The sequence below is a fragment of the Sebastes fasciatus genome, chromosome 2 (assembly GCF_043250625.1).
Source record: "Sebastes fasciatus isolate fSebFas1 chromosome 2, fSebFas1.pri, whole genome shotgun sequence".
Classification (NCBI taxonomy): domain Eukaryota; kingdom Metazoa; phylum Chordata; class Actinopteri; order Perciformes; family Sebastidae; genus Sebastes; species Sebastes fasciatus.
The window spans coordinates 19,016,417-19,077,364 of NC_133796.1; the positions used below are offsets into that span (position 1 = coordinate 19,016,417).

Here is a 60,948-nt window from a genome sequence, read left to right on the forward strand (position 1 = left end):
GAGAATGAGTGAGAGATGGAGAAAGAAAGATTGAAAAATAAAAAAAGGTTCTTGGCAGGAAACGGGAATGGTTTCCTGTGGTGTTAATGTTAACACACACACATAGTCTTGTTTCTAATCAGTGGCAGTATTATCTGGCCATACAGGGGGGAAGTGTTTATATTTGTGTAGTAGGTTGGACCGCCACACATTGCTGGAAGTGACACACACACACACACTCAAAGGCACAGGGATAAACATAATCAGCACAAATGCAGCCATCGACAGACACTAGCACACAATTACATTCACAAACATGCCGACACACACTGTAGCCAAGTAAATGCAGTATTACTCTGCCTCACTGTCATCTCTGGGGATAAGTTGACAATGTCTTAGCTCGGGCTACATGAGGCCAAAATGGAGAGGAAAAGATGTGTTTTCAAATGTAGTTGCTCTAGTGTGGACATGGCGTTGTACAGTATAGTCCCTGTCGCACAAATAGTCACAACATTTAAGGTGTTGATTCGTGTACATAGACACAAATTCAAATTTTTTTTCATCACAAAATCAATTTGAATGTAATCCATGTAATTGTGAACCAGGAAGTATATAGAGAAGCAAATCCTGCGTAGGGAGGAAGTTTCTGTTGATGGGTGGGTCAAAAAACACATGATTTTTTCCCAGGGGATCGGTGTTCATGTCTCGTGTGAAACTACAAGTCAACGTTGATTTATTCGTCAGGAACTTCCGTACTTAAGATACGCCACTTAAGATACACCATGATCTTTTCCTAAACCTAACTAAGTAGTTTATTTTGAAAAGTCAAGGGTGGAAATTTACACATAGGTCACGTGTTGCTGGCATGGATGTATAAAGAGAACTGGATACAGCGTTGCACTAGTTGCACTATTCCCCTCAATAATTTAACCAATGCACATTCAATTGCAATGTGATAAGACAAATTTAGCTTGAATGTTTTGCCAGGTAACCATAAATCAAAACAACCCTACACCAAACTTTGATGGAGAAACATTGTGTGAATATGGGACCAAGCCAAACTATTGTTTTTATGTTGCACACAGAAATAATCGCATGCATGTAAACAGGGAAATGAACCTGTTTTTATCAAGTGGAACAGACTGTACCAGCCAAGACTCGTACAGGACATTGATTAAACGTCAAAAGGCCGTAAATATGTTCTTGAAATTCTCCTGTGGTCTGCCTCACTGTCTGATTTATACTCCACATAAGCTAATTGTGAAGTGTATTAACCATATGCTATATCCCAACATGCCACAATCACATCCAGGATAGAGTTGACTGTATTCAGTGTTTGATAGTGATGATATCAGAGAGTTTGTGTGCGAGGAAACACACACCCTACCGGAGGGTGCTGTGCGGCTGCTGGTGTGTTTGTTCATTGTTGGTCCGGTCTCCTCTCTCCCATCTGCTGCTACTCATTAGCATGGAAACAGGACCGGGAGCGTTTTCACACATACACACACTGGCCATTAATCAACAAGTCAGACCAGGGTCCATTCCCACACATACACACCACCACACAGATGAAAACAAAGACCATACACACAGAGACACAGAAACATCCCAGAGCACACTTTAGTAGGTCTCGACCACACCTCTCGTCTCAGCGGATCAGACCTGGCAACCCAAATGTTTAACCTAGTGATGTCTCAATTGCTTTTTTTTTTTCTTGAAGTGATTATTGTTCCCTCGTGGCGCCGTTAGTGAACACAGGGACATTTGTTCCCATCAGCTGTTCTCTTTTTGTCTTCATGGGATGAATTGGCATTGGTTATTATTGGGTGAATTTGTTGTCTAATTTGTCTAGCCATTATGAATGGCCACATTGAAGAGAAGAGTGTATTCCCATGAACTGACTATACCTCGTGTAAATGAGAGTGGTGTGTAAAGGCAAATGAAGATTTAGTGCATTACAGAATGTAACAATAAGAATAGTCAAATATATGAGGAAGGTATGAAAGCAGAGAGGACATGATGAGAAAGAAACTGCAACAAAAAGATAAGACACAAAATAAAAATGCGTGAGTAAAATCAGGCATTACAAGCTGTAAAGTGATTTGGTTATTAGGTGATGTAATTTAAAAACCTCACGTCTAACAGCTTAACTTATCTTGAGGTAAAACATGACATTTGGTGTGAAATTTGTATTGGCAAGCAGCTGAAACAAGATGAAATAGGAGATATTACATTTTATTTTCTAAGTTTCAATCCTATCCATTGCATTGTGCATGAGCTCAAGAGGTGAAATCTGAGCTGCTGCAGCCTGACTAAGAACAAATAACAGCATGCATGATATAAAAAAAGAAGACTTTGGATAAATCCCTTTGTTATAACAAGACTGAATGATGTTTACAATCAATTTACTTGTTGTAAACAGTGATTCAAGCCACTTTCACTGTTAACATCTTTTGTGAGTTTCAGTTTGACTCATGACTTTTAACTCATGCAGACTTTCCACTGTAAACATCATTGCTTCCTGCAGAAACTATAAGCCAACACTTCTACTCTCCAACCAGATAACAGAGGAAGATTACTACAGAAAGACAGACAGTGGGGTTACAGATGAAGGACAGAAAAAGTGCATTCAAGACTGCATGTCTATTCAGTTTCCTATGGATTATCAGCAGACTGATTTAAAGTCTCACTGGTTTTCTTTATCATGGCTGAAGTGTTGAAGTGCCAACTGATCCTTGTTCTGGGTAAATAACATTTTTAATTTAGCTGCCACTCTTATGTTAGATTTATGTTTTGGTATCTGACATGTGGAACCAACGAAGTTTCCCTGTTTACCAGGAAAAATATCCTGCAGACGTTAAAGAAGAGCTCAGAACCTGAGTTATTATTTGATCTTGAGTCTCACATCCATAAGTGACATTGCTACTCTGGTCATATTCGTCACATACCGCCGCTTTGTCACGCCCCTTGTCACTTTAGGATTAGGCAACAAACCCTAGTTAGGTTTATGAAAAAACATGGTTGGGCTTAAAACTACTAAGTTTGTAAAGTGAAAATGAAACTGAATGTTGTGTACATAAGGGCGCAAACAAACAGCTGATTGTAACATGAAAGTGAAACATGACACACATCGCCACACTCCCTGCACACTTTCCCTGAGCGTTTACTGTTGCCGTGGATGGGTTTACATTGGGATAGTTAATGGGAAGCCAGGTGCATCTCAAACTGCTGCTAAACGGTGCCTTGTGCAGCGGTAACATGCGCTGATGCCCTGGGGATGAGAATGTGTTGTCATATTCACAAAATATAAATACACTATACAGTATGTGTCAAAGTTGCACAGTGTGTCAAACTTCATCAATGTTACAAATGCCAATTCGAAAGATACCAAATATGTCTAAGAGTCTAAAAGTCTAAAAGTGCAGGGAAATGTGTGTAAAGTGATGCATCAGACATTTGCAGGTTTATATACACACATACAAAAACATGCTGCCTTGAGTTTGAATGCCTTACTCATTTTAAGTGTAGCTTCAATCAAGTATCAAATACCGATGCTGTCACGGCCGTTGGCATCTGATACCGCCGCACGAGGCACCCTTTAGCGCCGGTATGAGACGCACCAGGCTTTCAATTAACAACAATGTAAACCCATCCGTGGCAACAGTAAACGCACAGAGAAAGTGCTGTGGTGACATAGTTTAAACAGTGAAAGGAGACACACCGGGTGGGCGGAACACAGGGAAAGTTCACTTTCACTTCATAATCAGCTGTTTGTCCATGTCCCGTGTTCACAACGTTCAGTTTCATTTTCACTTCACAAACGTAGTAATTTTTAGCCGAACCATGTAGTTTTTTCTTAGTAGTTTTGTTGCTTAAACATAAAGTGACGCCAGGGGGTGTGACAAAGCGGCAGTATGTGACGAGTTGGGATGAAAATACCTACAGATGAATGAATGACAATACCAGATAAAGCGTCTTAGTAAGGTGTTGGGCCTCCATGAGTCAGTTTTACTCACCTTAGCATAGATTCTATAGGTTACCGGGCTCTACTTTTCTTCTAAGAAATATTCTCTCATTTGGCATTTTGATGATAACACATCGCTTCAAAACCTCCCACAGGTGTTCAACTAGTTTGGTTTGGCAGGGAAGCATCCTCATCAATCATTGTTATGTTCTCCTCTCATTTATTCAGACTTTGCCTTTAATTTGTCAACCGTCTGTATGTGATATTGTCATACAGTGCAATTATCATATTTTTCCTTATGTCAAGAGGCATTTAATTGGGAAGTGAAGCATTTAGAGACATTTTGAAGAAAACATCAGGAGCCTTGTGGTTGTCTGGCAGAAAGCCTGATCCCTAAAGAGTCGGGAAATATCCCACCACCACAATAGAGGAGTGCGAAGGTAAAGCTGTTGTCTTCTTACCTGCTGCTACAAAATCCACCTCATCAGAGAGAGAGGCATCTGCTGTCTCTCTCTCTCTCTCTCTCCTCCTGTGTGTCCTCTGTGGCAACATCTGCTTCCTCCGCTACTCTTTCCCATCATGCAGTGGGCGTGTCCTTTGTACTGCCCCCCCCCCCCCAGCTTCATTGTTCTAGCCAATCATTGTCCTCGCCAAGCTGTTCCCACGATGCACCAGTAATGACCAGAAGGCGCTGATGGGAGCTGGTGTCTCTGAAGGAATGACTCTGCCTTTACAACCGCTTTAACCCCCAGCGAGAAATAACAATAAACAAAATAAAAACAAAAACAAAGCGCCAACATAAAGAGAGCTGAGTGAATGTGTTCTGTTTTAACTGCTTCTTTTTCTGATTATAACCTCCAAAACTATGAATTAAATAAAGAATATCTGTATGTTAACGTTAGAAAAGGAACATTTAATTGAGTCATGTGCAGATATTAAGAGAGAGAGACAATCAGGGAAAGAGGAAGAAAGAGGGGGAGAAAGCGTAAGTGAAAGAGAGAGATGGAGCTCTGGGAAAAGATCAGAGCCTGGTCCCTGGGGAGCAGCGACAGATGAAGTAGCTGAATAAGCTGTCTGTCATTGTGTGACTCGGGCCGCTGTGGTCACTTCGTTTGTTCAAACTCAACAATGGAGGATGGCTGAGAGAGAAATCTCTGTTTTCCCACAAGATTTAGCCCCAAAAAATCAGTGATGCTCCGTGTGTGTGAGGGGATTTGTTCTGTTGACAAATTGAAATGCTAATAAAAGACAAGAGAGGAGGAGAGGTGTAAAGTCAGCGAGTCACTGTTATGATGCTGCTTCTTCTGTTGGGACAGAAACTGCAAAATCAGCAAAATAGGTGAAGACATGAGAAGAAGAAAAGTACTTTACTTTTGTTTACACGTCATGCTTTTAGCGGTCAAGTGGCATATCTAAATTAAGATCTTAAACTTCAGTCAGTCAGGAGCAGAAGGGCAAATCTATATGTTCAGCATCAAGTTTCCCACAATATGACAAGAGTCTCGAGATAAAAAGATAAACAATAAATCACTAATTCAAGGTGTGAATACCATGGATACTGTCACATGTTATATGATGTTATATAGACAGAGGTGTAGCCAGAAAATTTGGGTCCTGTACATGTTCAGCCTGGTCGCATGAAAATGTGTGTAAATACAATAATGCACAAGGCAAAAGTGTGAAATAAGAACGCCGTTCTTGCTTTTGAAGCGTCATTTGTACGGCATGTAGTCTGTACTGACTGCAATGTAGATGCATGCGCATAAATATGCTACACCCAGAGCTGACGTAGAATAAAAAGTGAGAAAGACTGCTTATGGCGGGCAGAAGGGGAACAGGAGTTACGTTAGTGACGTTTGTGACGTACTTATTTTAAGGCCAACCATAACGTTTTCCCTAAACCTAACTAAGTAGTTTTGTTGCCTACTCATACACACATGTAATATTCATGTAATATTCACGGCGAGGTAAAATGTGACACCTTATCCTCTGGTGGACAGGCAGGTCTAATATACGCTTTAGCGTGATATCAGTTTGGTATATTCGGTGTCATTGTGTCTCTTCATACATTAATTATCACACTGCATCTTTAGTGGTCATTAATGACAGTTATTATAGCACATTTAATTAAATATTACTCCATGAAACTCTTTTCTGGCCTCTACACTGAGGACTACTGTATTCCTTAATAAACAACTGAATGAGAATTCACTGCAGTCATGTTTTACAGGGCTAATTAGTTTGTTCACTCTTGATGTTTGATGCAAATCTCCTTTCAGTGTAAACTGCTGCAAACGGTTGCTTGGTGAATCGTTTCATGAGCCCACCTTTCTCTCACATCCTCAGTAACACAAGAAGATGGAGAGAATGTTGATTAGTTTATCAGCAAGATGTTAGCTAGCAAGGTTCAATCAATACACCAATATTAAAGGTGCAGTGTGTAGGATTTGGCGGCATCTAGTGGTGTGGTTGCAGATTGCAACCAACTGAGTACCCCTCCGCTCGCTCCTCTCTTTCCAAGACTGCGGTACCGTGAGCTGCCGAGTACAAAACCGTGGTAACGCCATTCACCTTGCTCGTAGGCCATCCTTACCATAATAACATTACTTTAGGAGCAACGGAAGTCAGACGGCGGCAGGCGGCATTACAGTTCTGCATTCTGCGGCTCACGTTATAACAGTTTCACCATAGACTATATATAAGAAGTGGACATAGTCACTGTGACGTCACCCATTGGCTTGTGGACTGCTGTTTTGAAGCCTTGAGTTCGGCATTTTGGCCTTCACCATCTTGGTATTCAGCCGTCGCATCTAGGTATTTGGCCGTCGCCATGTTGTTGTTTTTTTGCAACCAGAAGTGACACAAGAGGGTGGAGCTAAGTACATCTGATAGAATTAACTTTCATGAACTGAAAACACACTGTGAAAGGTTTAAAGTTGTAAGACAAAAACACAGACAACTCCCAGTTCGGACAACGCCGTGGTAGTGACCTGTCAATCACAAGGTAGCTACGCCCTAAAGCATACCCTGCTTTATGGTCTACTTGACTCTAAACGGGACCATAATTTACTAAATGAACGTCATGCTGTATTGAAGAAGACTTGAAACTAGCGATTGAGACCATAAACTCATGTTTACAATGTTTTACTGAGGTAATAAATCAAGTGAGAAGTAGGGTCATTTTCTCATAGACTTCTTTACAATCAGACTTATTTTTGCAACCAGAGGAGTCGCCCCCTGCTGGCTATTAGAAAGAATGCACGTTTAGGGCACTTCAGCATTGACTTCACTTTTCAGACCCGGATGTTGCCCACTGAGTTTCACATGTGTGTCAGAGAACTACGGTGGCCTTCAGGTAACATAGAAAGGCTCTCCCTTGAGCCAGTGTTTGGTTTGTCCGTTCTGGGCTACTGTAGAAACATGGCGGAGCAACATGGGTGACTCCATGAAGAGGACCCGCTCTCTATGTAGATATGAAGGGCTCATTCTAAGATAACGAAAACACAACGATTCTTAGTTTCAGGGGATTATACACTAATGAAAACATACTTGTGAAAATGATATTCCATTTCTGCTAATAGATCCCCCGAAATGTTACACACTGGTACTTTAAACAATAATAACTAACTTGTGAGGTTGAGTTCACATGTGCATGTAATAGCAAACATTTAATTTCAGGCTTAAAGGCCTCCCCATGTTGGGGCCCTGAGTAGTATGTTGCACTGTTCCCCTCATTACTACATCGCTGTATATAGATGACTGTCTATGTAGGATGCTGCTGATACTGTAAACTGAACCTAAAAAAATATACAAATATAGGCCTATATACTTTATAGTGTATATGGAATATATCTATGCCTTCATTAGAGAGCTGACAGGAAATGAGTGGGGGAGAGAGATGGGGATCAACATGCATACTCGAACCGAGGATGTTGTGGTCCACGGTTGGTACCTTAACCCCCTATAGGATACGAGGGTGCCCCAGTTTGTGTGTGTGTGTGTGTGTGTGTGTGTGTGTGTGTGTGTGTGTGTGTGTGTGTGTGTGCGTATGACAGGTGACCAGTGTGTGGACAAAAGAAGGGTCAGTGGCAAAGTGTGGGCTCTTTTCTTCCCCCCTTGTTGCCGTCTTCCCAGTAATCTCTCTCTCTCTCACAGACACAAACCAACGGACATTGACATGCATGCTTACACACTGACACACACATTCAAACAGATCTGTGAGAGGAGAGGAGAGGAGAGAGGAGAGGAGAGGAGCGTAGAGTATGAATGGACAGATTAATCAGATTATAGCAGAGACACACTTAAACAGCCTGTTCTCTGGATTAGCTACGGTCCTGCCTACTCCCTGTCAGAATAAAAAAAGTGTGTGCGAGGAGGAGAAAGTGGGGGGAGAGTAAAAGAGACAATATCTTACCCGACACACATGTATACTTTGTGTATTTTCAAATTTCGTGTTGCTTCTGTTGACGGTGTTGGCATTAAACATCACCGATGTTCGTATTACTAAATAATGGAGGTTCTAAAATCCTGCAACACAAATTATGGCACAATTTGGATATCCTTCACAAAAAGATGTAAACTGGCTGAACTGTTAAGCACCATACGAACACTTCTATATATATTTAACCATGAAGAAGTTTCGATTTCCCCCTCAGGAGTTCAAAGAGTGCTGCTCTTTATGTGCAGCGGGGCGGCATATGGCAGCCAGTGACCAGGGCTTTGTCTGACTATTGACACCAGAGAGATGCAGCGAGGGAGGATGTGAGTGTGTGCGACTGTTCGGGGGCCGGAGGACAGCCTAACAACAACAAAGGACCAGCTTTAAGCCTGTCTCCTGTGATTTTCCAACTCAGCGAAAAGCTATTGTGGCACCGAAAAAAAGTTAAGTTAAAAAGCTTAGCATGGTATGTGCTAACAACTGCCTGCCGCTTGTGTAATACAAGCAAATACTTTTTGAGCAGTCACAGTCGCAGACGTGTCTACAACCACCGGGCAGGTCACTGCTCCAATATGTCCGCCTGTAACTTGACTTATAATGTCTCTCTGAAACGTAACTAAACTTTCTTTCCGATTGCTTTACTTTCCTTTAGTCAGCAAGGCCATGACCTGTGTGTGTGTGTGTGTGTGTGTGTGTGTGTGCTCCATGTCGACACTTAATACAGTTTGTCCTCTGTAATTGCAGCAAATTTCTGATCATCTGTCATCCAATTTCAGTCTCGTGTGCGAGTGTGTGTTTATACGAGACTGCAAACCAGATGAGTTTCTTTGATGACTACTGCTACACTCCCAGTGGTCGCTAAATGACATACACACACATGTACACACTCACACACACACACACACACACAGAGTAGTCAAGGCAGGGGCAACCGGGACTAAATCCAGACTGGTGGTTTCTCTCTCCAGCTATAAATACCCCTCTGCTTAAAACAAGATCACACACACACACACACACATACACACAAGCGCTGATGTTCATGTACAGAGAACAAAAACACTCATTCACAAGCACATCAACACACAGACTAATATAAACACACATACGTAGCCACACACACACACACACACACACACACACGCACAAACACTCACACACAAAGAGATGGCTCTGGCCTCAGAGGAGGCTAGCTAAGCGGTCTATGATTATGGGGTGTGTCTTTGTCTCATTTAGTGGTTCCACAAGGAGACAGTCTTCTGCTGCGTCAGACGAAAACACACACACACACACACACACACACACACACACACACACACACACACACACACACACACATGCAAATACCAACACACTATCACTTAGCGACAACAAATCCCTCAGCTTGAATTTGTTAAATTGCTCTGTAAGGGATCTGCAAATGTAAAAATGGCTGCATATTTTTTGGCCATCTTTTGTGATGATGCAAAGCTAAAGCATTAGTTATGAATCAGTATGAAGGTAAAGCCACCGTCATAATCACACTGTTCATCTTCACTGTAGAAAAAGCAGCCACATATTAATATAAAATCACTCTCAACACCAGACGTGCTATATTTCATTCCTCTTTTATTTGTGGAAAAATATTGCGCTGTTTTCCAGTAATAAAAATGACAGGCTCTGTACATACGACTCTTCTCTTAAATACAAACACAGTCACAGGGGTCTCAAGTGCCTAACACATACATGCATACATACATACTTTACATACATACATTATCTGCCAAATAAAAAACTTAAATTATAACAGGTTTAACAAAAATCACAACGAGATGGAACACAAATAATTACATAATTAAATTAAAAGAATACATCTTTTCTTTAGATAACAAATAACATAATAAAAACAGATGATCCTAACCAACGGCAGGCGGGGTGATGGTGTCCTTCAATTGGCTAATAGTGGAAGACTGGGGGTGAAGGGAGCGGGAGTGGGCAGTGCATACATTAGACACCACACACAGGTATCCTCACACTCATACACACACACACACGCACACCTCCATAGTGCAATGGCAGTTAAGACTAGTCCTTTATAGCTTGGCTTACTTGGAAACACAACAGTGTCATCAGAGGAGGATTTTGTACTTCTTTAGGGTGTTTTTAATCAACAAATTGTGGCCAAAGGAAAACATTATGTAATCAAATAATTACACTTCCTTGTTTCACTGTCTCTTCCTTTGTTTGATTGTTGTGTTTCCTAAGTCGCCCTGCCCAAAACATTGCCCTGTGTATCACAACCTTCAGGGGTCAGGGGGCCAGTATGGCCCAACAGGATCCATGTTGGATCGATCTGCAGTCACTACTGGAGTCTCCAGTTCTCTATTTCCTGCTGAGAACCAGCTCAGCCGACACTGTCTTCGTCAGTGCTGCAGAGCTAAAGACGTACAGTTGCTGCAGAAGTCCCTCTGATTTTAATTTGGGTTTTTTTTTGTCAGGAAAAGCTCCAATTGAATGAATTCTTAACAATAAATAGACTAGCAGCTGCAGTACTAATGTTACTACATCCTTTACTCTGCAGCACTGCACACAACATGAACTGTCCAATATCCACAACAGCTTTTACACTGCATTGTAAAACCACAGCACGTAACAGTACTACAACAGTACTTCAAAAGTTCTCAGTACTCCAAAAGGTACTACACTGTTCATTCAACCAGTACTCCACGGTACTACAATATCATCGGTCAACATCCAAGTCAATACTCCATCCTGGTACGAGCAGTACATCTTCCACTGCTGCACGAGTACTCGCTCAGCACTGTTTCTTTACTAGTGCTAGTCTTCTGGTACTTCATCCACTGAGTCAGCATTAGACCTGACATCCATCGCAGGTCACAAATGTCAAGTATTCACCCGTAGTACTACTGTAGTACTAAAGTCCTTGCCAAGTCGGTGCTGACTCCGCGCTGGCTCAGTAGCACCTTGGCTCAAAGTCCTCCGGTAAATCCCAGGGAACAGCAGCAAACAGCAGGAGTAAAACCTCCCGGAGACAAGCTGAGCTCTACTGCTCAGGGCTGGTGTGTGTGGACCGCCATTAACCACAGGAAACTGGTCTGATCTGGTCTGGACTGGTATCATACCTGCAATACAGAAGGGAGAAAAGTTAGTGTTTAGTGTGCTTTTATATGCGTGTTGGGGGAAAATGATTCTGTATATTTTTTCGGGCAGATTATTGTATTTTTGTGTATTCTCACCTCTGTGGCAATGATACATTCGTCTTTCTGGTCCGACATGACGTAGACGGACTGGTATTTGGCGTTGTTGGTACACTGGTACCTGCTGTCACTGGGACTGTGGTATTCAACATCACTGGTTGACTGGTATTTAAGATCACTTGCTGCGTGATTGTTCAATTCGCTGGATGACTGATATTTTGCTTCGCTGCAGCTCGGTGACTCTTCTACTTGTTTCATTTCTGAAGCGTCACTGTGGGACAAAAAAGAACACAAACAGATTCAGAAATGCCGTCCTTCACACAACATATGCTATCATTGCATTTAGGCTGACGCGTGTACGTTACACTCCATGCATGATACCAAATTTCCAACCTTTGTAATTATAGACAGTATTTTGTATGTACCTTTTTTGTCTCTTCCTGTATCTTTCCTCCGAGTCAAACTCATCCAGCATTTCACATTTAACCTCTGGCTCTTCACGCTCCTCTTCTTTACGCAGCAACAGCTCCTCAGGCCGGAGCTCGTGGACCAGGTTGTACTCCACGCTGGGGTAGCGAGTCTTAAAGCCGTTCTTCTCTGATCCGTTGAGCCCGCTGATTCCACTCAGACCACCCAGCGACCCGGCGAGGTCCGAATGGTAATCCACCTTCTTGTTGGTGTTTTTAATTGACGTCGTCGTCGTCATCATAGCGCCCACCTCCTTGTCACTGCGGAGACAATTGTTGGTGGTCGTCAGGTTGTTCATGGTCTCGTGGCTGTCGCTGTGGACACTGTCGCCGTGGTGACTGTGCCTCTCCTGCAGTTTGACCCGAATGTAGACCACCAGCACCGAGCAGCCGATCAAGATCACGAGAACGAGGAAGACGCCGGCGCACACGGCCGTCCAGGGGAATCCGCCGTCGTCGTCCTCTTCGTCTTCAACGTTTTCATCTCCTGGGGAAGAATATCGCCGATCTGGTCCGTCCACCACCGGCTGACCCCTGGGAACCTCTGGTAAGAGGAACTGGCAGTTGTGACCGCCGTAGCCGGGCACACAGGCGCACACATAGCGACCGCCGCGCTCGTGGCAGGTGGCTCCGTTGTGGCAGGGGCTGTGATGGCAGCGGGAGATGGGGGAACTGCAGTTTTCGCCAGTATATCCTGTGGAAGAAGCAGAGTTTAAGAGTCTAGAACAAAACTAATATGAAACTACATAAAAGACGCATGTGTTTGTGCGCTGTCATACCTGGAGGGCAGGTACAGGTGTAACCGCTCTCTGCCTCCTGACACGTCCCGCCGTTCTGACACGGGAAGGACAGACAGTATCCAGAGATGCTGCTGCTGCTGTCCTCACAGTTAGGACCTGAAAACCCCTCAGGACACTGACAGAGGTAAGAGTTCACCAGATCCACACATTCTGCACCTGCAGAGGGGAGAGGGAGGATTAGTCTCCAGGATATTTTAGGTTTGATTGTTGGTAAACTTACAAACGCAGAGGACAACGTACCGTTTAAACAGGGGTTGGAGGAGCAGTGGTCGATCTTCTTCTCGCAGTTGAAACCAGCGTATCCCATCGGGCACTGACAGAAGTAGCCACCTTCAGGGTTGTCGGCGCAGCGTCCGCCATTGAAGCAAGGCCCATCTGCACAGGTATTGGCACTTAACTCGCAGTTGTTGCCATAGAAGCCAGGTGGGCAGGTGCACTTATAGCCGTTATCGTTGTCCTGAAACAATATAAACGGTGGTTACACACAGGCTTGTTTCCACGAATATACATATTTTTGTCAACACATCACTTCTCTAGCTTGACACTCACAGTGCAGCTGCCTCCGTGGCGACACGGGTTTCCAGAACATTCGTTGACCTGGATCTCACAGCCGGCGCCTGTGTATCCGGGCAGACAGGAGCAAGTGTAGCTGCCCTGGCCAGTGTTGGTGCAGGTGGCTCCATTAAGGCAGGGCTTATGATGTGTGCAGTAGTTCAGATCTGGAAACACCAACAACAAATTCATAAATAATACAGTTTAAATATGAAGAAAAAGAGGGCTGATTGAACGCCACGGCGTCCAAACAAAGTCGTAAATCTTTCGGTAAACTCACCCTGGTTGCAGAAGAGCCCGCCCCATCCCTCCTGGCAGTTACACTGCCACGGCTGTTGGCAGGTGCCGTGGAGGCAGCCTGGGTAACGGATACAGTCGTCACAGTAACGCCCACTGAAGCCAACGCGACACCTGGGAACATTCATCAAACTGTTAATAACAATCTATCTGTCTATTTATGATCCAGTTAAGCAACTCCCAGATATGAGGAATGAATTTTCATTGTAACTTACTTGCACTCTGCAGGTTTATCACAGAAGCCGTGTTCTTCATCACAGCCAGGAAGACAGATTGCTGCAGGGAGGAAACACATAGTGACAGGTGAATCATAGGAAACCCAAGGGTGGAAACATGTGTTTGCCCTCCATCGGTCTCCCATTCACAGAGGGGCTTTTCAAACGTCTGGTTGGCGCCTCGGCCTTCTTATCTGTTTGTCTGTCTTTCCAGCTTGTTTACCTGCTGACTTGTCTGTCTACAGTCTCTTTCATTCTCCCTGTCAGAGGCCTAATAAACCAGACAGAGGCTCGTGTTTGGTGGTTAAAGATACTCTGGACCAAACCGAGCTGCAAAGTGGAGACGGGTAAAATCTTGAAGGTCATTCCTGACCGCCGGCTGAAATGTGTTTGCTGCAAAAGTTGCTGAAAATGTTACCTTTCAGCTTTAACAGCCCACAGGGAACTTTGGTCACCAAACGGGGGAACCAGCCAAGCCAAGCCTTCTCCTTTAACATGGTTGTTCTCCAACACAAAAGCATCCCACACAAAGCCTCCTTTCTCCCCTTGACTGTGGGTCAGAAGTCCCTTTTCTCACCCTTGGCCCCTCTCCTCCTCTCCCCCCTCCTACTCCTCTCCTCCTTTCCTCTTCCATCAACCTATCCCCTCTCTTCTCCTCCTCTTCTTCTTCCTCTCTCCTACATTCATCCTTTCCCTCCTCCGCTCCTCCCGTCTCTCCTCACTCCCCTCCTCCTCCTCCTCCTCCTCCTCCTCCTCCTCCTCCTCCTCCTCCTCCTCCTCCTCCTCCTCCTCCTCCTCCTCCTCCTCCTCCTCCTCCTCCTCCTCCTCCTCCCTCCGGGGCCAGCTGGTCTGTGTGGAGCTAACCACCAGACAGCTGCTCCATTGTCTCCTCTCACCGAGCAGCTGCCCCCTCCACAACAATACACAGCCCCGCTCGGCCAATCACCGGCCCAGGCCGCAACAATACAGGACCCCCACTTGGCCAATCGGGGAGGAGGTTTGGGGGCGAGGAGGCCCCAGTGGTCTAATGGAAGGCACGCGGCGTGTGAATTACTGAGGAGCCACTGCGGCTCATTAGAATGGAGGCCTCTGGTGCTATGGGATAACTAACTGACGCCTGTTGCACACGGGCCCCGCATTAGGAGGTGGAAAAAGTCCCTCAACAATAAAGATAGGCAAGTGATTAACTTTGAAAAGCAATTACTTTTCAGAAAACCAGAAAGTCTCATCAGAGTTCATTTATAGCTCCTTAGTTTTGAGAGTTAAATAACGCATTCTTGAGCTCTCTCAGCCATAACTAATGTACATTATTATTGCTCATGTATTGAGGCAGTATTTTGGGATCAGACGCTCTATGTTAACATCAACAAATCCTACTAATGGCTCCTTCACCTTATCTATCCAACAAGCAGCTGCCAGAGAATTTAAATATTAACTAGTGCAACACTACAGAGATGAACAACTGCCCCTTTTATCCTCCATTCATGGTATTTCCACCACGCCGCCTGAATGATTGAGTGTTGGATTAATAAGCAAACCCACTTACGTTCAGTGCAGTACTGCCCCTTCCAGCCAGAGTTGCATATGATCTCCCCGCGCTCGCCGCAGGAGAAGTGCCCAAAAGCGTCGTCTCTGGGCCGGCAGAAGACAGAGCAGCCATCGCCGTAGTAGTGCTCGTCACACATGAAGCGGTAAGAGTAACGCAGCTCAGTTCTGCCGCCGGCTGTCTGCACGTCCTTGGACCACTCTTCTCCAACGGTGAGGTGACGCTGGGTGGTGACCCTGCTGATCAGACGCTCCGGGTTGTCTGCAAAAGTCATCAATGGTCATATTTTTATCACGGTTAGTGTTGTGATTGAATGCAGCATGATGTTCTGCAGAACAGGTGCACAAGGGGCATTATGATTGCCAAATTATGACTTTTATCTAGTTTGTTAAGTAGATTTAAGATTATTTTTATAATGAAGATGTCTTTCTTTAACCTTCTATAGAAAGATGGCCACACATATTACATTACTATTAGTATATGATTGTTTTGGGGAGGTGGTTGACTGCCATAATGAAAATATTTGTTCTATATTATGCACTCTCCTTTTAGAAATAGAGTAGGTTACACCAGCCAGCTTCTTCATTATCTCGGCCACCACAGACACGCACACTCTTATGTTAGGGTCAGTTAGTCATCATTAGTGCAGTGATAAGAGCAGGACATAAAGATAACTGCCACACTGCAGGGTCAAATCTCAACTGGCACCTGCAAAACCTGTGGGTGGCCTTTATCTCATGATGTTAAATAAACCTCCAGCTGTTGAGAAGTTTGACACATAGAAACTCAAGTTATTTATCATCAAATCTAAAGGTTTATTGTGATAATATATAAGAATATGTCATCCACTTGGGAAAGAATCTCTATTTGTAGGAGTGAGAGTGTCAGCATAAAACATTCATCAAGCTTTGTGTTGCACTAATGACTGAGCACTAAGTGAAAAAAACATGCTACTGGGAGAAAACAAGGCCACCATTCGCCTTCTGGCCATGTCTTTGAGTTACACTGCTGCCTTCTCTGGCTGTCACCCACCTGTTGTCAGGTCGTCCAGGGAGTCAGTGTGCAGGGCTTCAATGATCAGTGAAAACGTCCCCTGAGGAGAAACAGACAGACAGACAGACAGAGTCAACAGCTGCTCAGCCTGGAAGGAGCAGAACAGCAGAGGGCCATTATAGGAGGCCTCCCAATAAACTTCACACAGCCTAATTCTCGTGTTGATTAGGGGCCTAATAAGGGCTACTACCTGCTCCCTTTTCACACCCCTGCTACTATCACACTCTGACACTGCCGTAAAACCAAACGAGGCGGAATTTCACGCTGTGCTGCCAATGATGTGCCAACTCAGAGGATGTTAAATTTCCCACCAAGCCTGGTCGGAGGAGAGGAGCGTTTGGTGAAAACACCCCCCTCCTCCTCCTCCTCCTCTTCCATACAACACACACACACACACACACACACACACACACACACACACACACACACACACACACTCACACACTCACTCACACTCACACACTCACACACACACACGCCCCCCTCCCCTCCCCGTTTTATCCTACCCCAAAAAGCACAGAAACACTACAATAGCCCCTCTCACACAGTGCTGACAAAGACCCTCACAAGTGTTGAGTTTGGGAGCATCTGTTGCGTTTTGCACTCTTCAAAGCTAATATGTCCCAACGGAATAAGACTACAATAACTTCACAGTCTCACATAATGCCATTTACTCCTTAAAAAATGTGACATCAATAACAAAATAGATCAGACAACATGCACAAAAACTATACATTTTAAATGCGTAAAGAGTGTGTAAAGATGCGTAAAGAGTTAATATTCTACAGTAATCTTGCAGGAAAAGTTGTAGTTGTTCAGTTGTTTATAGGTATATAAACCGGTTATTGTTCCGGTGCGCAACACAATACACCTAAAGGATAGTTCCTATGTGATGTATTAGGACCCATCACTACATCCCCCCTTCTAATTAAGAGACATTTCTTGTGGAGATGCAGAAATAACCTTCCTGAACAAAGTTATGAAAAACTCTTCTCCATACCCTTAACATTTTGTAACCTGTTAACAGTTTGAAGGTATTAAAGTATTATCAAAACAATAACATCTCTATCAATAAGAACACTTAAGTCTTTTCACTTTCACTTAGTAGATTATATATATATGTATATATAAACATTGCCATATACCATTAGTATGAAAACATTTTCCAACATATGTTTCTGTAAACATTGATACAATAGTCAACAAAATATTTTCAAGTATCAACTTCTCTCTCTCTTCCTAGTTCCTATGTGACGTATTAGGACCCATCACCACAGTAGTGATGTCCATGATGGACAGATATACTAATATTTCTCATAATAAGATGTCTATGAGCACTCACCGGCCATCAAAGCTAATATGTCCCAATGGAATAAGACTACAATAACTTCACAGTCTCACATAATGCCATTACTCCTTAAAAAATGTGACATCAATGACAAAATAGATCACAAGACACATTTTAAATGCGTAAAGAGTTAATATTCTACAGTAATCTTGCAAGGAAAAATTGTAGTGATGGCCATGATGGCAGACATACTAACATTTCCAAATGGAATAAGACTACAATAACTTCACAACTTCATGCGTAAAGATGCGTAAAGATACGTAAAGAGTGCGTAAAGATGCGTAAAGAGTGCGTAAAGATGCGTAAAGAGTTAATATTCTACAGTGATCTTGCAAGGAAAAGTTGTAGTGATGTCCAAGATGGCAGACATACTAATATGTCTCATAATAAGATGTCTATAAGCACTAATATGTCTCATAATAAGATGTGTATAGGGACTCACCGGCCATGTGAATGCGAAAGGGAAGTGGATTGGGTTGGTGAAGCTGTCCGCGTTGGTCTCAGGCACCTGGAAGGAGTTGGATCCGAGGACGGGCGTCACAGCGCCGCCGTAGGTGCAGGGAGGCTCCGGGGACACATTGGTTTGGTAATGCTTCAGACAAACCCGAAAGAAAGTCTTGCACTCGCACTGCTGGTGTTGTGCAGAGCCTCCAGATGGGCAGCAGTTGGAGTTGCCCTGAATCCCCTTCTTGTTGAGGAACTCCTGCAGCTTCAGCTCAAACACTCCGGAGCATGAAACCTAGAAAAGGTATAACAGGTAACTTCAGGATGTGTTTGAGAAATACGATACAACTTCATTTTCAGTTTGCACTGAAATTCATTTTGCATCCATAGGCAGCTCAGTTTGAGAAAAAGTACACATACAATAGACGTACTGTTACCATAGACAGACAGACAAGTTAGACCCATCAGACAAAAACCAAAACCCATTATTCATACATAACCCATTACAAAATGACCATATGTCCTCTGGATTTACATGTCTTTAGCAGCACATTAATTATTATTTAGCAACAAGATGGACTGATGGACTAAAAGCCTGTTCTTTAGCCTGATGAGGTTAAATGTAGGGACTCTGAATCGCCTCTTGGAGGGCAGAAGTTGATATTTAAAATGTAAGGGATCAGAAGAGATGCTGTTGGCAAGTCTGAGCATACTCTTCTTGTGAGCTGCTTGAAAGGAGCTGTATAAATATGTAAAACTTTTTTTTAACAGCCACAAAAGTATGCAAACACACAGACAGCTGTGCGTAATATACCCTTTATTAATATCATCATGTTGGACCTTACCTGGCAGGTTAGTAGAGAAGAGACGGTGACAACCAGGAGGAGACACAGGCGTCCCATTGTGTTGACAGCCCTTCAACAAGCAGTGAAAGCTCCAACACTCAAACAATCATGGAGAAAGTGTTCCCTTATGTCTCAGTCAAGGTGAACTCTTGACGCGCAGGAGATGAAGATGAAGAAGATGAAGAAACTTTTTTCCTTTTGGTGCGCCTTTTCTTCTGCCTCTCTAGTTTTCCATACGAGGCACAAGTTTTTGACAGAAAAAAAAGTTTTACAGTGAAAGTAATCCTCAGCAGAAGGATCCTCTTGGTGAATGAAATCCCCGATGAGAGTTAATTCCAGTCAGTGGTTGTTGTTGGAGGAGAAGAGGCAGATCTTGATGTCCTTGTTTATTTTTTCCCACTTGATTGATAATGATATGCTGATGCTATAAGTCTCCCTCTCTCTCTCTCTGGGAATAACAGTGCGTGTGTCTGATGGGTGTCCTGCCCTGCACAGGGTTTTATACTGGGCCAGCAGGCGAAGGGTAATAAGATGCAAATGAGCTCCTCTTCCTCCTCCCCCCTCCACCACCACCACAAGTCCGCCCAGGGGCCATCACAAAGAAAGAGAGGAGAGAGGAGGGGGTGCACACAACTTTTCTAAACCCCCCTCCTCTCCTCCTCTCTTTCTCTCAAAGGGACAGACCAAATGGCTAGTGAGCTGTTAAATGTGCAACAACCCCTCGCTTCCCCTGATGCCTCCCTTCCTCCACAACACAACACAACACACACAGAGGCACATTTACATTCCGACAAATTCTTTAACCTTCCAGCACGAAATCCTCCACATCTCAGCAATCAAGTGATTTATATACACTGCAGCCAGTCAGAATGAGAATCAGAATGAGAATCAGAATGAGAATGAGAATCAGAATCAGAATCAGAATCAGAATCAGAATCAGAATGGTGTTTATTGCCAGGTGTAAGAGGTATACACTAGGAATTTGCTTTGGTTGTTGTTGGTGCAAGTAAACAGTATAATAACAAAAGAATAGATAAAAACGTAAGAATAAAATAAGAATAAAAAAATTGAATTTCTATCAATACACAACATACAAAATAAGGTATAAACAAAAATAAATATGATATAAACAGATAGTGCAAATATTGCCAGTGTGCAAATTCTTTAACCCCCACAGCACGAAATCCTCCACATCTCAGCAATCAAGTGATTTATACACTGCAAGCCATTCCAGGCTGGTGGCTTCTCATATTTACACTGTAAACAATGGCTGTTAATTTACAGCAGGATTTCAACAGTATTAACCTGTTATTGCTAAAAACAGTGCTTTACTGTTAATACAAAAGAAAACCTGTTAAATTATAATTTAATAATAATAATTTAACTGAACTATAATGCATTCTTAAAAAACAGCACTTTACTGCTGATCAACTGTCTAAAGTATCATAAGTAACAGTTTCATGCAGTATTTTTTTTATTCTGGGACCTGATCTGCACATGTGAGGCTTGTACATTGTACATGATTGTAAAATCAGTGAATTAGCTCTGTTCTTCACTCACATGATGTTATGGTTTGTATTCTGTGCTTGTAGCCAGCTATAGAAAAAAAGAAAAAGAAAGTAAAAGAAAGGTGAAAAATATCTATATAATGTATATTTAAACAGTAAACTAACTGTAAAATACTGTGAAATTAATAAAAAAAACAAAAAACAGTTCAAACTTTATTTTTCATTAACAGTACAAAGCTGTAAATTTCAGCGACAGTATAATAATGATAATTTTACAGTAACATAAAGGCAACCCTGCTGCCAGTTCTTTACTGTTATTTTACTGGGAAATTCTTAACAGTGTATGGTTATATGGTAAAAGCTTTAATCTGGTACTGTTCCTCTGCAGCCAGCCGGCAGCCAGCAGTCCCAACTGCACCACAACGACCATCTGCTCCAACACATTCCTATGCTGTTATACTCCAGCCCTGGTGTTCACATGTTCACACACACAAAAACAAGTCCTATTAGTTCCTATTACCTTATCTTTATTTATTGTCATACCTCTCCAAGTCCAACTGTATCATGTTATCTTACATAATGCTAAGATAAGATATTGCTTTATTAGTCCAGCAGTGGGGAAATTTGCGCCTGGGTCAGTCCTTCATGCTGGTAGCTATCAGGCTCCACAATAAAACCCTAACCCTACATATGAGAACTTTGAGGACTTTAAACATGCACTATCTGAAACCATCTTGGACTCTCACCACAACTTACTTTACATTATACATCCTATATACCACTTTATAGACTGCACATATGCACATACTACATTTATTTATTGACGGACTGTACACACTATGTTCACCCATTCACTCTGTATCTTTTATATCTCTATTATTGTTTTTATAATTTTTATATACCTGATTTCTCCTGTGTTTCACTCTGTTTGCTGATGTTGCTTCTTTGACATCTGAATTTCCCTCCGGGGATTATTAAAGGTTCATCTTATTTTATCTTAAATGCCGAGAATACGCCTATACTTTTACAGTTCACACCATCCTCATAAATCCGAATTATGGTGATGACTAACCAAATTCCCATCAACTTGTCTGTATTTATACTCCTAAATTATATTTCAACCACTTTAAATCGATAAAGACCATCATTATGATTGTTTGAAGGCAAAATACTCTAAAACCAAGTTGCGCAAAAACGCACCAGATTACGCACACGCTGGCAGCAGGCCAACGCACCTAAACCTTTGTCACCGCATGCCTCTGTGTTTCCTTTACTTGCTCTTTGGTAGAGGCAGTAAAAAAAGACTTGGTGGTGTGTCACTCGCGTGGCTGTCATTAAGGGACTTTGTGAGGAGAAGGAGGAGGAGGAGGAGGAGGAGGAGGCATAGAGGGAGTAAAGTTTTTTCTCTTTGTGCTTTCAGCTGTATGGTAATCTGGCCGGCAGCACCTGCTCTCCCACAATAATACAACACCAGAGAGAGAGAGACAGAGAGAGAGAGAGAGAGAGAGAGAGAGAGAGAGAGAGCATGGCCGGGTGTATAAACAGTAATCTTACAATATGTTTGATAACAAAATATTACATTTCCTGCATATAATCACAAGAGATAATACATTATACACTATAGTTAACCATGGACACTACACAAATCCCTGAAAGAATACTAATACTGTAATATGGGACAACAACACACTGACTCCACACATGGACCCACTGGCTCATTTGCATATTGTGTGTGTATCCTGCAGAAAAATGTGGGGAAGAATTCGCACTTGTTGGCATGATGTTGTTATGAGCTCATCTCTGGCTGTGAAGTAACTGAAGATGTTGGTATCTCATGAATATTGTCCATCTTTTGAATTAAACTTAAGCAGACAGTCAGCAAATCAGCCAAATACGCTCTTCTGTTTTGTGATTCTGAGTCATATGAGGTTATGATTTATAAGTCTATCAATCAATCAATCAATCAATCTATCTATCTATCTATCTATCTATCTATCTATCTATCTATCTATCTATCTAGGTTTATCTATCCTGGTGGAAAAACAAAGGTGATCAAGCTTTTGCCATCAGGGCCCCCAGCCTTCCTGTGATCCTTCTATTTTACCTTCTCCCTGATTTGTTTTGTAGTTTTAATGTTAGTTGTCATGTTTGTTTTTTTGTGATTTTTTTTTACTATTTTTTATGCTGCACTGCTTGATTTACAGTTTTTCCTCAATCGCTTTGGCTCATTTTGCGAAACAGTCTTAACTTTCTCTAAACTGTGAGTGTAATCGGCACAACTGTTTGATGGGACATCACAACTCTATTGCATGTCTGCAAAATGTAAAACTCACCCACAACACTTCATTCATGCTTCAAAACCTAGTTATTGTGTCAGTAAATTGCCACCAAAATGAAAAGTTATTTTGTCATCGTGTGAGCCGTACTGGTCAAAATGTTTAGGTGTTTTTTCACCATGGTAGTCCAACCCTAACCCTAAACCTAACCCTGGAAGTGTTTCTATACAAATATCTGTTTTGTTCTACTTTTTTGTGACAGTGACTGCTTACTGTACTATAGTAGTATCTGTATATACTATACAAGAATATCATTTTTTTCTATATCTGAATACAGCTCTAAAGAGCTGTTTAGACTCTGATTTCAACAGAGGTAAAAGCTTACTAAAAGTCAATAGGCCTACTGTAGTACACAGAAAAAGGATAAGCACATTTGTATGTATACAGTACATTTATTTGTGTAGCAATGTGTTACATGTACTCTAAACAGAAAATTCACCTTTCATATTTCATGCATACAATGAACAGAAAATTGCCATAAAATGGCATCCATGCCAAAAATAGGTAAAGCAAAAAACAACTAATTGTACCTCCTCACAGTACGTAACACCATGTCATAGATATTTATGGAATATACATGTATGTCTGGCAGATTTTGATAATTGAATGGATCTTGGATTTTGCATGTGATGGCACAAACTATGAAAGAAAGTTTAGAAGTTGTGAAGAGGACGACGGGTTCACTGAGAGTCAACTCATCAGTTCTGATCAGCAGGACGTGTACAAATACTTACTCTTTTGCACACATGTGCGAAAACACGTGCAATTTTCTCGAATGAGCGAGAAATTCAAATCTGCTATGAACATCAAACTAATTGACCAGAGATTTTAACTTATCGTTTTGAAAAAAAACCAATTCTCATTCAAGAATTGAGCCAAAGCGAATGAGGAACAACTGTTGCACTTTGCGATTGTTTTTACTAGGTAGAGCACCTTGCATTTATCTATCTATCTATCTATCTATTTATCTATCTATCTATCTATCTATCTATCTATCTATCTATCTATCTATCTATCTATCTATCTATCTATCTATCTATCCTGTTATCTGTTCACAAAAAGGAAACGAAAGGCTGGGAGGGGAGTTGCTGATTGGATCACACTCAACCTCAACTCAACACATTGAGAGGGCCTCCTTTCTGAATGATTTCTTCATTAATGTGTCTGTAGTGAAGTCCACTGCAGAACTATACTACATAACACCACACCGCTAATTAATAACTCTAATAGAAGCTGCTTTCTCTGCACCACTGTTTTGATCTGCGGCTGGGCCTCCATTCACACTAACTCATCTCATCCCTATATGGACAGCCTTCAGTCTATCATGTCAACACACTGACAGTGCTGATGCATTGAGCTGGTGTTGTCATTGCATAAGTTTGGTGGGTCCTCCCTCTGGGGTCAGTGTATATAGATAGAGGCTAAATGAGAAGCCTATGTCTAATGTGGTTGCGTGTCCATGATGTGCTCTTTTACACCCCTCCAGGCTGATTGAAAGGCCTTTAACCTTAAGCTTTAACACTATTATCCTTGCCTGCCACAGTCTTTCCCAGATACCCGTATGTGTGTTTAGCTGGAGGACGCTGCTCCGAGCTGCTCATTTCATTTAACCAGTTGATTTCAGCCCCCTTTCTCAATGGAACTACAATGCTCCTATGTGGCGTGGCGTAAAATCTCCTCTCTTGAAGCCTTTTATTTACACTCATCCCGACTTTCAGAGGTCCCCGGTGCTCTTTCTCTTTTACCCTCTCTGTATCAGGCCAATATACTATCAGTCATTCATCACCATGACGTGGCACACATTTTCCGATTACGCCAGCAAAGCGTGACTGAAAGGCATGGTGAGATGGAAAGTGACCCCCCCACCACCACCACCACCACCCATCCTCGTTCATCAGCATCAAGGGGACATTTTCCCCTAAAACATAATTTACGCCACTGATTGTGTCTTTAAGGAAACAGCACAAACTCCTCCCTTTGAGTGTGTGTGTGTGTGTATGTTTGTATGTGTGTGTGTGTGTGCGTGCATGCGCAGGAGTGAGGTTAAAATTGTTTAACTGGAGGTCGATTGTTTAACTGAAGTGCTTTCCTATTGTCTATGTGTGTGTGTGTGCGTAAAGTTGCGTGTGCGCATGTGTGTGTGTGCGCATGTGTGTGTGTGTGTGTGTGTGCAGGAGCTCTGTGACACGCAGGGGGAAACAACAAAGGAAGAGGTCTCGCGCCCCGCCGCCCATTCATCCCTTTCTCTCGCGAAGTAATTCCCATTGATTCTTATTGAACGGAGAGTCGCGAGCCCCTCGGGGGGAGAAACCGTGTGATTTGTGAAGGGTCGCGAGGACAAGACACGCCCCTCCTCGAGCACCGGCCATCTGCTCACCAAACACCACAACACACCACACCAACCAACCACCAAATGGCTTCTCTCATCATCTCTACCTCTCTATAAAGTCTTTTAATGTATCCTTTTATATCCTTTTACTCTTCCTCCTCACTCTATTAATCTGTTATCTCTCATCTTCCTCCATCTCTTCCTCCTCTGTTTCTCTCCTCTCCATCCTCTGGTTTACAAGCCAAGCGTAGTAGTGTGAAGCGACTAGTGGCTTGATGGGTCCCTGGGCCAAATCACAGTGGAGGCATGCGAGGGGTATGAGGTGGCCACCGGCCATATGGCCTCTGTGTGTGTGTGTGTGTGTGTGTGTGTGTGTGTGTGCGTGCCAAGAAATGGATGGATGGCCGTCGTGGGAACCTCCACAATATCACCATCACACCATCTACCCACACACACACACACACACACACACACACACACACACACACGCGCACACACACACACACACACACACACACACCGTTGCACATAGCATGGCAGCCTTTGGTCTGGTCAGTTATAGAAATCAGAGTTCACAGGGACTCTGGATCATTCAATTTGAGCCAGAACAAATGTAACTCCGTCTATACGCTGCTCGGGTTCCCACATGCACGACAAGAATACGGTGTTTTAATAATCAGCCGGGGTGCTGACTGAGATATTTAATTTGTGACTGGGCTGAAAAGGTTTACGGACGGCTGAATAGAGACCGATATTCAATTAGACAAGTGTTATTTCATTAGTCTGATGCATTGATTCATTATGTAATTCATGAGATGTAGATAGATAGATAGATAGATGGATTGATAGATAGATAGATAGATAGATGGACAGGTGCTGATGCAGTGAGGATCATCCCAGTGCTGATTATAATGATAAAGGAGGAGTCGTGTGGCCGGATGGATAAGACTCCCCCAGCAACAACAACGCTGTGATGTCAGAAACCGGAGACTCACGTGTCTCCTCCCTATCTGAGCCACAGAGTCCCGAGGCTGAGGCTGAGGCCTACCTACCATCCCAGTCAGGAATGTAGCAACTACACCACCTGTTAGCCTCAGTGTGTGACACAAACTGATACCTGAGTTACAGTACACATATGACATACTGACCGATATATGAAAGATAGGAAGTCAATTTAGTGAGAAAATATGCCTGATTGTTTAATTTGACTTTTTGACATTCCTCTTAAATGTCAAATTTAACAGCTTCAACGTTAGATAATATTTTTTTTTTCTACTTTCACATCACATATTCTGCATGTTTTACACCTCTGCTTGTTCCAAAGTTAATCAATAAACATGTATTTTGATTAATCGTTTAAGTCAAGCAAATTTGCCAAACATGACTTCTAGCGTCTCTAATGTGACGATTTGCTGTTTTTCTTTTGTCATATCAAATTGAATCTTTTTGTTTACTTGTTTTTTTATAGCCTAAACCTGTGTGTTCTCATTGTCTATGGTATAGGGATGTTTTCTATCCCCTTATTTATTTCTTTTGTATCTATTGATAATCTAAATGTAGCCAAGTCTCCCATTGTAGACTGGAGAACTCCTCATTAGGGAGTGGTATTTAAGATATTTAAGATGTTTATGATATTTGGATGTTGGATGTATTTATCTTTATCATTGTTTATCGTCTTACTAAATAATTTTTGGTACATGTATATGGACGTTGTCACTAATGAAAAGTCACAAACAGCTATTTATATATTTACTTTTACTTCTCTCTTTTTATTATTATTATATGATGTATGATTGTTTACTCTGCCTACACGCAGCTTATTGTTCCCTCCCCTTATTTCTCTGAAATCTCTCCTGTTACAAGATCGCCCTATTCTGTGAGCACCGGACAGGCCTACTATTCCTCGTGAAATGGTTGAAGTGCGTCTCACCTCCTTTCTTCACTGAATATTTTTGCATTTCAGATTGTTGCTCAGACAAGACAAGCAATCTGAAGACATCACATCTACATTTTTTGTGCATTGGTTTGCATGTTTCCCTGTAATTTACTGTACCATGCAATATTTGGTGTTTTTGATTAGAATTTAAATACCGCTCTGTGGTTTTGAACTGGTTATAAAACATGATTTTTTTAATGACAAATCTGCTTTTGATGATGAAACATACTTGTTGATCTGGCTCTTAAATTCCCACGATTGTTCCCACGATGACATTTAATGTTTAACAGACTTAAAACAAGCAAACAAACAAAAAAGAAACTGCATTTTGAACAAATCACACACTCCCTGCTCGCTGAGATCGCTGCCCTGTGGCCCCCCCGTGGGTCCTTGGCCTTTAGTTTGAGAGCCAGTGGCCTCCAGCAGCAGGATTAGCCAGGCCAGCTGCCCAGAGAGACCCTAGGCCCTGGACGCTGACACCAGGCCTGACCCCGGGGTGGCTACTATCAGGGACACTGAGGGGATTTGGACAGCACTTGGTGTGTGTATGTGTATGTGTGTGTGTGTGTGTGTGTGTGTTGTTCATTCAGTTGGACAACTGTTGAGCCAGTACAGATTTGTGCAGCAGTGTTCTTTGTATGTGTGTGTGCGTGCTTGTATGGTCAATTCTTTCCGGGGGTTAACTGCTGATCCAGTACAAATGGGAGGGGTTGGGGTTGGGGTTGGGGGTGGATGGGGGCTGAGGGCGGTCGTGTGCTCCTGGAACATCTGCCTCTGTTTCTCCTGAGTCAAGCTTTGGTCAGGGAGGAGGGGGAGGCGATAGGGGGGAGGAACTCAAAGAAGGGGAGGAGATGGAAGAGGAGAAGGAAGAGTCAGCGTAGGAGGAGGAGGAGGAAGTTGAAAAGATTCAACGTGAATAGGCAACAGACCCAAACACTGACTACTGAAAATGGGATGCAGGATTATATAAACCCCTTTCCACCTCTGCTCTTTTCTTTTGTGTTCACATATATAGAGGATAAACACAGGGACATGAATATAAAGCATGTACACATCCAGGTACATTATGTTTATGTTATGAAAACAATAACTTTGAGCTTGGTCATGATCAGTCTGACAGTGTTCTTGACACTAACATTATAATAAAGGTACAATTTCATTTGGATATACAACTCATTACCCTGATTGCAGACCTCTGAATGCCACCAGCATCTCTGATCTTTTTTTAAGGTGAAAACAAAATGGCCATTCAGTATAAATTGGCACAACAATATAGGCAACAACATATTTACCATGACTTGCACTTCCAAAACCCAGTCAGTGCAATACAAGTTACCATAAAGAGCTCATAAGACAACTCAGAAACTGAAGTGAAACCCAGATGACATTCTCTCACTGTCCACATGCAATTTACGTTCATTGTCATGCCTTCTGGCTCTGTACACCAGTTCATTCCTACAGAGCAGGCTATCCCAGATCCTCGGCCTCAGCAGCCCCCTTTGTCCAACCATCTCACTGCTGGGTGACGGTCTGCACTTCATATCAGACTAAACCATTATTAATAGCATTAATGGTGGACAAGAACATTATGTTGCCCGTTTGGAAATAGGGCTGTGTATTGGCAAGAATCGAGCGATACGATACGTATCATGATACAGAGGTTACGATTCAATATATTGCAACATATTGCGATACTGTAAGCAAGTTGATATATTGCCATTTTTTAAAATCTACTTTTAGGAAATCTGTCATAGTATAAAGAAAACACCACCATAGGCATAAAATCTGAGTTAAAAAAGTTGACTTTTTTATGCAATCAGAATAGTGGGATCTACATTAGCATTTATCAGAGTCCCTGTAACATCCAACATCACAGCACTACTTTGACTTAATGAGACATATCTTTGCAGATGGTATAAAGTATTGACTGAGTTAATCTTTGCATGTAAACTATATATTAAAAATCTATAGTGTTTTTGAGAATCGATACAGTATCACAAAACATAATATTGCGATACTCGATATTTTCAATATTTTCTTCCATCCCTATTTGGAAAGATAAAATCATCCATTTAGCATGTTGACAGACCACTCCACTCTAAAAAAAAAACTCACACTAACTTTACAGGACAACTTCAAACTGTATATATAACACTATGTGTGTGTATATGTTATAAAGCTATTGTCGTCTGTTCTGTCCTCCCCGTGCCACGTTTTGTTTTGTGTGACTACAATTTTTTTGTGTTATGTTGATGTGCCTTGTTTACATTGCAAATAAAAATAGCAATTTAGTCTGATTATCAGGCTATCAGCATGGACCTAAACCTGAGAAATTACCTGAAGCTCTACAGCTGAACATGAACATGTGATTTTAAGACAAGTGGGCCAAGAGAAGAAGAGGTAAAGCAGCTGTTTATTCAACATCTGCACAGTCAAGCCTTGTTTCCTAAAACAAATCCTAAACTATAACATGGAGCTATGATCACATAGTCGCAGGTGTTTTTTGAAAACCGAGGCACAAACAATCGGCCAAGTTCTGTTTAAAACCAAAATGCCGATGTGGTCTTCATGAGTCCAGTGGTCATAACTATCCAGTGCAATCATGGGGTGCAGATTTACAACACAGCTCCTCCCTCCTTGAAGATCAGTTGACTGGGAGGGGCGGATTGTCCTCCCAGTCCACAGAGCATCTGGCTGAGGAACGACAGATGCTGACAGCTGGACTGACATCCAGCATATGTCCCTTTCTTTATCCCTGCTCCACTCAGACAATAGAGTGGAAGGGACGGGGGTGCTTTGTGTTGAGAAGGTAGACCTAATAGCTTGTGACTCCAGAAAAGAGCCCCCATTCTCCAGGAGAGCCTGGAGAGCAATTAGCCCGTCTCTGATCCTTGCCTGGGGAGTTATTATGGGTGGACTGAGCCCACAAAAACACTCAATGGCCTATTCTCATTCATGCCACATTAAGATGTTTATTTTTTAATTACAGCAGCAGTACAACGATGAATTAACTGGAAGTTAGAGTTGTCCAAGTTGTGTTTCAGAAGGTGCATTTTATTTTTGGTCCTATAAGATAAGATATTCCTTTATTAGTCCAGCAGTGGGGGAATTTGCAGTGTACAGCAGCAAAGGGGATAGTGCAAAAAACAAGATGCATCAGATAACACAGTAAAAAAAAAAAAAAAGAGCTTAACAAAGTGCAACAAAATATGAACCAGTTAAATAGAAGGAAGTATAAAAATAGTTGTAGTATTTACAGTATTGACAATAAACAGACTATTAACAAAATTGCACAAGTGGAAAATGATATTGCACAGTGAGAATGAAATTAAATTCCACCTGAAAATATCAGGTTATTGTCAGTAGTTGTATTGTCATAGTGTTTTATATTTGGATTAATCAAACAGAAAATGTGACTATAATATATCTGCATTGTGGTCTTTGGTGGGCTCCAGAGCACGTGTGCTTTGTTTTGCAACGTGATGACGTCACGCGTAGATTTCAGGAAGTAATTTGAATCAGTAAACAAACTCATGCGGATGTACAGCAGGCTGCTCATGTTCACCAATACCTTACAGTAAGTCTGTGCTATGTGAAGCAATACCACGGGGTTAAAGTGTTCAGACATAAAGTAACATAAGATGAGTTGGTTTGTAAAGACAGGAGAAGCAGCAGCATCACAATAAATGAGTTTATCTGCTAGAAGCTAGGCTAACTGTTAGCATTCATCCTCACTGAACACTGAACTGAATCACTCTGTGGCTGTGTCTGTTTCTTCTCTTCTGCAGGAATGGGTGTGAAAGGTCTTCAGTCCTTTGTGGACCGCTGCTGTCCAGAAGCCTGTGTGACTGTGAACCTGAGGGAAATGGCCAGACAACATGTTGCCAAAAGCCAGCAAGGCTGCACAACCTCAGCTAACACTAGCAGTTGAGTTCATGTCAGTGGGCTCAAGTAGGATGAGCAGCAGTGGATGTGTCATACAACTGATTTAGTCTACGTTTTTGTCAACTTTTTAGTTTGTTTTTATTAGTGAATAAGTAAATAAAATACAACAAGATTTTCAGGAAATGGCCAAACACAGAGAACTTAAAGGGACTGTTTGTAAGAATCAGAAATGCTTGTTAACAGCGACACCTGTGGCCGTTAAGTCAACGAAAGTCAGTGTCGGGCTCGCGCTTGTGCTCGCTCTACATAGACATGAACGAGCATCGCTCAAAACAGTGAGGTGACACACGTCAGCTAAAACCACAATATCACTCTATATTTCACCTGCTTGGCAGTAATGTTAGCTGACCAGACGAAGGTCTCGCCATGAATCAATGCTGATCCTAGTGCTGGCTTTTCCTGCTTCAGCCTCCCGACAGCCGCCGGAGGGAGACCCCGTCACTTCACAAGACACGGAAAACCTCTGTTGGTCTGGAGGAGCTGCAGCATTTATTTCTGCACAAACGTCCACTGTACATTCACTAGATATTCTCAGAGCTACGAAGTCTTCTGCAGTGTGTAGTGCGCGCGCATAAAGAGTAGCCCTAATTGTGCAGCCCTACTTTATACACCTTCCACCGTGCTTGTTTTGAGATTTGACATTTTGAGATATTTAGATAATGCAATCAAATATGAAAACACACATGCATGATGCATCTATCTTGTCTGTGTGATGTGCCAAAAACTGTGACTAAATTCTAATTCTTAAAGGAGTTAACATTTCATTTGGGGCTACTTTAATATTTATTGCACAATATTAGTGAAAGTATTTATAGTATATGTTTGTCCTGTATTTTCTAATTTTAAACTTGGTGGTAGTTACTAGGGCTGTCTCCTATTAGTTGATTAGTCATCTAATCGGTCATTCTTTTTTCATGCTGAATGACTTATTTCCAAGAAACTCATGAGCACATCTCTGGTAAACACAAGATTTAAAGTGGTGCTTTTGTGTGATTCTTTGTTGAGAAACTTCAGTTTCACAGATCTGTCGATTAGATCAACTAATCGATTAGTCGACAAAATCGTACGAGTGTTAGTCGACTAAGAATTTCTTTGGTCGAGGACAGCCCTAGTAGTTACATAAGTAACAATACCAATACTGCTGTTCACAACAACATACATAGACTTAGACCGATGCTAGAAGTTTGAAAGTTAAGAGTGAAATCAGTGACAGTCAAAATTAGCAGTCCGAAGGACAGGCAGCATTGAGGTTTAACAAGTTTTGATGATCTAATGGCTGTAAACCAAAATATGAACAAAAGGAAACTAACTACACATTTCTCGACTATTATTGGGATGTTGTCTTTTCTCAGATTAGGTTTGCATGCAGGCCTGCTCTCTATTACATCTCCGTTTTCACTCTCATGTAGGCCCCACACTCGTTGTGGATGGTATGGCCTGCCTGTGCCCGTGGTACACCTGTAAGGACTGGGTGTGTGGGGGGCAGTGGACGGAGTACATGGATGTGCTGAAGCGCTGGGTGGAGGCCTTCACGTCAGCAGGCATCAGACTGGTCTTCATCTTTGATGGTGTGGTGGAAGAGCAGAAGAGACCGGAGTGGGTGAGGAAAGAAACTCTGTGAACTTGTGGTGTTCAAGTATTTGAGCTTAAATATCTTGAAAGTCAAATTGTCTTGCATCTACGCTGATATCACCCCCACCTGCGACAAATATAAAAACAATGATTCCATCCTTATCCACATGTACTGGCTGTGTCCTCACATACAAAAGTGAGGCCTGTCTTACTTGATTACTGTTTGCATCTTTGTTATTTTTATATGATACTACATTGGTGTATATTTTATTTAGAACACATGACGTCTCTCATATTGAACTCTGAACTTACAGAGCTTGGAGTTTATACAACTTCCTCTTCTGTCCACAGGTGAAGAGGAGACGCAGAGTGAACAGGGACGTTTCTAAATTGTTTAATCACATAAAGGCATATGAAGAGCAGCCTGGTAGAGAGCTCTTTTGTCTGCCTTCTGGTCTGGGATTATTCACACCCTTTGCTCTCAGGTCAGCATTTACAAGACATCCTGTACATTATGTATACACTGTGATAATACAGTTAACAATGTATTTAAAAGACTATGCTTCATTAGATAGGGTTTGATGTGATATCCAATGATGCTTTTTTTAAAATTATTTCTGTTCATGGTGGAATTATTGTCTTTGTTCTGGCTTGATATTATTTTCTTATTGTAGATTTTATTGTTGTTCACAGGTCATTGGGTCAGGAAGTTATTTGCTCAGTGCAGGAGGCTGACTATGAGATCGCCAGCTATGCTCGTCAGCATGGCAGTATGGGCATTCTGGGACAGGACTCAGACTTCCTCATATACGACAGGTTTGTTAAAATGGTCATGTTATTATACTTTTTGACTTTATCAAATACTTTGCTGCAGAAAGACTTGCACTACATTACCTACTGGTCAGTTAAAATGCAGATAATAGATTAAATTCAATTCAATTCAAAATACTTTATTCGTCCCTCAAGGGGCAATTCAAGGCAAGCGAGCATGCAAACAGAAATACACAGACAATTCATTTATACACATAAAAACAATCTAAAAATACAAGTATGACAAATGTGTTGGAAAGACATACACAGGATAAATAGCAGCAATATCTGACACAGGTTAAAATGTAAAAGGTCAAAAGTGCAAGTGCATTTATCAGTCTATAGGCAAGGTGAACTATCCATTTCTTGTACTGTGGCTGTACACAAGTCTAATGGCTTCTGGAATAAAACCAAACTTCCTTCTATTAGTTTTACAAATAGACAATCCTGATGGCAGCAGCTTAAAGTAGTCATTGAGGACATGTGTGGGGTTGTTGATAATATTCTATGCTTTTTTGAGGACTTGCTCAGTACTAAGCTGTACTAGGGAACTTTGTGTTTCATAGATTCTGGGACTTTATGTTATTGAAAAGTCGTGGAAAATGTGGGCAAACTGAACATGTAGTTTTATCTTTTAAAGTGCCCCCTACTTCTCTGTGGCAAAGCTGCGGATAGACAGCCTCACCACTGTCATGTACGACCGACAGAGGCTCTGCCAAACCATCGGACTGACTGTTACCCAGCTACCACTGCTGGCCTGTCTCCTAGGTAACGATGTGGTGTCAGAGGAGCGGATGCTGCACATCAGGAACAACGCCATGGCAACATACAGGTGTTTAGGGTTTTACATTGGGGTTTGCGTACTATTTGTTGTAATGTAAGAATATTGTAATTTTCACTCGTATCCCCTTCTGGATAAATGTTACCTTTGCCGTTGACTACATTTAGTTATAAGAGCATGAATACTGCGGCACTAGGCAACTAACGATTAATTTCATTGTCGATTATTTTCTCGATTAATCGATTAGTTGTTTGGTTTATAAAATGTCAGAAAATTGTGAAAAACATCGATCAGGGTTTTCCAAAGCCCAAGATGACGTCCTCAAATGTCTTTTTTTGTCCACAACTCAAAGATATTCAGTTTACTGTCATAGAGAAGTAAAGAAACCAGAAAATATTCACACTTAAAAAGCTGGAATCAGAGCATTTTGACTTTGTTTCTTAAAAAATTACTCAAACCGATTAATCGATTATCAAAATATTTGGCAATTCACTAATAGTTGACAAATAACTGATAAATGGATTAGATTTTGCAGCTCTAGTATGCACCCATTTATAATATGTTTGAAAAATGTTCCATGAAATAATTTTCTATGCCAGACTAGGCATTTGATGGGGAGTCAACATAGTTTCAGTGTAGATGACAACAATATTATTGGTTCCCAGGACAAACAATCCCGCTCCACACTCCGGCGCTCCTCAGGAGCAGAAGGTGCTAGCTGTATCCCACTTTGTGAGCTCCTTGTGGGGCAGAGAGGAGCAAGAGACTGGGCTTATTCCTCAGTCTCTGAATCTGTCAGCTCCTCACAGAGAGCTACTGGAGAGGGGGGTTCGCTCTTACTTGCTGCCTGGACAGGAAGCTCTCCAGCGAGGTGACATCTCTGCACTTCACTCTGCCTTTGAGAAACATGTTAGTCCAGAAATATTAAAGGTATGTTCTCTACCTCATTCTGTCTTTCCCGTTTTTTTAGAGTGCTAAATGTCACATTGAAATATTTTCTTTTGTGGTCTTTACCAGGCCTGTAGAGAGAAGCATGTAGCAGCAGAGGGCTTCATGGTTTACAGCGTTTTGTGCGAGGGTGTCGTTCAATGTAGCAACACTCTGGAGGATGAGGATGACGCCGAGTTGCTGCCTCAGGCCCTCGTCTACAGGCCCTGCCGACAGCGCATCTATGGGCTGCTGCTGCTGCACGGGCATGATGGTAGGACAGTAAACTTACTGGAGGTCATAAACACACACGCAGATACACAGGCACCCTGGCAACAACATACACACAGTCAGAAAACCACATATCTAAGTCACAAACAGACAATTGTACATCTGAAGGTAGACACCCGCAAATTTGTAGAGGAGAGTAGTAGTTAAGACGAGTAGTTTAAAAATAAAGACAAGAATGCTTATTTGTTTTCTCCATACAATGGTGCAAATTCAATCCAAGTCTAACCTTGACTTTGCATGCTTTCAGGCAGCAGTGTCGACCTTCCAGCAATCAGGGAATGGTTCGTCTACCCCGGAAACCTTCTGAAGGAACCCGACATGGTCCACCCCGTCCCACTCAGCCTCCCGTGTACGGTACCTGCTAGTTTCTTCTTCATGTGCTGCTCTCTGTATTCTTTGGCTCGGGTTAAGACAAAATCTGATTTCAATCAAGTTGCGGCAGCTCATGCAAATCATGAGGATGAGGAAATTAGTGTTTTCTTTGGTCCTAATTCTGTTATGACACTGTGCCAGTCTTGGGTAATGCAATTTAAGTTTACAAAGCTTCAGATGAGCAACAAAAACAACAACAAAATTTGATTATAAAACGTTTTCTGATGTTTTCTAGGAACGATGTGTCCTTCTGTAATTAAATTATTTTAGTCTAGACATCACTGGCCATCAGAATGACTGAAAAGTTACATCTGGTTATGCTTAATATACTAAAGACATTTGTCACATTTCATGTAGTGTTTTCTTATCCAAAGCAAAGTCTCACAGTAATATTTCTATGTCTGAATGTGCAGATGATCAGCCCAGTCTGGACTTGTTATGGTTCGGCACCGGTCCTGAAGTTTCTGCTCTTCGCCTGAAGACCTTCCTTTCAATTTTTGACTGCCAGGAGTTCTCTGAGTTGTACGGAGCTATCGAAGACTCTCTCCTGGCTGCTCTCTGCCTCGTCACCTACATCGTCCTCCAGGTAGAGTCAACTCTTTCTTGTTTCTTTGAGAAATGAGAGCAGAGGTCATTGGCCAAATTAAAATCACTGCTGAGAAGAGTATTTATTGAACAAAAGTCAAATGAATTACAACAGGAAAAGGTGGAAACACTTGTCTAATTACATTTAATCATCCGGGAAAAGGAAACGGAAAACCCAATCAAGGATGTAAAGAAGCAGTCCAATGATTTGATTATGGGACTTATTTATTCTCATATCACATGAGTCGTGTCAGCCAGTATTTATACAAAACAAACAATGACGAATGGGAAATGTAATTTATTTTTATTTTTATTTGAATTGAAGATACATGTAAGTGATTTCCTCTGATGTTACACTAGTATCTATTCCACTACAACCCTCTCTTGAGTCATGTTGGTTTTCCAGTTGCTAAAAACATGAAAACATCATTAGTAATGTGATTGATGTGACTGTTTTCGTAGGTGAGGCTGCATGTTTGGTTTAGCCTTCAAGGAATAAGTTAAGCTGTTAAATGAAGCAGTCAAGCACAATGGCATCAGTTTGTATTTAGGCATTTCAGTCATGATAATGCCAGTGTATGGGTAGTAAAGCTACACCTGTTGATTTATGTAAACAGAAAATGAAAGACCAAATGTATTTGGTGACAATTAAACACACAATTCATCTTTTGATTTGGGATTTACTACTCTAACCTACACAACAATTATCCTGCTCTTTTGTCAACTTGTGATTTGAAGTTAAACATCACTTGTTGACGGTCTGTTCTGTGTTGTTTTGTCGTGGCTTAATGGTAACCACTATCACCCACTGAGTGCCCAGTTTAGCCACAGACACTGGTCTTTGTAACTCCAGCTCTGACGTCAACAACTGCTCTGATAACCACCCGGGGGCTTTGAATATCTTAAGAGCCATTTCTTAGTTCACCTCACTACAATTGTGTCTGTATTTTGGTTGTAAATATTAAACTTTAAACATGCGTGCTGTTTGTAATCTTGTTGTAATGCCTTGTTTTCGAATTCCTCCAAAAAAGCAAGTGAAAGAAGCAGAGCTTTGTGTTTTTGGTTTGTACATTTTGCATTGACGTCATCTGATTGAGCTTTAACACAACAGAGATCACAGGATCGCATCACCTGGATAAAGGTGCATGCGTCATTATGCAGAAGATAAACAAAAATTATACTGTAGATTAATTTATCAACTCCGAAACAAACAGGTCTTAAACAAAGCTGATCTTCAATGAAATAAATCTCAAATGCTATGTTGAGTTTTCAAAAAGTGCTGAGATGAGATTTGACTTGCCTTGCATGTTTCAAAATAATGTGTCACTGTCGCAGTCTCAAGAACTTTATCATCATTATGCAAGCATAACAAAATTGCAGTTGCTAATGGGTGACGTCATGGTGACTGCATCCACTGCTTATAAACAGTCTATGGGCCAGAGTCAAACATATGATCAGTGAAGTTTTAACAAACCAGCTAAATGAGGATGTTAATCCTACATCTCTGTATGTTGGACCAGCCTTTACAACATCATTTTAGCACTCTGTTCAGACCGAGTTGAACACTTCAGAGACACAAAGGTCAACAGGCAGCCTTCCAGACAGATACAGATATTTGACAGATGGACACTTGGAGCCAATTATTTAAATTGGATGAAGAACCAATAGACAGACAGAAGAGCGGCTTGTTAGCCGGCCCGTTAGACGAGTAGTCAGGCTGGCAGACAACAGTAGCTGTTGTCTGATCGCTGCTGCATTCACATTCCCTCGTCACTCTTCAATTGAAATAGCTTCAGGGTTTGTTTGTTTTGTACACACAGCTGGGCAGCCTTGTTTCTGCATTCAGCATTGTTCCTTTCTCTGTTGAATTGTTGCACAGCGAGCAGACAAAACAAACTGACCCACACAGAAGACACACTGGGATGTGATTGAATTGGCTAACCATATATTGTCTACTGTGTGTGTGTGTGTGTGTGTGTGTGTGTGTGTGTGTGTGTGTGTGTGTGTGTGTGTGTGTGTGTGTGTGTGTGTGTGTGTGTGTGTGTGTGTGTGTGTGTGTGTGTGTGTGTTTGTTTTCAGGTACAAACTTTGTCTCAAGAGGACGTGGATGCTTACCTGAGTCAGGCTGTGTGTCTCAGACTAAGATCCCCTGAGGAGCTTCAACAGATCAAGGTCAGTTACACAACACACACACATACTATATACTGTATATATTTAAAAGGAACAGATCAGTTTTCTGATTTTCACTCACTCACTTTGTCCCAATGCGAAACCTAAAGTTGTTGAGTTTCCTGCCGCAAGAAAGACAATGTCCCCTGCAGTTTACAGTAAACAAGGTCATCTTGTGGCAAACACAGCTCAGAAAATGTTTCCAGTAATAGAAAGTGAGGAGAAAAATGGGGAGAAAACACAAATAAGCTGCTGATTGTGTCTCCAGAAAAACAAACAAATAAACAAACAAAACAAAACAAAAACAATTATGGTTAAACTGTAGTGTGGTTGTATTGGTGATTTTTCTATTGTAGATTTTTAAACATCAAATGTTCAAAAAAAGGCATACCTTTCTGGATTCTTAGTGTATTTATGTATTTTTGATGAATAAAATCCAAAAAATAACATATACAGACACAACCTGAAAGCTGATTGTTTGATGTGATATCAATGTCACAGCTGAAGCAGCTGTAGTTGAAGTTGCACTTGTTATAGCGGATGATGAAATGATGAGAAATCTATGTTCAGCTCTTCTTAATTTGGGGAAACTAGAGCCTAATAAGACTTAAAGCTTCATTGTGATCATCTTGTTACGTCACAGTATTTTAATGGGTTGCTGGTTATTAAAGTACAAACCGAGTCAAACTTCCTGCAGACATTTGCTGGACATGAAACTCTGACTGATCAGAGCAGCACTTCTGATGCCCAGCGATGAAGAACCAGATCAGAACGATTTGTTTAGACAGAAATTTAATCAAAAACAATTTTGACAATCAATTGAGTTGTTTATTAAGCAAAAATGATGAACATTCTCTGATTAGTTTCTTAAATGTGAGGATTTGCTTCTTTTTCTCACCGTTTTATCACTCTTGATGGAATTTTTTGGACTGCTGGTCAGACAAAACAATTAACTTGAATATGTCACGTTGGGCTTCGGAAACTTGTGATGGGCTTTTTCACAATCTTTACTAAATGGTCGATTGAATTGTAAACAATAATTGATAGATTAATCAATAATGCCAATACTCAACAGTTGTGGTCTCAGTCTAGGCAGAAGTGTCAATGAAATCAGTGAGGCAGCATCATTACTTCTGTCTCCTCTCGGGACAATGGGGCCGATCTATTCAATTCAATTCTATATATACTACAGTATATACATTATTATATACTGGAATTTTAATTCCTGTTTAAGTTTTGACCAATTTGTAGCTGCACTCAAAAGGTTTACACTTGAATTGTAATTCCTGTTAATTTTGAAGATTTTTTACCAAGTTGCTGGTGTACAAGTTATTATTTTAATACAATTCACTAAAATTGTATCTGTATTTATTTGTTACATTTTGTTTTACAAAGTTAGGAAAGCGATGTTAAAGTCAAGCCTGATGTTGCCTTATACATAACAGAATGAATGAATGATCCCAGTCACTCCCACACAGTGAGGCATACAGCTTATTAATTAGACGCTGGTATCGGATCGGTACTCGGCATCGGCCGATACCCAAAGCACAGGTATCGCTATCGGTATTGGGACTGAAAAAGTCGTATCGGTGCACCCCTCGTTTCCTCGCAGTGTTCAGTGAGCTCGGTGGATCTGACTCGTGAGCTCTCACAGATCCGTCAGCTGTGCTTTTCCATTCTCTGGGAAACCAGCAACGCTGTTTGCTGCCTTGTTGTAGCCCCATTTATTTTTACTGCTTAATTACCATACTTATGTCTAGTAATTTGTATTTTTGCTGCTCGTCTGTTTTCTACACAATAATTAGGGCTGGGCGTTGATTTGAATATGCTGTCTGGGAGAAGTTCAGAGCTGCAGCAGGGGGGTTAACTGAGTGACTAGTATGGATTAACTACACACACACACACAAACTAAACACGTGAATATACTCGCATATACACCCAGAGGAGGGTTAACACACACTCAGTTTTAGATATTTGATCGTGTATGTAGTGTGCTTCCTTTAGCACATCACAGTAGACATTGAAAACCTCTATTTGTCCAAAAACAACCCCCCCCCCCTCCCACCCCCCAACAAAATAAAAATGAGAATAGTGTGTGTGCATCAGTGTGTGTTCAACTGAGTGAAAATGAGTCACACTTTTTGTATTTGTGTGAGTGTGTGTTTAGGGGAAAGGGGTTGTGGGTAGGTTTCGGGATGCGACGGTTTCATTGCAGCATTCCTCCCCATGGGACTGTGATTGTGGCGTGTGTGTGTGTGTGTGTGACAGAGAGAGTGTGCTGGCGACAGTCGCCTGTCTGTCCTGGCTGACGCTCACCACATGGAGCTATTTACACCAAGCAAACTCCGCCCCGCTGGACACACACACACACACACACACACACTCTCACACACGTTTCTGTCTTTGTCTCATATTCTTCTACTTTATACACTCGACCACTTTCTCTTTTTTCTGTCTCTCTTCACGTTGCTCTTCATCTCTTTTTTTTCTCTCTCTCTTTCTTTTTGTGTCGGTGTGTTTGTCTTCAGGCTTTTGTGTCTCTGTCCAGTGGTTCATTGTTTTCAGAAGGTGAAGCTGTGTTTGACTGGAAGCAGGTGGCAGGCAGGGCTGTGTGTGTGTGTGTGTGTACACGTAATCACTGTTATCAGGGCTATCTGTTGGACGACAGGTGAGAACAGTGTGTGAGCACACACACACACACACGGAGAACATCTGCCTGCTGTTGTAACAGCTAGTTTGCTCTCTGCTTCTTCATCATCCTCCTCATCTTCGTTTTCTTTATTGTTCTCCTCCAGTTTCTTCTTTCTTCTCCATCTCTGTTGCTGCCTTTTATGTTCTTTGTCAGCAAACATAACCGTCCTTCTGTTTTTCCTTGAATGGGTCCACTGAAGCTATCGTAACTGAATTCATTGTATAAAAAACAAAAACAAAAAAAACTTTGCTCCAGCATTTATTTTGCAGAAACATAAAACATCTGTAGAGAATATTGTGTCCAGTGGTGTACTGACCACAATGCAATACTGGGCCGCCGCATCGGTGGGCCGATGGGAGGTAAAAAAAAGTCCATACATTTTTTTACCGGCCATCGGGCCCAGTCTGTCTCTTTACCGGCCCTCCCATGGATGTATGAAGAGAACTGGATACAGTGTTGGAGGCGGGGCCCCGTTCATTCCTATGAAACTTGCTCAGTGGCGCATGAAGCCAAAATGGCTCGACTTCCGACTGGAAAAGTACCCGGATCTTGCAGCAATCTTCCGCTTCCATTGGGCCCACAGAGCAGGCGCTGTAGCCTCCGCTCGGTCACATGGCTCAGTCACGGGGTCACAACGTCACGGTGTCGTCATGGTTTGCTAACTCCGCCTCCGAGCCCTCGGTCCAGCCATGGTCTGGGGCTCATTCACATGAGCGGAGGAAGGAAAATAACTCTGGATTTGTCATTTTACATCTTTTAGGAACTAATAATTTAAATAAGGGGAGTTGATTCACATAAAAAAAAATTATCCGCTGAGTTACAGATGTCTCTTTCCCAATGTAAGTCTATGGGAAAAAGTATTTTTGGGCCCGATGGCATCCCGTGATGGACACGGAAGTTGTAGTACCACCATTTGGCCACTACGAAAATTGGGATCAACGACGGGCGCTCTTCCTGGGGGTTTGGGGCCCTCCCTGCGTGCCTGCACATGAGAGAGTACTGGGCTCATTCGCCAATCACAACCAAGTTAGTTACATTTGTGCTTATGGCATAGGTTCTGTCGTAGCCTACTGCATCGCTACTGTTGCAGCTGTAAAACGGTGGATAAATAGTTTTGAGGGTCACAAGCCCCGCAAAATGATATTATATTATTATATATATACTGTATATAAAGATATTTATTTTACAACATCTTTTTATTTCTTGTCAGTAAGTAGGAATTATGAAAGATAATAAAAGAACTAACTATTCAACAATTTCTGGGGTGTTATTTACCGTAACCCCTCCTGGATAAAGGCATTTACGCACCGGGGGCGTGATGAATAAACAACACAAAAATGCGAAGTACTCACCTGCGATATTATATGTCGCTAGGGCTTTTATTGAGAAAGGTAAGAACGGAAGGAGTGGATCTAGTCTGCGCTGCCTTTGTCAAGGTTGAACGGAGTAATAAAGTCTGCCGTCTTGGTTCGGACTACGGAGCCTCCATGTTGTTGTTAGGGGCAACTCAATCCTTTCCGCACAATGTGGTTGGTTGATGTCTTTATTCGCAGTGGGAAAGCTCAGAAAATCTACTTTGTTATGGAAAAAACGACGACAAAAACAACAGTTTGAAAAAATATATTGACGTGTGAATTGATCGCACACACCAGCGGTGTGTGTGTGAAGACCTAAGTCCAGAGCTGAATTTCTTTCCCAGTACACCCCTGATGGTGTTTGTTTCTCTCTTAGTCTCTCTATTAAATTTAGCCAGTGAGTTTGAGATAAGACGTTATCTTTAAAGAGTTCTTTATCAAATTCTGGGTTTAATTGGATATTTAATGACTTGCTGACTCACTCTGTTATATCATTACAGAGGTTTCACTGTCAAATATAGAAACCACACCAGCCAATGCATTTTACCTGGCTCTTTAGCTGGCTATTGGCAGTGAGGTGGGTGGTCTGAGTCGTATATAATTGTGTGATTTATGTGTCAGGATTGAGCAGGTAAGGCAAATTGGGGTCGGGAAACACCAATTATTTTAGCAGCTGTGAGTAAAATCTTAAGAAATTTGTTCCGGGTGGTGACACTGAGCATATTGAAGAAACAGATGGCTCTTTGCAGAAGAACTGTTTAAATGATGCTACGCTACAGGAAGATGTTTGTGGGGTGCTGATTGAAGCTGAAGTTGGTATGCCTCAACCTCTACTTCTCTTCCAATTAAGTTAAGTTTAACAAGCTTTATTTATGTGAATGTCATGGCAAATATGTCAACGTGTGTAAGGCGAATGAACCAAAATGATACATATTATTGAGTAGTCATGACATACTGCTGAACAAACTCCATTTGCTGAGAAAATAACTATCTTAACTTTAATTATGCTAATTTTCAGGTTCATACTTGTATTTTATGTTTCTACTAGAACATGTTTACATGCAGTCATGTTCAAAAAAACTTTATTTTCCTCATACTGTCAGCCTGAATATACCTGTATTTACCCTCTGTCTGAAACTCACTGTTTTAACTCATTTCAATGGAATTCCAAAAGAACTGCATTGCTAGGCAACAGCTTGGGTCCATGTGTACTTCCTGTTAGTTGATGTCATTCACAGACACTACAACCGGAAATAAACTGGGACACGTTTAGAACGTTTATGTTTAAAACTGAAATGGCCTATATATTGTATATTTGTGACCTCACAAATGGACAGAAATCCTGACAGCTTGTTTCAAAGGCACAGTTTCTGAATACGGGCTGTGTGTATTTCTCTGTGGATTGAGTGTTTCGATACTTTCACAGTATTTATATAGCACTATAACCTGCTTTATAATGAAAATCTCACTTTTTACAATATGGGACCTTAAAAGATGAGACAACCATGACTGCAAAATTGGCAACTCTGGCACATAAAATGACACTCATTGACTTCAAGGTGGCGCTGTAACAATCAAGTTTACGTTTTCACAATCATCTTGAAAACGGCTTGGCTTTTCATCTGCATCTTTGCTCCAATGATGTGTGTCTATTTTTTCAGTTTATAATGCTATGTATGTAGTTTATCTCACTTCTATAAGTTTCTGTGTGTTTTGCTAATGTTGCTTATTCCTGTTTTTGTTATATGTACAGCCCTTTGAGGCATGCTTTGTGATATTGGACTACAATATACTTTGACTTGACTTGGCTTGGACCACGATCATTGCCTATTGCAGCTATATTTGGAGTATTAAGCCTCATAATAAAGAATTACTACCAACCAAATGTAAAACCAAACTTTTTTCCTCCTCCGTTCTCAGCTGCCTTCCCTGTCCAGTCGTGCGGTGCAGCTGGGATCTCTCTATGTCCGAGGACTGAGCCACCTGCTCGGTGCTAACTGTGCCAGCGGCTGCCCGCTGCCCAACGCTGCTCCGATGCCTTGGCACATCTTCGACGGACGGCTGTTCCACTCAAAGTACCTGCTGGCACATAGCGGCACAGAGAAGACTGTGTTGCTGGACAGCGATGTGAGTGGAGACAGAAAAACAAAAAGGGGAATGTGTGTGTGTTGTATGTGCTGTTGCAACTGCTTGTATTATTTGTTACCATGAGAACAGAATGATTTGAGACGTGTAATCCAAAGTGTGTTATTGTCTGCCCATCTCTCTCTCTCTCTCTCTCTCTCTCTCTCTCTCTCTCTCTCTCTCTCTCTCTCTCTCTCTCTCTCTCTCTCCCTCTCTCCAGTCGTCCTGTTTGTCTCTGTTTCTCCGCCTGAGAGAGAAACTTACAGAAACCTGCAGGAAACAAGGCAGAGACCTGCAGTCCAGTCCTAGGGCACCAGAACAACGTCATAGAACCACACCAGCACCCAGACACAGAGGAAGACACACAGGTGAGACACAAGACTGACTGACATGTAAGGAATAATGTACAGTGAGCCGGTCATTTTTGGAAAATAAACCCCGACAGGGTGATTCTTGCATCGCCCTGAAGGGGTTTATTTCACAATAATGACCGGCTAGCTGTGCATTGTCCCGCTTATTACACAGCTACTTACTTAATAAATCAATAATTTGACACAAAAACGGTCCTCCAGAGTCCGACATCAAAACTGCGTCCATAGCAACGGTCTGTTATACATAACAACGGTCTGCTATAAAAAAAATAACAGACCGTAGAATGCCGTTAGGCATGGGACTATATGGAAATTTCACAATTATCTTGGCCAAAACAGTAGCAATTCACAATATTATCCTGATAATCATCAAAATATGCTCTTAAAATTTCACTAAAACATACTGGAATCACTTTACCTCATATTTTGTTAAAAAACAAATATTTTTATTGCATCACAGATCGGACACACATCTTTTTTTTCATTTTGTTTTGTGAAAAACAATCAAACCACCTTAAATAAGGTTCTCCCCACAAAATAAAGGAAACATTAAATATATAAAAAACAGAAACATTGTGTGAGTCTGTTCGTTCTTACATAATAATTCCTGTATTTTTAAAATCAGGTGTCATTTCTCTACTATCATAGCGAGGTAGTCAGCTTTTTCAAGTCACAGACTTAATCAAAAGCATGCACACGATGCATGATAAAAGTATGGCAATTTTCCCACTGTTTCAAATTAATCTTTGATGATTTTAAACTCAAAATTATTGATATTTTAAGCACTGAAAAGTAATACTAGTAGTAATTAATAGCTTTAAATTTGTTGAGATGCTGTGTGTTTCTCCTTCTTACTCAACTCTTGCTCAACTCTTTCTGTGAAAGTTGGTTCTGTGTTGTTTCGTGTAACATAATTACGTTGCTATTTTGGCCAGGAGTCTTTGGAAAAAGAGTTTTTGATCTTGTTACCATCCTGGTTAAATAAAGGTCAGAGAGAGAAAAACGTTTTGACCTGAATTAAGAAATGTTATGGTGTTTCTAGGGCGCCCTGGTGGCCCCGTGGTTAAGATGCATGCCATATAACCACATTGTCCTTAGTGCAGATCTGGCTGGGGACCGTTGTGGCATCATGTCACATCCCTCTTTGTCTTCCTGAGTTTCCTTTTTATACCATCAAACTTACAATAAATAGGCGAAGTGCACCCAAGAAAACATGATAAAAGTGATGTTATGATGTCTGTATTATGTTTAAGGCTCCAGTAGTTCAGTCCTTTATTTCTAATCACTGTTCAAAGCACAGAGAAGTAAAAGTGCCTCCAGTGATCTGTGCGGTAGAAACACACTGAGGCTCATATGAAAAACTCCTGGAGCCAAACAGAGAAGCAGCATTTTAATCTGACAGTCCATCTGTGGTTGTAGTTCTCTGGTGCCCCTCGCCGAACCACATTACCCAGAGGGCCGCGCTGTAACGAGCTCCATGTGTGCTGCGGCCTTAATGCATACCGCCGTGCGCGCGTACACACACACACACACGCACACGTGCACGCTTGGATCGGAGACTTGCTTTGTCAGTGCACTAGTAATAGTAGGTTTCTGTTTATAGGCTAAGAGAGCTCTATTTTAAGACACACAACAAGGCGAACTGATTACAGACCTCTCTCTCCTCTGTCTCTCCCCTTCCCCTCAGTCGCTCCCCTCTGTCTAACTCCTCATCCTTTTGTTTTTCTTTACTTTTTTCTTCACCGTCTCTGTTTCTTTTTCTTATTTCTGACTGTTGTTCTCTTCCTGGTGCTGCGTGCAGAGCCTTGACACTCTTCAGACACCTCTCCAGCTTAAGTTAGGCATACACTGTACCATTTTAGCCCGTTTATGGCCCGAATTTTTGTGGCAACTGATTTTAGAGTCGGACCGAATTTCATCTTTATCGGGCGTTGTTTGCCGTGCAGTGTACAGGGGGGACAGAGGTCAATTAACTCCTCCTGACCAGCCGGCGGACAGTTGGATGAATTTCTGACATTGACAAATTTTTGTCGGCCGTCCACAGGCTCTCGCACCGGAGCTGATTCCCCAACGTCAGCGCCTTTTTCCGACTTTTTTTTTTTACAGTAATCAGAGCGTAGCTATCAAGATAACAATGTACAATAGATGTAGTAAAACGTAGCTAGCTTACCTCCAATTCTCTCTGCAAAATGTACAAGCCGTACTGTCCACGCCTTCCTATAGTCCATATACGCCGGCGCCTTTTTTTTTTTTTGGACTTTTGATCAAGGCAGCACGTTTCTGCCTTGTTAGCATTGTGACCCGTACAGACCTCTGCCAGCAAACAAACTTTACTTGCCTTGGTGCATTCAAAAGAATCTTTATTGACAACTGTCAACAGCCAGAACAGCCCTCAGGGTTGACGTGTTTTTTTTTCTATTTTACACGTACAGTGTGAGCACTCAGGTCGTGGCAGACGATCAGACCGTACAGTGTGAGCACATAAATCGTGAGCTTTGGCTTTACATCGCAAACGATCTACTCGTACAGTAGGAGCAGGAATTACACAACGACATTTCTAAAATTGTACACGGTGAGCTTTATTATAGGCAGATTTTCAAACGTAATCACCCTCTTACACACCTTCTACTTTGTTTTGTGTTAATGTGGCCTGTCTCTATATGATGCTCTTCACTGTAGTGTGCAGACTTTAGACTAAGTTGAGCTCCCTGTTTGTCCTGCTCAGTGGTCGATCTCAGAAGACGACTCAGCAGCAGCTTATGAAACGTGAACCCGTAGTTTCTGTTCAACCCTGTGACTCGTAAACCCTTTTGCGACTGTTTCTCTGCGTGCCATGTTGGCGCAGAGTCTCTGATTTTGCGCCGAACTGTCTGCACTTTGCCCAAGTCAACCCTTGTGGGTCTCATGAGGATGTCGCTGGTTTTATAGATGGAAGGCTATACACTCTTTATACCTCAGTGTTCATTTCTGCCAGACGCAGACACCAATCATTACTACAGAACTGTGGGGATACGGACTGTGTGTGTGTGTGTGTGTGTGTGTGTGTGAGAGAGAGACAGAGAGTTTGTGTGTGCGTGAGAGTAGTGGTGGCGCTATGTGGTATCGTTGAGGGCCCGGTTTGGTTTTTGTTTGGAATCAGGCCTGATGTTTAGTCTCCTCAGCAAATATCTCCTCTGCCCGCCTGCCCTCGCAATTACACTCCAGCAGTGAATCCAGTTTAGCAGCTCTCCCACATCTCTTCAGTTTATTTCTGTACAAACAAGACAAAAAGTAAATGAAAACAACGTCATTTTTTAAAAGGTACATTTTACTTTGGCTGAGAGTAGTCTCATCCAATCTGTCCTCTGCTTGTGTTAATATTCATTAACACAAATTTAGAAAGAACACATTTTCTCTAATCTCTCATTAATCTTATTTATCTCCCTCTTCTGGTTTTAGTCTGAATCTCAATCTGAGAAACTTTTCCAAAAGACAACCACAGAAACCTTAAAAGGTTTTGGTGCTTGTGGCCTGACTGACACATCTACTTATGCATGGCATGCTTTCATGTGCTTATTTTCCTCTACTTTCACACTCAGTGAGTGGATTGATGGTAGGATGGCGGGCTGATTTGGTCTAGCAGGCTGCAGCTCCCTTTTGGCAAGGTCTAAAGTTGGACTTGGTGTTTTATTTCAAGCACGTTGTAATTGGCTTAAAATCTGCCACATCTGTCAAAAACCCTTAAGTGAAAAGTACGTCACAGGCTTTTCTGAATGCGAGGATAGCTTTTAATGGTAGCTGAACAGAAGTAGGGAAACAGTTCGTTTTTTTTTCCTGTTAATCGATTGTAACCAATAGCAGAGCAACAAGCCATAAATACAAAACGTGTTTCATCTTAGTTTGGGTTTGTTATTTGTTGGATAACAAGGAGATCTGTACGCATTCAGCTTCATGCCTTTCTCTGAATAATTCAGCTTTCAACAGTGGCAGCAGCGTTCGTCAGACTTGATGAGTGTGTATGTCCTCGGTGATATGGCATTGGGTTTTCTTTTGTGGGTAGCCTTGAAATAATTGCGGACAGACTTTAAAGACAAGCTGTGTGTGTTTGAGAGAGGAACAATTGTTGATCTGGGGCATTTCTCCAAGATTGACTAAGCTTGTTGAATTCAACAAAGTCAAACTTTTTAACTTATCACTCACCAGCTCCATTAGTCCGCTCCAGACTCTTAAAATAATAAAGACTGATGTAGGCCCATAATTCAGCAGAAAAAAATAAAATCACTTGTTTTGGTTTTCCCTGCCACAACTTAACTGTTTTAATTCACTCTCATTGCTCTCATCAGCGTTGGTTTTGGCTGCAGCAGATACACCCTCTGTACACTACCTACTCAGCACCAAACAGCAGACAGACACAGTTAGAGACTTTGGAGCACTTAGCAGCTGAAGAGACGAGATATTTCCGACCATAATTAGAGATTGAAGGGATCGTTTGGGAGTTTTGTAGTGGGGTTGTATGAGTTACTTATCTATAGTGAGCGTATTACCTACAGTAGATGACAGTCGGCACGACCCCAGTTTGGACAAGCAGACAGTACAGTACTATTAACATCAAATTTCCAAAACTAAATAAGCAACAAATTAAAGTAAATATTAAAGGACAAAAGCTTAACACCCAATAAAAGGCTGAACAATAAGGATTGCCTGCTTGCCCGGGGCAAGTAAAATGCCACGTCGGGCTAATAAATCTAGCAACTCACTTGCCCAAAAACATTGTTTCATTGTTTTTTTTTCCGGAGCTGATGATGGAAGTAGCTAAGGAGTGAGCCATCTTGTTTCCTTCTCATCTCTGATGAGAGTTGCACATGCGCAGTACCTATCGGGCGAGAAAATGGCGATGGGTAAAAACAAAGTTTATGAGCTGAAGCTCAAGCGAGCATTTCAATTAACCTGGAAACAGGAGTTTAGCTGGGTGGCGTTAAAGAAGATGTAGGCGAAACTCCAATTATTTATTGCGCAAGTTTGAGAGAAAGGCAGATAAAACATGACAATTAACTTTAGTCTTTGTTGGTATTTGATAACCTCTAAAACAATTTGTATAGGGGCAAGTAAAATCTGACTTTGGGGAAGTAGATTTTTGGCCCACTTGCATGACTGGGCAAGTTTAAAAATAAAATTAACGTTGAACCCTGCAATAACTTTGATAACTGCTTGATCTGGGTGCCATTTAATCAGATTTGACTGCAAGTGGCCAGTTATGATTGCAACACAGAAATACCAAACATCACACTTTTCCATTAGAGCCCAGTGCACTTTAAACAAGACAGTCACGAACAGAACAGTTTCAACTTTGGTAAGATAATCTTTATTATCCCAGAGGGGCAATTTGCTGCACAACCAGCAGTAATACAATCAGTAGAGCATAGTGTCTTCATGTAGGACTTATCGCTCACTGTAAGAAAATACGTTTTCCTGTCCTTTAAATATTACATTTTTCTCATTCAGGTCGGCCTCCAGGTGGAGATGAGAACTGGAGGGAGAGAGGAGAGACGACAGGAGGCCATCATGGAGGAGGATGGAGGGAGAGAGGAGAGCCGATGGAATGTGAAAACAGAGAGAGACTGCGGGAGAGAGGAGGAGGCCATTTTCACCCTCATCCTCACTCTTATCCTAGCAACCACGACGGAGGACCCCAGCACCCGAGCCGTCCTCCAAACCAGTCCAGAGGTCGATCGTACCGCAGCAGAGGGAGACACCATCTGGCTCCGAGGTAACGCCAGTGTGGAACTAGATGTTCTTCTATGTTTCGTCTGTTCTTATCTGCTCTATAATGTCACATTTCGTCCTCTCCTCTCCTCTCAGATGGTCGCAGTCTCCTGCACCGGGGACATAACTCGACCCCGAACAGAGAGGAGAGAAGAGGAGGATTAAAGGGGAGGATTTGAGGAGTTAAGAGGATGGGAAAGACACGATGAAAGAAGTGAAGGAATCAAATTTCTCTGAACAAACTGATTAGGGAATTACCCGTCGGGAATGTTTGTCTAAAGGATGCAGTAGGTAGAGAAATGGGGATTAAGGAAGAGATTAGGAATACATCATTTAATTTGCCAGTTTAACCTGAATTTGTCTTTTTGTGCAAAATAATCCTGTAGACATACTTTAAAAGTCAATCATTTTAAAGCCTCTCTTTAATCTCAGGGCAACTCACCTGTCTCACTGTGACAGAGAATGAACAGGACGCATGAGCACTCACCAAACAAACACAGAAATGAGCCACTGAGAAGTGGATTAATGGTTAATCCTCCAGCCTGTTTTTAACCTCTTATCTTCGACAATAAAAGAGCAACGATCTTAAAAGCTGTGTGTGTCCAGTGGCATAATCCTTTTAAAGGAATGGTTTTAACTAGAGAAACAGTAATGCTGGTATCAAATATCGGCTGAAATAGGGCATCAGTACCGGAGATTTATACACTTCTGTAAACTGATACCAAGAGCCGTTTGTGACACAAGTGAGGCAACTTGAGTTTCTGCTTTTGTCATACACAGAAGAATGTGAGTTGTCTGTAATAGATACTAAAAAAAAAAGAGGTTTGTACGTTAAACTGTTTTGTTCTGTGTCTCAAAGACATTTTCTCTTTATGCCGACGCGTCAACCGCTCCTCTTCTGGATGTCTTAGTGGTGCGACGGTTCAACAAGCCCACAGTTTGGTTTGTGTTGTGGTTTTTGGGTCACGGTTTCGGTTTGTTTTGCACATAAGGGAGAAGAAAAACATTTCCAATGTGTTTAAACTCCAAAACATGTAAATAGATAGATTGATTGATAGCAATGAATGATATTTCTGTATTATATGAAGCCATTGCACTAATTTTATACATGAAATAAGGCAGGTTACTTAATGGTCAAGTAGGCCTACGTTCAGATTATTGCCTCAATAATTACATTTTTCCGAGTATGTATAATGAAACTTTGATCTTATAATTGTGATTAAGACTAGAATGAAGTCTAGTAAACATGACCAGTATTTGTTGAAGCTGACCTGATGTTAGTGCTCGTTTTCACTACTTGTGGTAACAGTTTAGATTATTTTCACAGCAACATTGAGAGCATTGAGAATGTGTGTTAGTTGGGTTGATGAGGAATGTATAGCCTTTACAGCCAGGCTGACAGACTGTCTTCCTGTAGCACTGTGAACGTCGTAAAACCACCAGAGAGGAAAAGGATGCAGAGAAAGTTCCACAGCCTGAGTGCTCTCATTCCTCTGTGTGTGTGTGTGTGTGTGTGTGTGTGTGTGTGTGTGTGTGTGTGTGTGTTTGCCTACTGTATAAGCAGAGCAGTAAAGAAATGTGAGATAGTAAAGGAAACAAATGAGGGGAAATCAGAGTGTTGACACAGTGATGGTGAGACTGTGTTTGGCTCATTACACAGGGCCAGATACAGGCTGCTAAGAGCTATATGTCTTACATGGACTGAAGATATACACCAATCAGCTATATCATTGAGGTTACTGACAGGTGAAGTGAATAACATGGATTATCTCGTTATAATGGCACCTGGCAGTGGGTGGGATATATTAGACAGCAAGTGAACCAGCGACAGGGTCAGACCCGAGGCTCCTTGGTGCACGTGGGGAGCGAAGGCTGGCCCGTGTTGTCTGATCCAATAGAAGAGCTACTGGAGCTCAACCTGCTGAAATGGGTAATGCTGGTTCCGATAGAAAGGTGTCAGAACACACAGTGCATCGCAGTGCGTAGCCGCAGACCGGTCAGGGTGCCCATGCTGTCATAATGCTACGGCTGATCGATGTACATGCTTATCATTTAATCCAGTGGGAAAGGTTTGATCTTAAAACAACACCATCAATGCTGGAGGAATGAAAATCCTGGAGACTTAATTACAAAATAGCATGGTGGATACATCAGGTGGTGACTTCTCACAGTTCAGTGTTTCCTGTACACGTCACACAGGTTTTGAAGCCTATTGAAGACTTATAAAATCATTCAGATATTCACTGTGATAGTAATCTTCTATGTTGTGTATACATCTTACATGTTGTGTTACTATGTTGTGTCCCTTTTTTGGGGAATAATTGCCCTTTTATTGTTTCTTTGGAGTTATATGGCCAAAATCTTCTATCATGATATACTGTATATATGATATATCTTGATAATAATATATATCATAATACAGAATGTTTTTTGATAATTCAATAAATAAATAGTCTTATATGGTAAAGTCTTTTTTCTATACTTGTGTGAATTAAATATGTGACAAATGAAACGTACTGAGTATTTTTTCATTTAAAGCTGAAGTAGCAGAGGTTGGAGCGAATATGATTAAAAAAGTTATTTTTATAAAACGGTCCGTATATCCTGACAGTAGTGCATGAAACAGGTAACCTGAAAAAAAATCATGTGCCTCTGTGTCCTCCGGTGTCCTCCGCATTGTTAGCTAAACTCCATCAACCCCGCGAAGATTTGTCTCACAGCAGCAGCGCTCTGAGTGGTGGCGGTGGCGGTGAACGACTGCAACAGGACAAACTAGACCGGTATAGAGGAGAGAGACAGGAGCCCAAATTAGCAACTACCCTTTCCGAAACGAGCCCAAAAAAACGCAAACTACCAATATTTGTAAGCGACTTTTTAGAAAAACAAGCCCAAAGTCGCTTATAATAAGCGGACATGGCAACTCTGGAGTGTGTGTTTTAAGTTAGTAACTGTGGTGAGGGGAGTGTGTGTGGGTGTGTACATGAGGAGGGGCGACAAGGGTGGGGCACACAACACACACATACATGAGTCGGGTCCAGTTGCCTCTTCTACATAATAACAATAACAGACGGAGGGATGTTTTTGTGGTGAAGAGGAAGCGAGGGATGGAAGGTTAAAAAGAGGAAGAGGGGGGGGAAACAAAGTGGAAGACGGAAATGAAGGAGTGTAAAGGAGAGAGAAGTAAACATTTAGAGGAGGAAGACGAGGAGCAGAGGGGTGGGCGATGGAGAGGTGGAGGACTAAGAATAGAGGAAACAGGATGAGAGTGGAGAAAAGAGAGGAGGTGGATTTAGAGGAAAGGAAAGGGGAAGACAGAAGAGTTAAGAACACAAGCAATTTGAGTCGGTAGTCTTGCCTCAACCACAGGAAACCCTGTTGGCAGCCTGACAGATCAGCTTCCTGTGTGTGTGTGTGTGTGTGGTGGAGGTCTGGGCGTGGTCCCTCCAGCAGCAGGGAGACAAACAGTCAAACCCCCTTCCCAGGCCTCCTCCCTGGGATTGACTCTTTCCTCTCCGGTAGCGGTCATTCATCAGGCTGTCTACTCTATTTTGTCCCACACTGTCTCTCTCTGTCTTATCTAAACTCTCTGAGGCTTTCTTCCTGCTGAAGTCATCAAACTAGGCACCCAGTTGTGTATCCCAGCTGGACCAAGGGGATTTGATTTAAACCCTTGTGGTGGCCAGTGGTGGCCACAATGGGTGGCACCTAAATGGATCCCATCATGACCACAAAACCACTTCAACAAACTTCAGCCGAAGCCAAGAGGCCCTTTGAGGCAGAGTTACACTTTCATGATCCCACACATTTACCTCTGGAAAGGTGTAACATGCTGTGTAGTGTTTGTCACAGGGGTTTTAGATGTTAGATTTTAGAGAGTACAATGGTGCGTTCTGATTGAAGTCAAAGTACTGACGTTTCCTCTAGGGTCTCCATGAGGTTTACATTTGTGGACACATTGCCATGAAATTTGGTTCAGACATTCATGTTCCCCTCGGGATGAATAGTAATAACTTTGGTTATTCTTCAGCTTTTCATCTAAAGGACAATTCATCGTTTCTGCATCTGTGTGGCTGTGACTGATCGCACTACAAACACACTGAAAAAGTGTGCTATAAAAACTGGACGCCCGCACACATTGTATGTACTGTATTCATCATCCTCGGTCATATCCTTGTTTTCCTTCTTTTTTTTACGTTTTCATGTTGTTCAGCCAATACAGCAAAGAAAGGAGCTCTTCTTTTTGTTGTTAGGAGGTCACCATTATGTTTATTTAGTGCGCATGTGCGGAACGTGTCTGGGTATGTATCAGTATGATCATCATGAGTATGATCAACGCTTAACTAAGGATGTCACGGTGAGGACATTTTCCCACCGGTTAATAGACTCTTGACAACACCGATGTTACCGATTACACCGGACATTTTATGAGAAAAGATGACGCTCAATATCTATCGAGCGCTTACTTTGATCTTTGACGTTGGTTGGCTGTGTGTCTGGCCTCATCGGACGAGCTTTCGCTGCGGGGCTTCAGGTTTCCAAGTGGCGCCGTTGAGTGGCACACCGGCTGCGACCGCTCCATCCTCCGCACGGCGATTATCTCATTAACGTTATGGTTCCTTTATAGCATTGGGTTTAAATCCGAAGTATTGCCAAATAGGCACTTTTGCTTTTCGCTCTGACACCAAATCCTCCGCCATCGTCCTGTCTGTCAACTCTCTCTCGTCCCGTCTGTGTGGAATCTGACTCCTGCTACTCTGTGCTGAGACGCTGTACAGAGCAGACACTTTCTCAGATTGTAGCGTCCGTCGTCTGACTATACATTAATAGCATTTTACAAATTTGAGATTTTTTATTGGATGAACGTGAGCGCTGATACGCAAAAATTAACAACATGGGTTTAATTTCTATTAAAAAAGCAAACACTGGTAACACCGACTACCGCGACAAGCCTAGGCTTAACGCCATCATCAGTTCAAAAATGTAAATTACTTGTTTGCAACCAAATACTTGCAAAACTGACCTTCCCATCAGCCTCAGTCATACTTTTTGTTATGTGCTGGTTGTCAGTAAGTGACGTGAGACGGATGATGCTCCCTTGTTTGTTCACTTTCTGAGCAGCATCCAATTACAGCATTTTGGGAGAAAACGTGAGAGCAGACATCAATTTACCTCAACCACAACACCACTTGTTAACACACAGCAACCTGCCAACAAACAAGCTGTTACAGAGGGTAATTGTTATCATTATATGGTGAATAACATGTGTTCTAGTAAGTTAACAAGCACCTTCAGATTAAAGTGTTGTTATGTAAAAAGCACCCAGTTGGTGTTTTCTCTTTCTTAGATACAGGTACAGCTTCAGGATCTCAGAGGAAAACCGGTTAGACACATTTAGAAATAAACAGCTGTATTTATGCAATGATGCGTCTTTAGTCATCCAAACTGTTGTTGCATTCAGACATGCAAAGAAGACGGCCTGTTTGTTTCCTTGGTTGACTGTGTGTATGTGTGTCTGTATACACACACACAAAGAAAGAGTGTTGGCGACATACCGTAAATGGCTGTTATTTTGCTGTTTCTGTCGATTTTACAGAGGCACGCACAGAAGTGAAACAGGCGTCCAAAAATACACCGAGCCATAGTGACCAAATATAACCCTTCTGTATTTACAGCACAGTCTATAAATATAAACTGCTTTCTTTAGCTGAGGTCAAAACACAGAGGGAACAAGTCCCAGACTGCTTTGTGTGAGTGTGTTTGTGAGTAACCAAAACTATAAACTCTAGCCTCCTGCCCAATGTAGTAGTGGAATTGGACTCTATTAACCTAAAATGTGTTGGATGTTCCTCCTTGTTTGATCTCTCCTCTCTCCTCTCCTACTAAACCACCAACAAAGTCTGAAGCTGATCATGAAGGCTCAACTTTCAGACACTTTGTTCTTAAAGGAGTTTCTAATCTCTTAACACAATACTCACGTGTCATATGTACGTTTATTTGCTGTATTCATTCATCCTGTTCATACGGGCCGTGAAGCAACTTATTCCCAGTGCTGCTCCACAGGTTTCACGGCAATAACAATACATGCGACTATCAGGAAGTATAACTCTGTCTGCGGTTTCTCAATGAACAAATTAAAGAGGACCAAATAAAAAATTTATTTGCTGTGGGGCATGTACAAAGAAGCAAATTTATCTTTTTCGTCTTGAGAGCTGCCACTTCTATGCAGGGAATCGTGGACTTTGATTGCTGTCGAAGTTTGTTTTACTTTGACTCGGCACTGATCTACTGTCTCGAATCCCTTCTCCTCCAGTTTACCTCAAATTACTTTATAAATGTCACTATTTTTGCGGTCTTTATTTAGCATATTCTGTATGCTTTCTTCAGCCCCGGTGTCGAGCAAACATCGGACTTCTGCAGAAGTCCATGTCAGTCCTCTCCCGCTCATGTTAACCTTTCATTTACCTCTGTCCATATCAACAAATGCCCGCACAGGCAGCCTGTGTTTTGGTTTGCTTGGAAATGGTCCAAGCCCACCTCTTGCAAGCAGCCTCTGACTGGTTGTTTTGGTCCGCATCAGAGTACGATTACTGCGTTCACAACTGCCCAAACAAACTGCACCAGTTTCTCTTCGGCACCGTGTCAACATCAGCTCACAGTGTGTTCGGTTCCAGTGGTGGCTCGGGGCTCTCTGTCCCACCCTCCCTCCTCTCCTCCAATCAGCTCCCTCCCTTGCTCCTCTCATCCTCCTTTATCTTGGTCCACCTCCACCCGTCCCTCCCTCGCTCTTTTGCCTTTCGCGTATCTCCATCTCTCCTCCTCCTCCTCCTCCTCCTCCTCCTCCCCCCCCTCCTCCTCCTCTCCTCTCTCTGTCTGTCCGTGAATGAATGCTCTCTGACTAGTGGAACATATGCTGCTGGTTGTTCAATACCCTCCCTCTGAGCGGGGGCGCATCCATGCATGTGTGTGTGCTCTCTCTGTGTGTGTGTGTGTGTGTGTGTGTGAGAATGAGACAGAGAGTGTCGTGGGTGTGTGTTTGTGTGTCTGTCCCTGTGTGAATACTGCGTGTGTGTGTGTTCATTGAAACATATGCCTCCTGTTGCACATCGGCCATCTGTTCCTTGAATGGACTGATGGAGTGCTGCTGTAACCATGGCGATAGGCCATTCAGTCAAATAGCCCGTCAAACAACCCCTGGCTCTGTGTGTGTGTGTGTGTGTGTGTGTCTCTCTGTATGTGTGTGTCTGTATGTGTTTATGTTTAGGAATTGACTGGCAGAGTGGAGGAATTCTCACATGTTGATGAAATGAGGTTGACCCTCTAAGACGACCCGCTCCTACGTTATTCCGTTTCTTCTTTGGTCTCCACATTCACAATGATTTTTTTTATTTATACTGTAGCTGACTGAGGACATTGTCTCCAGGAGACCTACTAACCCAGCCAAACATCTACTGCAAAACAATCGACAAAGATGTGAATATATATATATATAAAAAAATTTAAGCAGTTTTTAAGGTTTAAAGTGAGAGAGGTGGTGAAACTTGAAATTGTGTTATTATATTCAGATCAGTTTTAATTTGAACTCTATTACAATAAGAAGTAATAAAGTAATTTCATGTTTGAGCTAAAAAATGTGTTGCTTGTTGAGAAAGCATCTTCAATAATTATTAGCCTTAGAGAAGCTAAAAAAAACTGTTGTTGTGGTTATTGAAGACTTTGCGTTAGATTTCCTTCACTTTAACCACATAAAAAAATATGATAAAATATATATATATATATATATATTAAAAGACGTCAGAACAAGGATGTTGGAAAGTGGGAATATTTATTACCAATTAATAGAAAAGTATGTTCTGTGCTTATAACAACAACACACACACACACACACACACACACACACACACACACACACACACACAAACAGCAGCAGGGCAACAGTGAAAATGAATACTGAGTTTCAACTGTCTCTAACCACCGGTCTATTCATCTGCACCCTCAGTCAGACCATTCAGCAGCCCCACCCTCACACACACACACACACACACACACACACACACACCCTGCTCCACCCAGTACAGTGGTCTGCTGGCCATATGTCAGCCCAGCTCATCAGAGACACCTCTCCTGGGACCCCCACTTCTTTTGTATGGATGTGTGTGTGTGTGTGTGTGTGTGTGTGTGTGTGTGTGTGTGTGTGTGTGTGTGTGTGTGTTCTCTAATGTGTTTGCCATCTCCTCTCGCTATCTCTATATTGAGTCCACGCAAGAGGTTACTTAAAACAAGTGTAATTTATGTATAGGGCTGACCCGAATGCTTCGAAGCTTCGACCGTTGCCATGGTAATTGAATTCCAAATCAGTATTTGAATGCTTTGTTTTTTTGTTTTTTTAATATAGGTTTGTAATAATAATGTATAAATTCAAAAATAGTCCATGAAATAAGGAATAATCCCACTACATTATTAATTACTCATATTCAACATTAATTATTATTAGTCATTCTCAGACGGAGATCGCAAAGTTTCCAATACCTTCGAATATTTCTTACTGAAGCTTCGAAGCCCAAACGTTGGTATTCGGGACAGCCATAAATTTAAATTCATGTAACTATGGGTGTTTGGGTGATGAGCTGTGGATGTGAAAAAAAGATGATGTATAGAGCTACAAGCCACAAACAGCTGTTTCTACACCTCTCCCTGCTGATTTTGACAGAGAATCGTTCATAAGTTTAAAAAGTATTTAGTGCTCTGCTAGTGCTACGTTCTTGTACCCTGGCCTGGGCGTCGGACTGAAAAGGAGTTCTGTAACGTTATTCAATGCTCATACATCAGTAATATAGGCCTATGGCTGTTTCCTGTGGCTCCGTGTGCCCAACATGTTCTCACCCCATCTCGTCATACTGACGCTTTGACAGGACCCCTTGGCATCACTCTCTAAAACACTGGGTAGGCCAGCACGTCAAACTAAGACACTCCACTATGGTCACAGTAAAAACGTGGTTAAAATTGTGAATTCAAACAAAAACAGTTGCTTAGGATTAGGCAACAAAACCACTTAGTTAGGTTTAGGAAAAAACTATTGTGGTTTGTCTTATCATTGCTGTTGTAAAGTGAAAGTGAAACTTAACATTGTGAACACAAAGACAAACAACACGGTGTTGGTTTCACACTGGACACGTATGGCGGTCTCCTGGATGAAAGTCTTGTGTTTGTTGGACGCATCCACCAACCTACCACCTGTCCTGTGTGTTTTTTCGCTCTTTTACACTACGTCACCACACTCCCTGACCAATTTCTCTGAGTGTTTAATACTGACACAGATAGGTTTACATTGCAGTTAATGGAAAGCCCGAAGCGTCTCATACCGGCGCTAAAGGGTGCGTTGTGCGTTTGTATCACACACCGAGGGCCGTGACAAAGCATCTGTATTTGACGCCCTGGGAATGAGAACAGCCTGGTGTGCCTTTAAACTATGATTCCCCTCCCCCTTGTTCAGATGGTCCATGAACCATCCTACGTTTAAGGTCACAAACCCAAAGACAAAAACACATGTATGGAACATGTGCAACTGTGAAATAAAAGGGCAGGGCATCACTGACATTGATTTCCTGAGACATGACGTGAACTCAGAATTTGAGTTAAGATGATGGCCGTAATTCATGTTTAATATATCAAGATGATCATGGTGGGATAGTATGAAGCTCAGCTACGTCTTTTTAGAAGTTACAGACTCTTTAAGTCATATTTAATGCTGTCAGGAGTTGTTTACAGACATAAAAGCGTAAAAACTGTGTGTGTAAAGACATCAGAAGACGTTTTAAGTTAACAATCACTTTCTGTGTAGCACAGCATTAAAACCCCCCACACAGGGATCCCCCTCTAATACAACAGTAACTGCAGCATATGGCAGCTGAGACTCATTCCATGTTGTGGTGTTTTGAGTTTGAGCCCGAATTATGATCTTGGT

General features: G+C 42.0%; 2 protein-coding genes across 2 annotated transcripts; one reads left to right on the top strand and one right to left on the bottom strand.

Moving 5' to 3' along the window:
- Nucleotides 1-9,967: 9,967 nt before the first annotated feature.
- On the bottom strand, nucleotides 9,968-19,614 carry LOC141754079 (delta-like protein D). Its single transcript, XM_074612907.1, has 12 exons — nucleotides 19,143-19,614; nucleotides 18,296-18,592; nucleotides 16,485-16,545; nucleotides 15,453-15,713; nucleotides 13,907-13,967; nucleotides 13,675-13,805; nucleotides 13,392-13,561; nucleotides 13,083-13,299; nucleotides 12,822-12,998; nucleotides 12,001-12,736; nucleotides 11,615-11,846; nucleotides 9,968-11,500 (listed from the first exon to the last, which is right to left on the bottom strand). Exons 1-12 carry the CDS (start codon nucleotides 19,197-19,199, stop codon nucleotides 11,495-11,497), a joined length of 2,406 nt encoding a protein of 801 aa, XP_074469008.1. The 5' UTR covers nucleotides 19,200-19,614; the 3' UTR covers nucleotides 9,968-11,494.
- An 11,092-nt stretch (nucleotides 19,615-30,706) lies between these two features.
- Nucleotides 30,707-51,766, top strand: fam120b (family with sequence similarity 120 member B). The gene is made up of 15 exons (XM_074612918.1): nucleotides 30,707-30,828; nucleotides 31,040-31,177; nucleotides 32,606-32,796; nucleotides 33,120-33,253; nucleotides 33,462-33,584; nucleotides 34,219-34,410; nucleotides 35,025-35,289; nucleotides 35,377-35,560; nucleotides 35,825-35,926; nucleotides 36,363-36,535; nucleotides 38,614-38,706; nucleotides 44,671-44,877; nucleotides 45,095-45,242; nucleotides 50,727-50,991; nucleotides 51,084-51,766. Exons 2-15 carry the CDS (start codon nucleotides 31,042-31,044, stop codon nucleotides 51,112-51,114), a joined length of 2,244 nt encoding a protein of 747 aa, XP_074469019.1. The 5' UTR covers nucleotides 30,707-30,828; nucleotides 31,040-31,041; the 3' UTR covers nucleotides 51,115-51,766.
- The last annotated feature ends 9,182 nt before the right edge of the window (nucleotides 51,767-60,948 follow it).

What these genes read in the sequence shown, in the direction of transcription:
- LOC141754079 (XM_074612907.1), bottom strand. Translation starts at nt 19,199, where the DNA reads ATGGGACGCCTGTGTCTCCTCCTGGTTGTCACCGTCTCTTCTCTACTA. An exon ending in GGGGCAGTACTGCACTGAAC is followed by an intron (nt 13,968 to 15,452) that starts GTAAGTGGGTTT and finishes TCCTCCCTGCAG; the next exon opens with CAATCTGTCTTCCTGGCTGT. An exon ending in TACAGGAAGAGACAAAAAAG is followed by an intron (nt 11,847 to 12,000) that starts GTACATACAAAA and finishes TTTGTCCCACAG; the next exon opens with TGACGCTTCAGAAATGAAAC.
- fam120b (XM_074612918.1), top strand. Translation starts at nt 31,042, where the DNA reads ATGGGTGTGAAAGGTCTTCAGTCCTTTGTGGACCGCTGCTGTCCAGAA. An exon ending in GACTTCCTCATATACGACAG is followed by an intron (nt 33,585 to 34,218) that starts GTTTGTTAAAAT and finishes TATCTTTTAAAG; the next exon opens with TGCCCCCTACTTCTCTGTGG. An exon ending in AGACACCATCTGGCTCCGAG is followed by an intron (nt 50,992 to 51,083) that starts GTAACGCCAGTG and finishes CTCTCCTCTCAG; the next exon opens with ATGGTCGCAGTCTCCTGCAC.